This window comes from Triturus cristatus, chromosome 7 (genome assembly GCF_964204655.1).
Source record: "Triturus cristatus chromosome 7, aTriCri1.1, whole genome shotgun sequence".
In the NCBI taxonomy this organism is placed as follows: domain Eukaryota; kingdom Metazoa; phylum Chordata; class Amphibia; order Caudata; family Salamandridae; genus Triturus; species Triturus cristatus.
In genome coordinates, this window is record NC_140590.1 from 933,709,386 (window position 1) to 933,781,474 (window position 72,089).

Sequence of the window (72,089 nt, forward strand, 5' to 3'; positions counted from 1 at the left end):
GGCAGATAGCCAATTTGGTCACTCCCTTATCCAGATATGACAGAGCACAGTGGGAGGAGATGGAGAAACTCATTGAATACCTCCTAGAACAGTGGCGGATCGTGGAGGAAATAGTTTTGGAGGCCAAAATCACTTTCAGCTGCAACATCTATTGCACATTGGTTGCCATAAACACAGAGTCCAGGGTTGTCAATGCTAATGTTATTTTTAGATGCTGCGCCTGTCCGTATCTCCGGGATCAAAATAATATATACATGTGACTGATTGGGACATTGTTGTTATGAGCGTCACACTTAATATGGGTGTTGAAAACCACAAACAAGATTTAAAATGAGTCCACATATGTTATGGACCGTTTCTTCTACACCCAAGCCGTTAGGCTGTGGCGTACCTCAGGGCTCGGCGCTTAGTCCACTTCTATTTAATATCTATATGGCCCCACTCTTCACACTGATCGCTAACTGGGAGGTCAAGGCAGTATCTTATGCTGATGACACTCAGCTTGTGTATCCATACGCAGAGGGGTCAGAGGCAGCCTTGTCAAATTTTAAAGGCTGCCTCCAGGATGTGGCGCGCTGGATGAACACTAATAAATTAAAACTTAATGTGGACAAAACGGAAGTGCTCCATTTTGGCAAAGGCGCCCCGCCTCCCTCTGAGCTTTGGTGGCCGGCAGCAATGGGCTCCCCCCCCCCCCTTCTCCCAGTCCCTCGGCAAAAAATCTGGGAGTGCGATGGGACAACAATCTGTCCTTTGTTTTGCACACACAGCAGCTGATGGGCTGTTGTTTGGGTAAACTTAGGAATCTTCGCAAAATCCTGCGACTTTTGCCGACACATTGCAGGAAAACGGTAATCCATGCGACAGTCACATCTAGATTGGATTACGCGAATGGCCTGTTCCTGGGATTGCCCAAATACTTAATTCAACGTTTGCAAGTGGTCCAGAATGCGGCTGCGAGACTGTTAATGCATATTCCATTCAAGCATTCTATCTCTCCGCATCTTCGATCACTTCACTGGCTACCTGTAGCCCACAGGATTAAATTCAAGGCTCTTACGTTAGCTTTCAGATCCTTGTTTGGCTCATGTCCAACTTATCTGAGGGATCGATTGCCAAGATACACGCAGGCCCGCTCTCTTCGCTCCAACCTCCGGACCCAGCTTGCAGTCCCGCGAATAAGAAGGGCCCGGCTGGGTGGCAGAACGTTCTCGGCCAATGTAGTAAGTCTATAGAACTCACTCCCCCCTGAGCTCCAACAGGCCCCCTCTGAATCGTGTTTTAAATCAATGCTGAAAACCTGGCTCTTCACCCAACCTCGCTAATTAACTGATTTGCACTTCGGTATTTGTTTTTCTGTCTGCGTTCAGCGCCGGGACACCTCCTGGAGAGGTAACTGTTCGCGCTCTATAAAATTCTGTATTATTATTATTATTATTAATCTCACCGTTTTGACCACTTGGTACAATTACATAGGACAGGGTCATCATCAGGACAGACTAAGAACAGGAGACACCTAAAAGTAAAAGAAGCTTGTATCAATGTCTGTCATTGTGTACATCGTAGTGTCATTACAAGCATGATTTTTATGAAAAACCTAAGTTTACATATCAGAGGATTGGGGCAAATTGGTCCACAACCGTAGATGTATCAATCGTAGTTTCATGGGAAAACCCTAGTGAACTGCATTAAAGTAGCTGCAATGAAATAAACTAAGTTCAAACCAGTCTGCATCCTGAACCTAAATGTATAAAGTCATAAGACCCTAAAGGCTACCAAGGGACTGCATCGCCCTTTCTTGCAAGCATAGCTGACCCAGATTATCTACTAATGCTCATGTCTAGATTGAAGGCTATAAAATATATATATTTAGGAAAATTTACCCAAAAGGTAATTCGAATATATGTGTGGAGAGCCACATACCAAAATGAATTGTCAGTGCAATTGGTTGGCCTGAAGAGCCAGATAAAGAGCCTGGTACAACCATCGAGAAGATCTCCTAAACCAAATACGAGGGATAATACAACTGATACAATTGTTTGTGTCGCCACTTTCAGTTCACTCAGTAATGAGGTGAAAAAGATTATAAAAAGACACTGGGGGCTAGTGGAGGAACACCTCACTAGCAAGGACACACCGGTGTTCTCCAAACGGGGTAGGAAGAATCTCAAGAACACCCTAGCTAGGGCTGTGCTACCCAGACCACCCAAAACCTCTTAACGCTATGTGGGGACTCCCAGCCATAGTGGGCCACTTTAAAAGTAGGCAATGTGTGACATGTAAAACAGCCTCAGTACCAGCAATTTTACCCACCTAGATGTGGATGTTGCCCTTGCAAGTTTCAGCAACTGCAATACTCATGATGTGGTGTAGGCAATTTGGTGTCCATGCAACCTTCTTTATGTTTGACAAACAACACAAAAAGTAAAATGAAGAATTCTGCAACACAGAAGCAAAATTAGATGTGGCACTATAGGAGCACCACTTGTCAGACACTACCGGACCCAACTTCATAGCAGCAAGGACATAAAGTGGCAAGGTCACAATGGGACCCAGAGGGGACAAACCTGGTCTGTTTTCCAAATTGGACCATTTTTGGAAGGGCAAATTCAAAACGATCACCCAGGGCCTGAAAGCCCTCAATGATTGGAGGCATGCAGCCTTCACATGAACATTAGTCTAAATGGACCAAGAATAAATGTTGATGTCATTTGTAAAATACAAACATGGAATTCCATTAGTTTTGAAAAGGTGTGTCCGGGCTAGAGTTTTAGTTTCAGTTTTTGGGAATAAATTCCAATTGCGACATGCAGATCCGGGTGAGATAAGTATTTTTTATTCTTTTTTGGGTAGCTGCAAGAAAAAGGATGGCACAGCCAACACGTGTTTCGCCCCCTAATCGGCCATCAGGCCTGGGGCTTCCTCAGGGCGGGTTGTCAGGTAATTCAGTATTTAGTGACAAGGGTTTGATAACCCGAAGATTTCTTAAGTCTCGGCTAATGCCAGGTATTGCAGTTTCCAAGGTCGTGATGACTTGGAGTAGAGGGGCTTGAACCCGCCCCTCTTCTCCCCTGTTCTCCATTGGCTGGCCTCTTGAATGCTGGCCAGCCATTGGAGAAGAGGTCCGTCACTCCGAACAGGCCCCGTCCTTTTCGGATTCGGGGGCGTTTTTTTTATTGCTTTTTGGTTGCTTTTCGCTTTTTGCCAGCCCGCCCCTTACACGCCCACAAGACAGCATGTCTTCACGCTGCCTACACGCGCCAGTCGGCTCTCTGATTGGTTGACAACTACCAAATAAGCACTGTGATTGGTGGACTTTGTCAACCAACCAGAGAGCCGACTGGCGCGTAGTGTGATGTGTCTTGTTTACCCTGCAGGCGTTTGTGTCGATCTGCCGCTGCTCCTCGCAGCCCGTAAGCGCTGCTGTGTGTGTGAGACCTGGTTACATTGGAGCCATTATTGTGAGGCTCATAGTGAAAAGCACTCTGCGTGTTCCAGCAGCAGAGGAAGCACACAGACCCGATGCCCTTCACAATTAATCTAAGACACACGAACGGCCTCCAACGAGGAAGACAGAACAGAATAACGAAACCAGCCCAAGGGTCCTTTAGGACACCTGACAGTATAGGAGGAGCCGTGTCCTCTGCAGCGGCCATATTAAGGACGGTCAAAAATCGGCATTCTGTCGTCCGTGGTTGTACATTAATTAAACTGTAGATGCTTTGTTGTACAGTTGCAGCCTCACATGGCCCCACCCTAGATTCTCCCTGTGCTTGCTGGTTTTACCCGCTGGTACACGCTGTCAATTACAAATTATATGCACATACGTTGGTAGCACAACGGCAGACATGTTAAAGTCAGGCGAGACGTTGCATTAATTTCTTCTATACGCTCATAGTCAGCACCTATTGTAGTTTCCGTTCGCGACTTCTGGGCTTCAGTTTTGGGCACGCAATGTGCTTTGTTGCACGCTCCTATGAATGGCAAAAAGTAAATACGAATTATTCTGGTCCTGGTCGCCTTATCCAAGCATTTCAATTAGGGTATTTCAGTGACGCCTGAATCTGCACTATTTGCTTTATTTTTGCCCACGAGATTTGATTTGCATTACTGAATTGCCTGCATTGAAAAAAATTCCACATAGTTCGCAATGGGCGCTATTATTTCACGCAGTTCACTAGGAGCCTCGCATGAAGCCCGTCTTTTGTGTCGTTACTCTTGTCTGCGCTGGTTAACATTTTATTTGAATGTGCAGCTGCAGGCGCGCAACACCCATTGGACTCAAAGGGCTTCAGCCCCCCCCGTCGTGTGTGGCAGCCCGGGATGAGACACCTTCCTGGCCAAAAAAGCAGCCGCACCCGAGCACTTCACAGGTCTTTAAAAGACCATTTGCATGTTAATGAGGCCTCGCTGTTGTTTCACCCCTTCTAAGAGCCCCTGCAGCTCCACTCTGCCTATTGCTTAAAGTTCAGCCCCCCCCGAAATTTTTGCTCAGCCCCCCCCAATATTTGGCTCTAGTTGCGCCTCTGTGCAGCTGTGTGTTCGTTCGGGAGTTTCGCTTAGCCGGGTGCATACCTTGGTAGCTGAAGATCTTCAGTAACCTCAGTCAGAACATGTTTTTCCTTTCTTTGAAAACCGACCCCAAGGCTTAGTTGGCTCTCTGGGGTTGTGTGGTGTATAGGAAGTGGTGGATGTTGGCATAGTGTGCCAAGCACCGACATTAATGCTCGTCTTGATAGTAGACGCCTCACCCAAAGAACTATTTAACACCCATACCTGCTCCCGCCACCTAGGTAATCAACTAAACAGAATATCTCCTTTAGAAAATGTTAAGCAAATTTAGAAGCGGGTAAATCTCCTGAAAAGCACCCTAAAACCTCATTGGAACAGGCGTGATCACGCCTTCAGGGCAAATCTAGGGGGAGCGTTTTCTAGCTGGAGACAACACTGGAGGAGGTTACGCTGCCATTACCCACCTGCCATCCTGCTAACACCGACTTGGAGCAGTTCAGGAGCCCTGTTGCTGTGGTCGCCCCCGCCGCCGTGCTGCTGACATCGCGCGGCCGCGGAGTGGGGCGGACCACACTTCCCAGCCTGCCCAGCGACACCGCCCACTGCCTGGTTCCCGCGCCTGGAGGCGTTTAAAGAAAAGGCAGCCCCCTCCGCCTCGCGGACGTGCGCGGGCGGCGCCGGGCTGAGCCCGGGCAGAGGGCGGGCCGTCTGTGGCCGTCAGGGGCCAGAAGAGGCTGGGCTGGGCCTGCTCTCTGCGATCTACGTCTAGATAAGGTATTGTGCTTGGTGGTGTGTGTCAGATATTACCATGGTGAAAAAGAAGACCACTGGAGCTAAACCAAATGGGGTGGTGGGGGCTACCCTGGACTCCTTTTTAGTCAGAGCTGCTAGTGTCCTGACTGAAGAAATAGAAAGAACGGAAAGGCGCTTGTCGATGGGGGTAGGGAATAAGACAACTGCCCTCATCCACGAGCCTCTTGACACTCCATTCTTATACACACAGCAACAATCACCAGGCATTCCGAGAGATCTAATAGACCCGCTAGAACCCGTGACGTCCCCTCCAATTACTATTGAGCTCTGTGTGTCCACCCCCCCAATTCATATTCAAGAACCTCCGGTTGTAGAGGTCTCTCCCTCCCCACCGGTCTCAATCCAGACAAGACGCACAAGAGTGGGGGGCCCGTCTCCCGTTGGACGTTCTAAGAAACAGACTTCGGGACGAATTATCAAAACAGGCTTGGCCCACAGCCTCAGGCGGAGGTTTTACCTAACAAACTCTGGGCAGCAATTAAGAAAAAATTGGATGTTATACTGGCCCCCATTACTGACAGACTGATATCTATCGAAGATAGATTCTCCACACTGGAAACGAAGCTTAGTGCCATGTCAACAATTGTGCAACCTTCTACCCTGGTGTTGTCGGAAACAAGAATCCACGACCGGGAGGAGGAGCCTAGCGCACATCCAAGATGGTCGCGTGAGCACAGGGCTCCCCGGACCCTCGCTGCTCCTCGGAATTTATCCTGACTTGGTTTATGGAATCTGGAAGACGAATGCTGGCTGAACACTAAACTCCTTTCGGAAATCTAATCGGACCTGGTAATCCGGAGTTATGGTGGTTTGAACCTTTGAGGCCCAACCGATGGCTGTGCCCGATACGAGGGTGATCTGTGGAGCCGGGGCGTAGTTGAACAACAACGGCAGCGGGGCTGTGCCAGTGGCCGTCACATCACTTGCGGTTTCACTTTTGGTCTTTCAGGGGCTGGACAGTGGACTTGCTTGGTGCGACTGGGCTTTCACTTTGCCTTCGCTTGATGCCTGTGTCTTCGCCCGCTGCCAGTGTGCTCATCGACGGTGGCCCCTTCGCTCCGCCACATTGCGGCCTGTGGTGCGGACCGCGTCTGCCTGGCCTGTGCCACCTCGACGCTTCCTCGGTGGTCCTCTTCGGCGATCGAGGTTCTCATGGGAGGCAAGGGAGACCCCGAGAGGCGTAAGACCAAAACATCCCTACGTGGGGGACCGGTCCAGACGAACAACATGGACCGCTACACTCAGGGTAAAGGATCCCCTGGGACGGCCAATGTCCCCCCGGAGGACACCAGTGGTGGCCCGTCCGTTTCTCCGGATCTGTCCCTGCAGGACATCATGGGCGCCATTAAGGGCATCAGGGAGACCATCGCTACGCAGTATGAGGCCTTGGCCCGTAAAATCGACACGGTGGCCATTGATATTGCGCTAATCCGGGCGGATCTCTCTAAGACCAACGAGAGGGTTCAATCGCTGGATGTGTGGACGTCCTCCCTTGGTACGGACGTATCGGACCTGCAGGCCACTCTCGGCGATCTCAAGTCGGCCAACGATCTGATGGCCCGGCGGCTGGAGGACTTCGAGGTACGGGCCCGACGCAATAACATCCGCGTCATAGGCGTTCCGGAGACCTCCGATAACCGCCCGGTTGATCTCCTGGTCGAGGAGCTCATCCTCGAATATCTTGCTCCCGCTGGCCTGAGTAAGTTTTTCGCTGTGGAGCGGGCCCATCGAGTCCCAGGTGGCCGGCCGCGACCGGGGGCCCCACCGAGGCCTATCGTTGCGAGACTTTTCCATTACAGAGACCGAGACGCGATTCTGCAGGCCTCACGGGTCCATGGCCCGGTCCGACATGAGAACTCGTCCATTAACTTTTTCCCGGACTTCACCCAACTTGTCCAGAAACAGCGGATGGGCTTCCAGGGGGTGAAGCGGCGTCTCCGGGACCTCGGTCTCAAGTACTCTATGCTTTTTCCTGCAAGGCTCCGAGTGGAACATGAAGATCGGACTACCTTTTTTGACTCTCCTGCGACTGTGAGTGACTGGCTGGATTCGCTGCCGGACCGGGGGACCGGACTGGGCCCTCTGCCGGTACCGAGGGTGGCGGGTCTCCTTCGGAGTGACTTATGGTCCCTGACTCTGCCATGTTGTACTGTTCGGCTGGGTTCTACTTCTTTTGTGCATTTTGTTTCATTATGTTGTGTGTGGGGGGCGGGCGGGGACGGGTCCCTTTCCTCCTCCGGGGTCTTTTCGTAGAATGGGGTTTGTAGGGCGACAGGCACACTGCAAGTTGGGGTGGTTTTTTGGACCGCAGGGGTGCAGGGTGGGGGGTGTGGGAGTTGGGGGGGGGGTTGGTGGGTGGGTGGGGTTGTTTGGATTTGTGTTTTTTGTTTTCAAGGCGAAGTATTGGCTATGGTTCATCCTTGGGTGTTGCGCTCTTTGCTAGGGGGCCCTTGATCTACTGGAGGGGATGGGGGGGGGACGGGTTGAGATTGATGTCTTGGAACGTCAATGGATTGGGGGACCGTATCAAACGGGGTGTTGTGCTGCAATATCTGCGTCGTCTGACTCCTGATGTGGTGTTCTTACAGGAGACGCATCTGGTTGGCAATGTTTGTCAGGCCATGAACAGGGGGGGATATCGACTCGTGGCCCACTCTGGTTTCACCACTGGTTCGAGAGGGGTAGGCATTCTCTTGCGAGCTTCACTTCCGTTGGAGATCACCAGGGTGGCCCTAGACGATAGAGGGCGCTATGTGGCTCTGACTGGGAGGTGGGAGGGGCAGTCCCTTTCCTTGATCTCGGTCTATGTTCCCCCGGGCCTCCAGAACTCCACCTTCTCAGACTTGGGTCGTATGTTGCTTGGTCTTCCTGACAGTCTTTTGCTTATGGGTGGGGACTTTAATTCGGTTGTCTCGGGTGACCTGGATCGTCATCCGCCCAGGGCCCTCCCTCCTGCCCAGGCATGGCTTGGCGGACTCCTGGAGACCTTCGGTCTGGTGGATTGTTGGAGGTTAATGCATCCGACACAGTGTCAGTACACCTTTCACTCTGGGGCCCATGGGAGTCTCTCCAGATTGGATTATTTCCTTATGCCCGCGGCCCAGGCTACTCGGATTCGAGAGGTCAAACACCTGGCCCGGGGTATCTCTGATCACTCCCCACTGTGGTTGCTTTTTGACACTGGGTCGCGGTCCGCTGGGCGGATCGCTCCTATTAACCCTTGGTACCTGCGAGACCCCAAGATCCGTGATAGCCTGATTAAGTCGATTGATCAATATTTTCTTGAGAATGAGGGGTCGGTGTTGTCCTCGGTGTCCCTGTGGGAAGCTTTTAAAGCAGTGCTCCGCGGGCATGCCCTGTCCCAGATAGTGGAGGCTCAGAGGGTTAAGAGAGAGGCGGTGGTGACGCTGGAGACTGAAATATCGGGGCTGGAGGCAGCCTTGGAGGCGGGTGTCACCCCGGATGGGCTGCACGCCCTCAGCCTGAAGCAGTTTGAATATAAGTCTCTCGTCACTGATGCTGCCAAGACTATGTATAGGGAGCAGCAGGGTAGGTTGTATGACGCCGGAGACAAGGCGGGTAAGCTGATTGCCTGGTTGGACAAGAAGGAGAGAGTGAATCGTGTGGTCCCGGAGCTTCGGGTTTCGGATTGAGTGTGTGTGACTGAGCCTGGTGAGATTGTGGAGTGTTTTGCTGACCACCTCCGGGCAGTGTACTCCCCGGTGTCTGATAGAGATGAGGACGACTCTCTTCTTCTGCTTCGGGATATTGCCCTGCCCGGCTTATCCGTCGAAGACCGCGAGCTGATGGATGCCCCTTTGTCTGTCGAAGAGATTGCTACTGCGATTCGCTCCCTCCGCTCGGGCAAGGCTATGGGCCCCAACGGCCTGCCGATTGAACTATATAAGTTGCGCCCGGATAAAATCGCGCCTTTCCTCCGTCATATGTTTCAGGAATCGCTCGAGAGGGGTTCCCTTCCCGACGACCAGCGTCTGGCTACTATAGTGGTGATTCCCAAGGAGGGTAAGCCACGTGACCGCTGTGCCTCATATAGGCCTATTTCCCTACTAAATGCCGAACGCAAAATCCTTGCTAAGGTCCTCGCCAATCGCCTGCTGAGCGTTATATGTGACTTGATACATCCGGATCAATGCGGCTTCATCCCACATCGTAATACCGCTCTCAACTTGCGGCGTCTGCACGGCGTCCTCGCTAGGGCTGAGTACTTCGCTGAACCGGCCATATTGGTTTCCTTAGACGCCACGATGGCCTTTGATACCATTGAATGGCCATTCCTTTAGGCCGTCTTGGCGAAGTTTGGTTTTGGGGAAGGGTTCCTTAGCTGGGTGAAGCTCCTTTATGCTGGACCAATGGCTCAGGTTGTTGTTAATGGGCGGGTTTCTCGGCCTTTCGCTCTCGGGAGGGGAACTAGGCAGGGGTGCCCGTTGTCCCCGCTGCTCTTTGCTCTCGCCCTGGAACCGCTCGCTGCCTGGCTCCGTTGGGAGCCCTCGATTAGGGGGCTCCGGTGGGCCCCGGGCTTCGAGGATCGGGTCTCATTGTACGCGGATGATATTCTCTTGTATCTCACCTCACCGCGGAAGTCGCTCAATGTTCTCTTTGATGTCCTTACTTCCTTCGGGAAAAACTCGGGTCTGATAATTAATTGGTCCAAATCTTGTGTGTATCCTATCTCTGGTGGTCTTCCTCTCTTGCCGCCTCGGCTTCCGCTCCAAATATCTCAGTCCGGCTTTAAATACCTGGGGGTGTACGTTTCGTTGGATCCGGCGGTCCGCTATGAGCAGAATCTCCTGTCTCCACTCCGGCGTTTGAGGGCAGATACGGCTCGGTGGTGTAAGCTGCCCTTGTCTCCACTTGGTCGCGCGGCGCTGTTTAAAATGATGTCCCTTCCCAGATTCCTTTATGCACTCCAGAACTCCTTCGATGTCATTCCTGCGGCCTACTTTAGGGAGGTGGAGAGTTTGCAGAGGAGACTGGTTTGGGACGGGCGATCGCGTATCGCTTTGGCCAAGCTGACTCTTCCCTGGTATGACGGGGGCATCGCGCTTCCTGATATTAGACGGTACTGTTGGGCCTCCCAGCTGTCTGCCATTAATCATGCTACGTACGCTCCTGGTTTGAACCCGGCATATGAGATGGATAAATTCCTGCTTCCCGGCGGTAACTATAACAGAGCGCTTTACTCTCGATCCGCTGGTAGGACCCTTACGGGCCCTACCAGGATTGCGGTACGTGTGTGGAAGGCGGCTAACGTAGCGATGGGCTGGAGTGAGCGTTTAACGTGCGCCACTCCTTTATTCGCCTCTGACCGCTTGGGAAGCCTCTGGACAACGAAAGGCTTCGAGCGCTGGGATACGATCGGCATCAGCAGAGTGGGGGACCTGTGGGTTAAAGGTGTGGTTAAATCCTTCGCGGCGCTCCAGCGCGAGCACGAGCTTAGTGAAAGAGAGTTCTTCCGTTATGCACAGGTTCGGCACGCCCTGCTCTCGGTCTTTGGGGAGAGGACCACGGTCCCTTCTTCTTCGCCTCTCGAGGACCGCATACTCGACGGTCACGTCCCCGACAGTACTATCTCCTTGATCTACAAAAAACTGATAAACAATCGGGCTGACCTCTTGGTGCGTCTTCGGGAGGCATGGACGGGAGATGGGGTGGAACTGGACGACGAGGACTGGCAGACTGCACTGTCATCCCCTAAGGAGGTGGCCATCCCGGCCCGTCTCCGCCTGGTCCAGCTTAAGATTCTCCATCGTGTATATGTGACGGGCCCCCGCTTGGTCTCGATGGGGTTTTCTGCCGACGGACTCTGTAAGCGTGGCTGCGGGCTCAGTGCCACTTTTCTAAATATCCTATGGGAATGCCGCGAGGTGGCGGAATACTGGCGCCAGGTGCATGATATTATGAGACGAGTCACCGGGGTCGCTCTGCTGCCGGAGGTGCATCGTTGTGTGCTGAATGTATGGGAGCCCAATGACTACAATGCGGCTCAGGCTCGGTGGGCGGCCTTGGGGAACATGATTGCAAAGAGAGATATAGCGCAGCTTTGGGGTTCCCAACGGCCTCCCACCGTGTCCGTATGGAAGGAGAACATGGACTGGTGCATGTTCAGGGAGAAAACTGTGTATGTGGCTCGTGGTAAACCGGGGGCTTGGGGTAGAATTTGGGGGCAGTGGAACGTGTATCGTGGGTCTATCTGTGCTCCCCCTTTGGTGGATACGTCTGGGGTTGCCTCGTCCCCCTGATCCTTGAGGGTTCCTTGTGTATCTCGTACTTTGGAGTACAGATTTGGTTCTCCCGTGGCCCCCCCTCCCTCTCAGGCCTTCTTTTATTGACCGCCCTCGGGTGGTTGGGTGTGGGCTCCCCCGGCTGTGGTTCGCCGCCCATTTCAAGTCGTTTCGCCTTGCTTTTTGTATTTTTTATTTTTGTTGTTATTTATATTAAAAGTGTGTATTCTGATTTCCCTTATGTGCAGTCTGATCTACTGTGATATCGCGGAGCCCCTGTGGGACGGTCATTGTTTTCTGATCTGCTGGAACACTTCAACTACTAGCGGCCAGCCCTGGTGGTTGTAGGCCCGTGTTTGTAACCCTTTCTATGCACAATAAAAAAAATTAAAAAAAAAAAGAATCCACGACCAACCTCAGTGCTCTGTGCCTATGTTAATGAAGGAAGCTCCTTTGACCCTTGATCATTTGCCCCTCCCAGTGGTGGCAGGCTCTTCCACTCAGACTGTGATTTCAACATCAACCATGCCTACCCAAAATTCTCAAATTGTTAATGCTCATAATAACGATCTTCCCCATATTGAGCCTACTCCTACTACGAATGTAAAAAAAACCTACCCAGGGAAAGGGCTCCCGTTTGTCAGAGAGGCCATTCCTTTGGTTCTTGTCCTTGCCAATGTCCCCCATCTAAGTCCAGGCCAAGCAGAGACAACAACTGCACTGATGGACAAAGCATTACATTGGCTTAGTAGGAATATGAATTTTGGAGGTGTGGGGGGGCCAACAACAACTGGCAAGAGAAATTATAATGGCCAGACGTGTTCCATGGCTAGGAAACAATGAGAAAAAATTTGGGGGAGATTGTGTTGCCATTAATTTTGCCAGTATGTATGTATTACCCAATGTTCTTGCCAACCTATTGCCACCTCAGAAAAGGGATTCTGGTATAATCCCACTTACATTGGAATTTTTTTGTGTTAATCCCAAATCACTAAGACGAAATGTGATGCAAACATTATCTAATGGCCTAAATATAGTTACTGGTAGGAGTGCACTTTTAAGTTTCTCTAGTGATTTCAGGCTAGAAAATAGATTTAATGCCTTGTCCGACCTGGAGGAATGCGATTGACATAGGGGGAGTGATAACCACCTTGTTCGAACACATCGCCAAGAAAACATGCAGACTGGTGATAAAACTCTAGATGAAACAATTGCCTGTACTAGTACCCGAGTTTTTACGTTCACCTCCACGAGTAACCATCAATTAGTGGCATCTGCTTGTAATAGCCCAACTGTACAAGTGATCCCTTCTGGTAACATAACAAATAATCCTTTGGCAAGAGAAAGGCGAAGGTCCATACAAAACACTCCAAATAATGGTAGCAAAATATCCCTGATATCATGGAATATTGCAGGTATTGTTCAGAAAATGTTGTCTCCTGACTGGGGCATTTTTATCGACAAATATGATATTTGTCTATTTCAGGAGTCTTGGGCTGTTGATCCTGTTTTTAGGGCTGGATACCTTAACTTTTATATTCCTGCCAAAAAAAACCCTAAAGGGCGTCCTGTAGGTGGCCTTGTGGCCTGGGTCCGGCAAAACTTAGGCTGGTGCGTAGTATTATTAAAATCCTCTGACAAAGATATTTTAGTATTGAAATTCACCAGGGCTAATGAGAGTACCCTTGCTATTTTTAATGTGTATGCTAGGGGTCAGAGGGGAGGACAAAGCTCAGAGACTATAACATCTTTGGACTTACAACTAGAAAATCTTCCCGTTCACATTATTCCTATTGTAGCAGGGGATTTTAATACTACATTTGAACCATTGGGTAACGAGGTACAGGAGATATCAATTGATCAGGACCTTAGATGGGGAATCCCAAGGCTTGATTTACCCCCTGTTAAAAGATGGCCAAATGTTGCAATCCAACTTAAGGCGTTGTGTCTTGAAAGAGGCCTCAGGGCTGCAAATGGGCGCACCAGATCTGACTTGAAAGGAGAAATCACTTTTGATAATGGGCGCTTTACTAGCCATATCGATTATATATTGATTGATCTCAGGATATGGCATAGACTTGATGATATGAAGGTAACATGGCGGCTCGAAAGTGATCACAATCCCCTATGTATTGACCTCTGGGCCACGATCAGGGAGGGAGAGGGGACCCAAGTTGAGGGAACTGCTTCCTCGGATTTAGTGATCGCAAATGATAAACGCCATGTAAAATGGAATAAAATAGTTGAACATCCTGAAAAGCTGGAAGCCCTTAAAGCCGAAGTAGTTAAGAGCACCAACTACCTTATGTCAAGAGACACTAGTGAAGATTTCCCACGAATTGTGATTGAAGCCCATTCTAGTCTATTTGATAAATTGAAAACCTATTTTTTAAAGTATGTGAAGCCAGGGAGACAGGTTGTGAAAATTAACGAAGCCAGTTGGTTTAATACTACATGTAGAGTGGCCCGCCAGAAGCTGAGTGAAGCTCTAAGAACAAGAGACCACTCGGGGGTTAGGGGTGCAAGGGATCATTATAGGGAGGTGCAAAAAAAAGCAAAAAAAGACTGGGCTCAATCATGGTGGCAGGACCTAAGAAGTGCCTGTGCAGCAAAGGACTCGAGAATTTTTTGGAGCATTGTCAACTGGGATAGGGGTGGGCGGCCGGAGCCCCTCCAGAATAATGTTCCCCAGGCACGATGGGTTGAATTTTTTAGCCCCCAGTATGCTAGTAGAGCAACTAGTGAAGAGGTTCCACCACCACATTTTGAAAAATTTTATTCTGGCACAGTGTTTTCTAGTAAGGATGTGGAGATAGCACTTGATTGTGTAGCAAGGGGAAGAGCTCCAGGTATGGATGGAATTCCGGCCGATATATTTTTAAGTGATAAGCCTACCTGGTGTCAGTATATAGCCCTTCTTGCTAATGCAGTGGCTAATGGAGCTCCAGTCCCCCCATCTTGGAAAGGTGCTGAGATTATTCCTGTTTTTAAGAAAGGAGACAAATCCCTCCCCAGTAATTATAGGCCCATAAGCCTTATTGACTCAATACAAAAGGTTGTGGGTCGTTTAGTGCTAGGAAAAGTTCAGACCTGGGTAGAGGATGCTAACATTCTGTCCCCATTTCAAGCGGGATTTCGTTCCTGTACCAGCACCACAGATCAAATTTTTCGGTTTTTAACTATCTACTGGAGGAACGTGGTCTTGAATGAGGGATCACTCTACGCTGTTTTCGTTGATCTTAAATCAGCGTTTGATCTGGTCCCTCGGAGGAAACTATGGGGTGTGCTCGGTGACCTGGGAATGGCTCCAGAACTGATAACATTACTCGCTCGCCTACATGAGGACAATTTTGCAAAAGTTAGATGGGGGGCGCAGGGGGAGGTTACCAACTCCTTCCCTGTTGGGCGGGGTGTCCGACAGGGGTGTGTGTTGGCTCCTACCCTGTTTTCTTTGTACATCAACGGGGTAGTTGAGTACCTTTCGGCGACCCCCACCGATGCTCCCCTGCTGGCTGGCAATCATGTTCCTGTCCTCATGTTCGCGGACGATACCTTGCTCATCTCCAGGACACCAAGCGGCCTCCAGAAGGCCATTAATGCATTTGGAGAATTCTGTTCATTAAGAGGGCTAGAGGTAAACACCTCAAAAACCAAGTTTATGACTTTTAATCAGCATAAATCTTTTAGAGGCAGCATCTTACTAAATAATGTGCCCCTAGAACAGGTGAGTGCGTTTACGTACCTTGGTATTTCCCTCCAGAAAGACCTGGGTTGGAATTACCACCTGGATCTTACAGATCTAAAATTACATCAGCATATAGGGTGTTTGACCAAAAAATATAAATCCTCCCTTACAAAACCAGTCTCTCCGGCTCTAGAAATTTACAACGCTAAAGCGGTGAGCTCGGCTCTTTACGGAGCTGAGCTCTGGGGATTTAACGATATAAAACAGCTAGCAAGATTAGAAAACAAATTTTTACGTAATCTTGCTAGTGTCCCACAAAGTACTCCTACGATCCCGCTTCATCTAGATCTAGGGAGGAAAAATATAGTGGACCTAGCAAAGTTACGGCCACTCCTCTATTGGAGGCGTTTCTGGGTCACTCCGGAACTTGCGCAATATGCTCTGGGGTTTAAGGATGTGATCTTACGGGATTGCTTCCACAGAGTAGGTTGGCTAAAACAGATCAGGTCCCTACTTATTAAACTGGATCTAGAATCACTTTGGGACAATCCCGAGACGGCAGTCTTTCCATCAAAGGAGCAACTGAAACAGAAATACTGGGAAATGGTCTATGTATCTGTAGTTCATCTCAGCACTTCAACTAACCTAACAGGTCGCTTTCTGGATCTTAAATCGTGGCCAGTGTGTGAGGCCTATTGGGATTTGATCGAGAGGCCCTTCGATCGAAAACTTTATTTTCAGTTCAGGATAGGTAGTTTACCCATCAAGACCTTTACCCGTAAATGGGCTACTAGAACTGATGATAAATGCCATTACTGTATGACAATGGCTGAGACCATTCCCCACGTTTTCTTTGTTTGTCCGCTATATGCGGCCCCACGGCGGAGATGGCTGAGGCCGACCTGTAGTCTACTGGGTGTCCGGAGATGTGCTGTTGCGTTGAGAATCCTAGGGTCTGACTGTAGTCCTAGTATAGTTATAGCAGTTGCTAAATTCCTGGGCTGGTCCTGGATTATACGCACTCGCACTTTAAATAAAAACACTGCTGCAATTTTATCCTAAGACGGATTTTTTAAAATATGATCTGTTTCATCGTGCTGTCCCTTCTCTTTTAACTGTTCTTAAGGTTTTTAGATATATGACAGTATATGGAATTTAATTATTTTTTATTTAGTAATTGTAATGTATTATGTGGTATTTATTTATTAAGTTGTGTGATATGTGTTGTATTTGTGTGCTTTTATGACAAACTGTCGAAATAAAGCTTTTGAATTGAAAAAAATTGCTAGACTGGGGCAACTAGATAGTAGACGCCTCACCCAAAGAACTATTTAACACCCATACCTGCTCCCGCCACCTAGGTAATCAACTAAACAGAATATCTCCTTTAGAAAATGTTAAGCAAATTTAGAAGCGGGTAAATCTCCTGAAAAGCACCCTAAAACCTCATTGGAACAGGCGTGATCACGCCTTCAGGGCAAATCTAGGGGAACTCACCCTAAGCGACAAGTCTACATTCGATGAAGCAGTTCAAACCTTTAAAAGCGTAGGAAGTCTCATTAGAGGTGTCGCCTCTAATTTGAAAGCATTTCTCACTTTCCAGCAAATACAGAGCAACCATCTCGCTTAAGAAATGGACCCAGCGGCAGCGTCCAACTTTTTAGCAAATAGCGCCTTGAAACATCAAGTCTAGACGCGCATCCCACCCCTCGAAAGCATCACCACTCTCCAAAGAAGAACCTCGGAGCCTGGGTAATGTGCTGTCGACTCTAGTGCTGCTGACCCATGTCGCTTGAGCATTTGGTAGGACTGCAGTTGGCGATGGTCATGCTCCTCTGTTGTAAGTACCCTATTCCGCGATCGTGGTGTCCTAGGGCTTATGGAATGGTGCTTACCTTTCCCAGGCACCTGCGTTTGGAAATTATTCACTGACATGCCCCAGGTTGTGGTTTCAGAGGAGCAGATCACCTTTGCCCTGCGCCCCCAAATTGCCAAGAAGACAACACGTTTTGTACAAATCGCAAACGCTGATAACTAGAAAGAACAGTACTCGCCTCTGCTGGGACAGCCCCCACCTTGTAGCTGTAACTGTGTTTAGTCCATGGATGTCGGTGGTCTCCCAAGAGTGCAGCGTCGGGTGACCTCAGTGCGCAAAAGGAGCCTCCCACCGGGTCATAGTTACCTTACTCATGAAAGCAAGAAGAGAAGTCCGCGTGCAGAAGATGATTTCCCAGGGCAGGTAAACGGGAATGGGGATAGTGTAAAGCGGATGGAAAGAGCAGAAGAGATGGCTACATGTGCACTGCCAGAATTATGTTTGAGCTCTAACCGTATTCTGTCATTCCCTGTTCATTAACCCCATCTGACTTTGCTGCTTCGTTTGTTCCATTTTGACAACCTTCATTCATATTTCTTTTAGCTCTTCCCACTTTCGGCCTCGTTACCTACTTCGCCTCCGACTGTATTGTAATGTGTTTCGTATATCTCCGAATCACAGTTCCTGTTCTACCTTTCTAGTGCTAATTATATTGCCTCTCGCTTCTCCTTTTGTATTCCCTGGTCCCTATAATTGTACCTTCATTTAATATTTCCCTTTTGTCTTGGGACTCCTGTACTGTCACTGAAAGGGAAGGTCACAGACTGGCTGCATGATTTCTCGACTTTCAAAATGTTGTGGCGGAGTGCTTGCACACTAAATGCTGCAGGCTGAGGGAAATCGTTCCTTTCATCTCAGAAGGAAGTGACAGGGAAAAAAGGTCTTCGTTTGACAGTACTAACCTGTAGGCCTAAAAGTTCAGCCGCGAGCTTGTCTGAAGAAAAATTACCTGTGTTAAAATAGGTCTCGCATTTGAGAGTGATTAAGCTATTGACATTGTAAATAACAATGCCGTTTCTTTAAATGTTTTTAAAACAAAAACATAAACAAAAAAAATGTCATGAGCAATGCCAATAGCTCTAACTTTACCAATGCCGAGACCATTGCATTGTAAATGCTTGTTTGACTATTTTTTAGGTTTGCAAAGGACTCTGGGTAACAGAACCTTATGGGAGCCAGTCAAGTCACCGCATCCTGGATTTCCCTGGGTGTCTAGGTTACAAAAATGTATAGGTTTGCCTAGGTGCCGGCAGAGCTAGGGTTCTAAAACTACAGCTAGGCACTTTAACAAAAAAGGGTTATTTTTCACTGTGAAATTGTGTGTCCCCACGTTGCGTTTTACGCCGTTTCATGTCGCGGGCACTACGTCTGCCAACGCAAGTGAGGTACCATTTTTCTTGGAAGACTTTGGGGAACGCGGGGTGAGTGGAAATTGGTGGGTCCATGCAGATTCCAGAACTTTCCACCACAGAAATGTGAGGAAAATTTGTTTTTTACGAAATATTTTAGGTTTGCAAGGGATTCTGGGTAACAGAACCTGGTGGGAGCCAGTCAAGTCACCCCATCCTGGATTCCCCTGGGTTTCTAGTTTTCAAAAATGTATAGGTTTGCCTAAGTGTCGGCAGAGGTAGGGTTCAAAAACTACAGCTAGGCACTTTGCCAAAAAAGGCTATTTTTTCACTGTGAAATTGTGGTGTGTCCATGTTGCTTTTTGCGCCATTTCATGTCGCGGGCACTAGGCCTACCCATGCAAGTGAGGTGCCATTTTTCTCGGAAGACTTTGGGGGACGTGGAGTGGGTGGAAATTTGTGGATCCACGCAGATTCCAGAACTTTCCACGACAGAAATGTGAGGAAAATGTGTTTTGAAAAAAAAAACATTTTAGGTTTGCAAGGGATTCTGGGTAACAGAACCTGGTGAGAGCCAGTCAAGTCACCCCATCCTGGATTACCCTGGGTGACTAGTTTTTAAAAATGTATAGGTTTGCTAGGTTTCCCTAGGTGCCGTCAGAGTTAGGGTTCAAAAACTTCAGCTAGACACTTTGCTAAAAAAGGGTAATTTTTCTTTGTGAAAATGTGGTGTGTTCACGTTGCATTTTGAGCCATTTCCTGTTGTGGTCACTGTGCCTACCCACACAAGTGAGATACCATTTTTATCGGGAGACTTAGGGTAATTCCGATTTGTAAAGCAACTGTTATTACCTATTGACTTTCAATGCATTTCTACCTTCCAAATGAAAGACAAAGTGTAAAAAAGATGTCATTTTGAAAAATGACCGATAATTCTCATGCTAGTATGAGTATTCCCAATTTCGGAAATGTGGAAATATCTACTGTTTCTAAACTCTATATTTTGTTTCCATTTCAGAAATTCATAAGTGTCTTTCAAACCGATTTTTCCATGTATACATTTTCCCACAATAATTGATATATACCCGGTATATAATAAAAAACCATTGCAAATCGCTGCTCAGTTTTTGGCTCTGGGTTCGTCGGGTGCTTGGTGAACCTACAAGTCCTATATATCCCCACAACCAGTAAGGTCCCAAGGATGTAACGGTATATTGATTTCAAAGAGTTGTCATAATTGGAAGAAGTTACATGTGAAAACGTTGACACAAAAGGCTGTTTTTTTTCAACACATTTTCAATTTTTCCTATATTTAACGGTTAGTTTCTATAAAGAAACCTTGAAGGATCTACACAAATGACCCCTTGCTGAATTCAGAATTTTGTCTACTTTACTAAAATGTATAGGTTTCCAGGATGCATTATTGCTTTCATACCCATTGCTACCATTAACTGGAAGGAGGTTGAAAGCACAAAAAATAGCAAAAATAGGCTATGTCCCAGAAAAATGCCAAAACTGTGAAAAAAATGTTGGTTTTCTGACAAAAGTCTGTCATTCCCTAAAAGCTGGGAAAATTGTGATTTCAGCCCCACAGACCCTTTTTTGATACCATTTTCAGGGAAAAACCCAGACGCTTTCATTTGCAGCACTTTTTTCCCATTCCCCCCCCCCCCCCCCAAATAAATACCTTTAGAGTTCCCAGGATGTTGGGAGAAAAGGACGCAAATTTGGCGCGGATACCTTATGTGGTCAAAAAGTTACAGGGGCCTAAGCACGAACTACCCCAAATAGCCCAAAAAGGGGGGGGGGGGGGGGAGGCCTAGCAGCGAAAGGGTTAATCACTCTATTCACTCTCACTGCGCCGTAACTTTGTAGGAGTACCTTGTCTTTCACAAAATGTAAATGTCGTGCTATATTATTATGAACCGTTTTTTCATTACATGAACGGAATTGGCAAAATAAATTCACTTATCGCATGACCAGATAACTCTTAGAGGAGTTTCTTTATGACACCATTGCCGTGGAAGTCCAAGGCTACACTTCCCCCATAGAGACCACCTTTTTTTAATAATAATCACTCATACCCGAGGCAGCAGCAGGTTAACCACCACCGAGCCAGCAAGAGGTATGTATAGAAGGGGCTCTTACAGAGGCTAAAATAGGAGGAGCTACCATCAAGGGGCTTGTTCCCTCCAAGATGTGATGTGCTCTTGCAGACCCTGTCTTTGAAGGCGGCGTTCCTTGGGATATCACTTCGCTTAGGCGCATCTGCAAGCTGCTAGCACTCACTATAAGGGAACCTTTGATCCATCTTCAGGGAAAGGGTCATTCTTAAAACGTACCCTAATTTCCCCCTAACAAACCACCTCAATCAAAGTAGAGAGTTTCATTTCTTGCCATAGCCAGATTCTGTGTGGGAAAGAGCTCTGCACACAGTTCCTCACACACTACGTTGATCGGACCAAATCATTCTGCAAGTCAAACTAACTCTTTGTTTTCTTTGCTAAACCCAACTAAAGGCAGCTTCTCTCCAAGGCTGTCATAGCCTGTTGGACTGTCAAATTTATTCAAATGTGCTACCTGAAGACGAATAGAACTATGCATAACTATATTTCTCCCATCCCTTAGAGCGCCCTCTACTTAGAATAAGGGGGGTATTAGCACCTTCATAAGCAGCATCCCCTTAGCTAATATCTGTAAGGCAGCTACCCGTCCCATAGACTTTTACTAAACATTGTGCGGACAACTTGGCCTATTGGCAAGCTCTAGCTGGTGAAGCTGTCTTAAGGACAATATTGCAGACATTGCATCATCCACACACTAAAAACCGTGGATTGGAGGGTACTGCTATACAGTTAAAGCCAAGCAAGGCTATCTACATCTACATGCTAAGACCAGAAAATGCTACTAACCCTGAAAGCATCTGTTCGTTGCGTGTAGTGCTGTAGACTCGCATGCACCCGCAGTCCTCCCCGAACACATGTGCATCTTTCAGATCATCATTTTTTTAGACTTATTTTACATTATGCTGACACATCCTCTCACCCACCGTGGGAAAAGTAATCTTTCTGATGGATACTTCTAACCACAGATTCCTCCCCTTTTGAATATTCGCCAGGTTGTTAGACTGGATCCGAAAATGTTTAAGCAGTACCGATGCATGCCTGTAGGTGGCATTGTACACACAAGTGCCACCCAAGAGCACTGATGTCAGCTCCTTTCTTTCTACACCATCAGATGTAAATCCGGAGTTACTCATCCCCTTTATCATCGCAGTCATTATCAGTCAGTGCTGAAAATATTGTGAATGATCTGGGCCGTTCTTTGAGGGAAGGCCTAAGTGCCAGAGTCCAGTAGGTTGCTGAAAGGCTGTGGCCTAGTAGGTTAAGGGCACCGCCTTGATAGAAGTGGAAGCAGCGTCAGCTCAGAGTCAGAGAGCACTATGGGTGCACTTCGTTTTCCGGGGTCGATGCTTTGGGATCTGCTGTGGGTTGTGGCATCAAAAGCGATATCGAAACCGGTGGGGGCGTGAAATGGGTTCTGAGGATCTAGCAGGCTCCAATGGTGGACCTTCAGACAGAGTCCCAGTCAGAGGTCCTCGCTGTTCCTTAGGGCCCAAAGGCACCAGAGGGAGCTGGCAGAGTGGTGAAGAGATGCAGCATAGCACACACAACTGTTGGATTTGCTGTGGAATGGCCGTAGGTCCCAGAAACTCTGGTTGCCCCAGCATGAGAGTCAGAATTGATTCCGAAGGAGATTGAGTTTGAAAACAAGACCCAAAAGCACATATGCCCTTGCTCTGTCTCAGGAGTTCAAAAGTGGTGGAAAGGGGCGGAGTCCCGCTTGGACACAAAAGTTTGTGGTTTGGGGTCCTACTTGCCACTTCAAGCTAAACTATCAGAAATGTTGCTGTTTGTGTTATTCCTAGCCCAGCAAGACCTTGTTTTGGGCACTAGTAAAGGTTATTTGTTGGGGGCGTGGCCAAGCCGGCTATGCAAGCGGTCGTGCTTCGCTGAGGCTCCGCGATCGGGCCAGCAAGCTGTCCGGTTCCCAGCGCCGGTCTGGATGACAGACTCACCGGACAGGTGTCGGAGGGTGAGTGACAGCCAGTGACCCCCTCAGCAGCCGCCATCGAAGTGTCTTGAGTGTGCAGACAGCGGAAAACGGAGAGCGGGTCCAGGGCTGCCGAGCTCAAAATGGCGCCCGCCCGCAACTAGCTGCCGACGGTGCACAGTGCGGACCGCGCCGTCAATCCTCGGCAGTGACACACCCCGTTCTCGTTGCTGGTGCAGCGCGAAACTCATCGACATCTGTGCCCCAACCTGTGGCACCCGCGACCCAACGCACCAGAAAGAGCCTTGCCTCGGAGGCAAAAATGACGTCTGGGTCCCGAGATCGTCCGCAACACTGAGTCGAGGACCCGGTGATCCCCCCCCTCCCCGGAGGATCACGGGGGGTGACAACACTACTTATCACAGCGGGGTGTGGCAGTTCCGCCCCCTCTCCCCCCTCTGTGGAGTGCGGAGCTGTCTGTTCTACCCCTGACAGTGCCTGGACCTAAGATGGCCCTCGTGAATGGACTGACATAGTTGAAGCCACACGCCGGGAACCTCCGTGGGTGCTCCAGACCCGCAGTTTACAGGTGAGCTGCTGGAACCTTCAGGGGGTCCATCACAGCGGAGAGCCCCCCCCCCCCACTCATCCCTATAGTACCTCCCGGGAGCACACGGGCACTGCCTGACCCTGCCATGGAGGCACCACCTTCATAGTTGCTCCTCTTCTGCTCCACACGCTTTATTGACGGTGCAACGTGAGGGCAGATTGCCGCTTCCCTAAGAACCTCCTCAATGTCTTGGTCATCTGGACTACCATCCATGACCCCACATGACGCACGGACACATTGCCAGCGAGAACAGGGGCTCCCCCTCCCACATAGCTCAGCGGATTTGGCACCGCCCTGCCCCTGACTGGCTGGATTTGTCGGTGCTCCTGGCCCACCACTGCAACGCGTCCACGACGGATTGCCTGCCTCAAGCCGAACGCAGAACCACAGATCCTCACAGTCACCATAATGAGGAAGCCAAGGGCGTCTCAGCACACCACAGTACCTGAGACTGCCCCCGAAAATATGCCCAAAGCCAGGACCGGGACTACACTCGCTACGTCGCAGGCCGACCCCTCAATCTCCGACAAGCTGGATCAGTTCCTGTTAGCCATCAAACACTCTAGAATATCCATGGAGAAGCGCTTGGGCACCCTCACGACCGATATTAACCTCTTACCGGATGATCATCGCAAACTCGCCGACAAAGTGAAAGAGGGGGAGAGGGACTTGGCTACGTTACAACCCACTGTCAAAATGCATCGGGCGACATTGCAAGATGTCCTGGCCTGCCTATCCACCATAGAGGAACGCACAAACGATTTGGAAGGGCGCTCGCGCCGCTGCAACATTCACGTGCTGGATCTTCCGGAGGGGATCGAAGGCGTGGACCCGCTGGGATACGTGGAAACGTGGGTGAAGTCGTTCACCCCGGCAACGGACAGGACGGCTTTCTTTTCCATAGAACGGGCCCACAGAGTACCAGCTCGCAAACCGCCACCAGGAGCATCCCCCAGACCAATGCTGGCGAAATTCCTACATTTCCGTGAACGGGATGCGGTGTTGCAGGCAGCCAGACAAGCAGGCCCCGTGCACGTGGAGAATAAACTGATCATGATCTTCCCAGACTATGCGCGTGCAGTACAACAGCAAAGATCCTCATTCTTGGAAGTAAAGCGAAGGTTGCGTGCCAACAACATACAGTACTCCCTTCTGTTTCTAGCTTGCCTCAAGATACTCCATGATGGTGTGGCCACTTTCTTCACAAGCGCAAAAGAGGCGCTCGACTGGGCGGATCTGCACTGTGCGCACAAATCTAGACAGGATCCTGCACAGGACCGTACCCTCAAGGCACCTCGTACCAGAAGACGTGCCCACCAACGGCAACTGGGCGGACTAAAACTAAGGGCCCGGACCAGTACACAAGATTCCCCGGACTTAGAACAGATCATGAAAGAGAGACGGGAGGTGCTACAAGCGGTGATAGATTTACAAGTCCCCACCCAAATGGAAGACATCGACCAAGCTCCGCACCTCTTCTCTTCAGAAGGGGAAGATGACAGCGACGAAACAACTTCCGGAGTGAACTCTTTTACACCCCCCAGGGTCACCCACCAGTCAGCTGACACTGTGCTTGATGGGCAAATGACTTCCATCCCAGCTTGAACTGATTTTCTAGCCCACCAAGTGTGACCCACGTAACCTACTCATCCCTCTTGAGTACCTGAGACATGGACATACTTCACCAAGCTCCAGACGATGCTCCATGATCCTACAATGGCCCGATCGATGGGACGTCTCGCCCTGCACGCTGCTGCCACCCCCATGATTTATCGTTGCGCTCTCCAGTTCAGAGAGAGCAGGTTTGGACGTGTCGCTGGTCGCGATAGGTCCTCCGCATTAGGAACATTTCCCGGCCCCAGTTACTCCTCACAGTTTCTTACCTTCTCCTGACATCCTTCTACCCCCCATGGAAACCCCAGTAACAGGGTACTTGCAACACGTTACAACAAAATGGTCGCACACTGCTGACCTACCTGCGTGTTACCCCAAAGAACTGTGGTCCCTATAGTTAGCGTCGGCGGATACACCTATGCTTGTGTCGTGAGTGCAAGTGTGAATAGCGTTAGCCATCCCTTGACACGTGTTTCGAGGTAGTTGCCTCTCATCAGCAGGGAGTAGGAAAGAGTGTAGGGTTGCAATGTAAGCTGCTAAAATCATTATCAGGTCTAGTACCTCTCGTAGCAACGCAGGTGCGTAACCTGAGTCCGTCGACTCCCCGGCTCAGAGAGCCACTAAATAGTTACAACAAAATGGTCGCACACTGCTGACCTACCTGCGTGTTACCCCAAAGGACTGTGGTCCCTGTAGTTAGCGTCGGCGGATACACCTATGCTCGTGTCGTGAGTGCAAGTGTGAATAGCGTTAGCCATCCCTGGACACGTGTTTCGAGGTACATACAGAACCACATGGCTACACAGACACAGACCGCTGACGTCAGTCTCCTGACGCTCAACGCCCGTGGTCTTCACACGCCGCACAAGCGATACGCCATATATTCCTACACGAAGCGCCGAAATGCTCGGATCGTGTTTTTACAAGAGACTCACCTCACTCACACCGAGACCCGTAGACTACAGTCCAAATGGCGTGGCACCATATGCGCCACGTCATACTCTGAATACGCACGGAGGCATTGATCTGGGTCCGGCCAGGAACCCGTTTTCAGGAACTGAGACGGGTGGTGGATAAGGACGGTAGATATGCCCTCTTAGAGGGCCTTCTCGACGGACACTCGGTGCTATTAGGCAGTATATACGCCCCGAACACAGAACAAGACACGTTTTGGGACCGACTCACTGAGGTACTTGCCCAATTTGCCACAATACCCTGGATCTTAGGAGGTGACTACAATTGTACACTCGACATTACTCTAGACCGTACCCACCCCCTACCCATGCACTCGGTAGCTCAGAAACAGGGCCTGGGTCTCACAATGGGCACTTACTGACGTCTGGAGAATGCAGCACCCGCAGACCCGACTTTATTCGTTCCATTCAGTTCCACATAACCTCAGAGTCCGCCTGGACAGATTCCTGTGTTCAGCAGCAGTCTTACCCAAAGCACACCACTCGGATTACCTAGGCAGGATTATCTCGGACCACGATGCCCATATCCTGCATCTAAACTGGAGACCCCTCGCCCCCCAGTCCCAAAGTGGCGTCTTCCGCGGGATTGCCTAGTAGATCCCGTCTTCAAACACGACCAGGAGCAGAGCATATACGACTACTTCACACACAACACCGGGACAGCATCCTCCACACTAGTAGAATGGGACACATTTAAGGTAGTGGCCCGGGGAGAATGCATTAAGCAAATAGTGGGAGTTAAACGAACCCTAGAGCAAACACTCATCACAGCCGAAAAACACCTTGCTACCCTCACTAAACAGGAGGATCCATCGGACGAGGCAGCGACACGACTCGCTGAGGCCAGAACAGACTATAGGGCGGCTTGCGTCGACCTCCGGCGCTATAATTTCGGGATGTATGCCAACCGGATGCACAAGGAACGTGATAAAACGGGTACTTTGCTAGCCAAACAAGACAATGACACGAAACCCATTACTGAGATCATAGATCCCCACGGTACCCTAGTCCGCTCCCAAGACCAGTTTCTTACAGCATTCCATCGGCATTATGCGGCGGTCTACCGACACCCTGCCTCAGATGAGCAAGATGGTATAGATCACTTCCTCGACCCTTTAACAATCCCCGCAATTACGAACGACGATAGTACGTCTCTAGAGGCGAAGATTCAGACCACAGACATCACCTGTGCCTTATGCACCTTAGCTCGCAACAAAGCGCTGGGGCTAGACGGGTTTCCCTTAGAATACTACCGGACCTTTTCCCCCCTACTGGTCCCTCGTTTGGCGGCAATGTACACCACAGCACTTGATTTAGGGGAGCTTCCAGAGTCCCTCCGGGAGTCGGTCATCGTGACCTTCCTGAAACCTAACCGCGACCCACAATTGCTGACATCCTATCGTCCCATCACGCTCCTCTCCACTGATTGCAAGATTCTAGGTAAAATACTGGCGGACAGATACACACAAATTATTCGGCCCCTAGTACACAATGCGGGTTTGTTCCAGGCAGAACCACCTCACAGAATATCCGTCGCCTATTTCACGTCCAAGACCAAGTAGGTGACGCACATCCTTGGGCCGCCTGCCTTATACTAGACCTCGAAAAGGCCTTCGACACCCTCACATGGCAGTACCTCGTCTCGGTATTACAACAAATAGGCCTAGGCCCCACTCTCTTGGCGTACACAAAGCTCCTTTACACCAAACTCACATCACGTGTTCGTATAGGGTGATACATTTCGCCAGCATTCGCGGTACAGCGCGGCACGCGGCAGGGATGCCCACTCTCGCCCCTGCTTTTCGCCCTAGCGGTGGAACCGCTAGCAATTCAGTTGCGACAGAAGGGAGAACACTGGGGCATTCCTATACGCACTACCATGCACTGTGTCTCTATGTATGCCGACGATCTTCTCATCTACATCAGAGACATAACCACAGACTTAACGCCCATCTGGGTCACGTTGACCGAATTCGCGGAGGTCTCGGGACTAATAGTAAATTGGGAAAAATCCACGGTGTACCCGCTACATCCGAACCTTCCCCCTCGGACGATCAGGCTGGGTGATAAAAACATTGCCTGGAGTGCGGAGGCTCCCCGATACCTCGGAGTTCGTCTTTATCACACTCCGGCTGACCTTTATGACGGTAATCCCCGGAAGGCACTGACTGGCATCAGATCCTCGGTGGGATTTTGGAGACACCTTCCGCTGGCCCCGATTGGTTGGGTGGCCATCGCCAAAATGATAATCGTCCCGCGGCTACTATACTACTTCACAAACTTGCCAATAATTCCGCCCAGACCCTTCTTCCGCGGGCTAGACACACTTCTTGGTTTACTGATATGGGGCACGGGCAGGCATAGAATAGCATTGTCAAAGCTTCAGCTACCCACTTCACAAGGGGACTTAGCCGCCCCATCCTTTGAATCCTATTTCTTAGCCGCACAGCTACAGTGGCTATCCTATTGGACGGCAGGCAGACATGTCGCAGAGACGATTACTATGAATGGCCTGGTGCCCATGCCCGAGATCCGCCGACTGCTATTACCAGGCACTAAACCTAGACACACATACCCCCTACAGGTGACGGTTGCACGCCAGTGCATGCAGAGGATACACCGTATGTCGCCCACGATCCCCCCCATATTCACCCCTTCTTCCGCTGGTCGGATGGCCCCTGCGAGAACACTACTACACACCCAACATACTCCGCATCTGGACGGATTGCGGTGTTACGGAAGCTGAGGGTCTGTTCGAGGATGGCCAGCTCAAGCCATTCCAATGCCTAATAGAGGACCATGACCTTCCTGCCGGCCAATTCTTACTTCATCATCAACTCCTTGCACACTACAGACAGTACCATGACCTCTCGACAGGGGAACCGCCTACACATCCGGTCATACACACACTCTTGCACATGGGACCAGTACGCCACTTGGTCACATGGATCTATAGGGCTATCGGGGAACTCAGGCACAAACCACTAGCGACCCTACGGACCACCTGGGAAGACGAATTAGGCCGCTCACTACATGAGAAGGAATGGGAAAAAGCTCTCGAACACCCCAAGGAGGTGTCTCGAAATGCGCGCTTCAAGAATGTACAATTCTACATCCTCCATAGAGCATACTTGACGCCAGTACGCCTCCAACGCTTCTATCCTGACACACAATTCTTGTGCCCTAGATGCCGCTCACAAGCGGCAGATTTTCAGCACATGTTTTGGAGCTGCCCTACACTACACTCCTTCTGGCACCACATCCACAAGTCCCTCGGGGATCTCACTGGACTCGCGTATTTGAACACTTGGGACGTCTGTGCATTGGGTATCTACCAGAAAAAAAGCGGTACAAAGTACCCCTCAGATTTGCCTCGCTGGCCATTTTACTAGCCAAACGCAACATTGCTATGCATTGGCGGTCTCCCACAGGTCCCCCGGTTGCTGCTTGGGAGGGGGCGGTTCAAAAATGGGCATTAGCGGAAGAGGAGACGTTACGGGAAGAAGAGGTAAAGGGGAAACGCAAACACCCCATATCTCTAGATTGGGCTATCCTGCTCAACTGCTTCACACAATCACTGACCCGTACTGACCCGGAAGGCGGCCCTGACACACCGCATGACACACAACTGCAGATGCAGACGGCGATCACGGACACCAGTCCCTCTCACATAATACATACAGGCAGCCGGTAGTTTCTCAGCACTATGCTATACGTCCCACTGAAAGTTCGGACCTTGATGCCGGGCCAACCACGATCCCATCTGTCCACCTCAGCTGCCGGCCCCTAGAAGTACGTGGACCCACAGTCCGTCAGGGCATGTATTATCCCACAACCACCTACGATGCCAGTACCCCAAAAAACTCCATGGACTCCCCCCTGTCCCTCCCCAGTTCGAATCCACCCCAGTTCCGTTCAGACATTTTCCACAGGATCACGTCCACACAGGCGTGGCATTGGACTAATAACTGCATGACGATCAATGCATTTATTCTGAAGTTCAGGATTTGTTGATGGATACCCTGTCACATGTTGCAAAATCTCACAGTAAATATAAAATGTCAATAAAAACATGTTAAAAAAAAGTAAAGGTTATTTGTTGGCCCTTTCAGCTTTCTGTGGCTGCCGGACCAAACATCCTTATTTAATCACCTGTTCTGATTTCTTCTTGAAAGGACTGCAACATTTATTTCGGCCCACACACTTCTTCATGCCCCAGCGGGACCTGAATCTGATCCTCACAATCTTAATATTGACTCCCTTTGACCCACTGCACAGCTGTCCATTGTGGCGTCTCACATTAAAAGTAGTTTTCTTCATTGTCATCACATCGTCGAGGCGCATGAGTGATTTACAAGCTCTCCTTGTCAACCTGCTGTAAACTACATTCTTGATGTTGAGGACCCAAGCCTCTTTTCTACCAAAAGTGGTAACTCCTTTTCATGTCAGTCAAAACACCACCCTCCCAGCGTACTCTCCTCCACCTCACCTCTCTAAGGAGGATGAGACCTTAATTGGCTGAATCCCATAAGAGTCATCGGCTTCTACACTGATCGTGCTAGGAAATATCATGTGAATGACTAGCTCTTTGTTGGATTCGTTGGAGCAAAGAACAGCAGAACAGTGCCAAAAAGGGCCCTTTCTTATTGGGTCGCACTCTGCATCAAAATCTGCTACACAATGGCCAAGAAGCAGCCCCAAGAAGGCTTGTATGCTCATTCCACTAGAGCTAAAGCTGCTACCACCATGTTGGCATGCCAAGTGCCTGTTCTGGACATTTGTCAGGCTGCTACAGGGGTGTCACTCCACACATTAATAAAGCATTGTCTGGACAGCCAAGGCGCGAGAGGGAGACGTCGCCTCAGTCCTGCAGGACTTTTTGGATTGAGTCAGCTCACAGACCCACCATCTTGGGAGTTACTGCCTTGGTATCTATTCAAAAGGTGAGGGATCCACAGTTAGAAGTATCCATCAGAATAACAAAATAATTGCCTTTGTTAAAAAGTGGCTATTCTAACCACATATTCCTCACTGACCTTCCAGTTTTCCCTTTCTGGGAACTTGCCTCATTTCCGTCTAAAAAAAAAAAAAAAAAGTCCAGACCCTAAAGATCTGCACACTAGTCAAGCCCAATCTGCTGCTGGCCTCAGTGCTGACAACCTAGAAAGTAACTGACATCAGAGCACTTAGATGTCACTTTTCTGTGGCACAACATGTTCAGAGTGGAACAATTTCAGCACAGAGCTGCACAGCGCCATCTCCTGGCATGCAGGGCTCTAAAGTTTCCAGATCCAGTGTGACACCTGGAAAGTATTTAAAAGGGGAGGAATCGGCAGTTAGAATATCCACTAAGAAGAGCATTACAGAAGGTAAGTAACTTGTTCTTGATGGATTTTGTGCCCATGCACAATGTGTGCCAAGAGAAATCACAGCACATTCCATGACTCAAGACTTATTCAAAGAAAAACAACTTACAAATGTCCAAGCTCAACACTAGATGACAGGAGTGTGTTGAGCATGTGAATCTAAAGCACTACATGCTATGAACCAGAGCTTACACTTCAAGTTGCATTTTCCATATATATATATATATATATATATTCCGACCACAACCCGTCCATGAATCAAACAGGCTTTGACACAGCACAGGATACCAATTCCTTTCACCACTGACTTTTATTCCAAATCTTTCGTCAAAATGATGCATTTCGGCCGAGGCACCGGCCTTTTTCACATACCCTGGGCGCCTTGTTGAGCTCACTTAAATTGCATTTGCGCAGATCACATGATGCATGGACATGAAAGAACAAAAGTGCAACTGCATTTTTTCGTTAAATTGTTACGTTTAAATCAACTCATTAATGCGATCCATGCCGACCCTGCTGTAATTAAAATAGCACAGCTACTGCACAAATTAAATGCAATACTGCTGATGACTGCACGTTTCAATGTTTAAACATTGAAAACCACCGTTTAAATACCAAACGACAAGTGTCGGGTTCTTATAGTAAAACCCCAATTGATGCAAAACATCTTGCAGCACACACAAAAATAATAATGCAGAGGTCTCTGAACTCGGGTCATGGTCTGTTCACATTGTGCTAGATATTGAGTGTACAATGTGCCCAAGTCACTAATAAAACACCAAAAGAAACGAAAGTATATACAATTTAAAATGTTGTCTGTACTTATTCAACAGACGCTACACTTTGCAAATGCAAGTTAGGGAAGGATTCTTTCTCCCACCCCCGAAAAATACCAGGTGCTGCCCAAATTTAACACAAGCACAGTATATTGTTCACTATCCATGTTTTTTTTTTTTTTTTTTTATCAGTCACGGACCCTTCAGGCAGTGCATGCTGGCGCGTCTAAGAAATAACTTAATCACTCAAACTGGCAAACTGCACATATATATATATATGTATAAGTATATATTTTTTTATTTTATTTTTCACTGAAAAAAACATTGGTTTCAGGGACGTTATAGTTAGGAATTAGCATTTAAAAAACCTTGCAATTCACTGAAAAAAACATAGGTTTCAGGGACGTTATAGCTAGAAATTAGCATTTAAAAAACCTTTGAAATTCACTGGAAAAAAGTAGGTTGCAGGAACGTTATAGATAGAAGTTAGCATTTAAAAAAACCTTTATAAGTCACTGAAAAAAACACGTTTCAGGGTCGTTATAGTTGGAAATAAGCATTTAAAAAAACCTTAGAAATTCACTGAAAAAACCTCAGGTCAGGGACGTTATAGTTAGTTGGACATTTCAGTCGTACAAAACCAGAGACATTCGGCCGTTATAGTTAGTTGAGCTAACTATAACTCTCGCCCCCGCAATGCACTGCTGATGCCGTCACATATTACATCATTCATGACATGGTCAGTGACATCATTGATGACATATCAAATGACAGCATCCAGTGACTGTGTGTGTCTGTAAAGTTTAAATATGTTTTATATATATATATATAGAGATATATATACATACCAGGGAGTATTGAAGAATGAGTGAGTGTCTGAATTGATGATTTAGTAGGTGCGTGACTGACTGTATAAGTAAGTGATTAAACGTGTCTTACTGAATGCATGGGTTAGTGACTAATCTGTGTGAATGTCTGTATCAGTCTGTCAGTTGGTGTGTAAGTGGCTGCATGGGTTGGTGAGTAGCTATATGAGTGTCTATATGGGTTATTGATTGATTGGTTGTCTGAGTATCTGTATGGGTGCCTGAATGTCTGTGTGTGTGGGAGGTGTGTGACTCTGCTCAGATGTGTGAGTAGGTGATTCACTGGGTGTATGGGTTCAAGAGTGCATCTGTGAAGGCTGTGGCCTTCAGGGGTGAGTGTGTTGGTTAGTGAATGGATGTCTCAGTGGTACATGTGTGAGTTACTACATATGTAAAAGGCAGTATATGTGAGTGTTGGAGTATATAAATGACTATATGTGAGAGTGAGTGATTGTGAGAGTGGCTGTATGGATGAGTGTGTGCTTGTATCAGTGATTGTATAAGAGAGTAAGTATGTGTTAGTATCTGTATGAATAAGTGAGGTGGTGTGTGTATAACTGTATAGGTGAGTAAATGGGAGTGTGATAAATTGTTTGCATGACTGACTAGGTGTGTGAGTAACTATGGATGAGTGGCGGTGTGTAAGTGTCTGTATAGGTGTATGAGTGCATATAATAGTGCTGTATTGATGAGTGACTGCATGTATGAGTGACTGTATGAACATGAACAAGTGGATGTGTGTAGTCCTAGGAATCAGTGAGTGGGTATGTAGTAACTGGTATTGGTGTGTCTATGGTTTCAAAAATGGTAGTCTGTATTTTAGAGTGGGTGTATCAAAGGGTATATTAGGGTGTGAGGAGGTGCATCTGTTTATCACATGAATGTCATCAGTGATGTCATTTGAGATGTCATCTGTGATGTCACAGACCATGTCATGAATGATGTAATATGTGACATCATCAGCAGTGCATTGCGGGAGCGTGAATTATAGTTAGCTCAATTAATTATAACAGCCAAATTTCTCTGGTTTTGTACGAGTGGAATGTCCAACTAACTATAACGTCCTGGAAACCTGTGGTTTTTTCAGTGAATTTCAAAGGATTTTTAAATGCTAATTTCTAACTATAATGTCCCTCAAACCTGTTTTTTCAGTGAATTTCTAAGGTTTTTTAAATGCTAATTCTTAACTATAACGTCCCTGAAACCTATGGTTTTTTCAGTGAATTTCAAACGTTTTTTAAATGCTGATTTCTAACTATGCCTTCAGAGGTAGGACATGTGCAGGAAGAGGAAGAAAAGCGCAGAAAGAAGCAGGAGAAATGCAGAAAGAGGCAACAGAAGTCCAGAAAGATGAAGAAATGTACAGAAAGAAGCAAGAGATATGCAGAAAGGACCAACAAAGGTGCAGAAAGAGGCGGTGTTGGAAAGTCATCCTGTGCCCTCAACTTTTTGCTGACTGGTGGTAACTGAATCTGACTAACCAGGCCTGGAGCCAGTGCTATGCTGAAAGACACTTAGAATACAGTGAAAACACCTATATACACTAAGGTACACTATGGGTTGGGGGTACCCCTGTGATTGGCATGACCTCCCCTGTAAGGCCTTCGTACATAATAGGGCAGGAGGATTAAAACTACATCTAAGTCAGAGGTGCAGAAAGGGGCATGAAAAGTGCAGAAAGAAGCATCAGAGGTGCCAAAACAGGCAAGAGAGGTGCAGAAAGAGGCAAAAGAGGTACAGAAAGGGGCAGGAGGGGTGCAGAAAGCAGGAAGAGAAGTGCAGAAAAAACCAACAGAGGTACAGAAAGAGGCAAGATATGTACAGAAACAGGCAGGAAAGGTGCAGAAAGAGGGAACAGGGGTTCAGAAAGAGAAAAGGAGTGCAGAAAGAGGCAAGAGAGGTACAGAAAGAGGCAGGAGGGGTGCAGAAAGAAGGAAGAGAAATGCAGAGAGGCAAGAGAATTGCTGAAAGAAGCAACAGAGGTGTAGAAAGAAGCAAGAAAAGTGCAGAAAAAGGCAAGTGAGGTGGAGAAAGAAGCAAGAGCCATGCAGAAAGAACCAACAAAGGTGCAAAAATAGGCAAGAGGGTTGCAGAAAAAGGTTGGGGAGGTGCACAAAGAGGCAAAAGAGGTATAGAAAGAGGCAGGAGGGGTGCAGAAAGAAGGAAGAGAAGTGCTGAAAGAAGCAAGAGAGGTGCTGAAAGAGGCGCAAAGGGTGCAGAAAGAGCAAGAGAAGTGCAGAAAGAACCAACAGAGGTACAGAAAGAGGCAAGAGAGGAGAAGAAACACACAAGAAAGGTACAGAAAGAGAAAATAAGGGTACAGACAGAAGCAGGAGCAGTGCAGAATGAACCAACAGGTGCAAAAAGAGGCAAGAGGAGTGCAGAAATAGGTAGGGGAGGTGCACAAAGAAACAAGAGAGGTACCGAAAGAGGCAGGAGGGATCCAGAAAGAAGGAAGAGAGGTGCTGAAAGAACCAACAGAGGTGCAAAAAGAAGCAAGAGCGGTACAGAAAAAGATAGAAGAGGTGCACGAAGAGGCATGAGTTACAGAAAGAGCCAGGAGGGGTGCAGAAAGAAGGAAGAAAAGTGCAGAAAGAGGCAAAAGAATTGCTGAAAGAAGCAAAAGAGGTGCAGAAAGAAGCAATAGAAGTGCAGAAAGGCAAGTGAGGTACGGAAAGAAGCAAGAGCAGTTCAGAAAGAACCAACAGAGGTGCAAAGAGAAGCAAGAGCAGTACAGAAAAAGGTAGAAGAGGTGAACGAAGAGGCAAGAGAGGTACAGAAAGAGGCAGGAGGTGTGCAGAAAGAAGGAAGAGAAGTGCGGAATGAAGCAACAGAGGTGCTAAAAGAGGCACGAATGGTGCAGAAAGAGCAAGAGAAGTGCAGAAAGAACCAACAGAGGTACAGAAAGAGGCAAGAGGGGTGCAGAAACAGGCAGGAAAGGTACAGAAAGAGGGAACAGGGGTGCAGTAGGAGGCATGAGAGGTGCAAAACGAGATAAGAGGGGTGCAGAAGGAAGCAAGTGATGTGTAGAAAGAGGCAACAGAGGTGCATAAAGATGCAAGAGAGGTGCAGAAACAAGCAAAAGAAGTGCAGAAGTAGGCAAGAGAATTGCTGAAAGAAGCAACAGAGCTGTGGAAAGAAGCAAGAGAAGTGCAGAACGAGGCAAGTGAGGTGCAGAAAGAGGCAAGAAATGTACAGAAAATGGCAAGAGAACAGCAGAAAGAGGCAAGAGGGTTACAAAAAAGGGAAGAAGGGTGCAGAAAGAAGCAAGAGGGGTGTAGAAAGAAGCAAGAGACGTGCAGAAAGGCAAGAGGTACAGAAAGGCAGGAGAGGTACAGAAAGAGGAAAGGGAAGTGCAGAAACAGGCATGGGAAGTGCAGAAACGCGCAAAAGAAATGCACAAAGAGGCAAGAGAGGAGCAGAAAGAGGCAAGAAAGGTATAGGAAGAAGCAAGAGAAGTGCAGAAAGAGGCAAGAGGGGTGCAGAAAGAAGCATGTGAGGTACAGAAAGAGGCAACAGAGTTGTACGAAGAAGCAATAGAAGTACAGAAAGAAGCAAGTGAGGTGCAGAAAGAACCAACAGAGGTACAAAAAGAGGCAAGAGGGGTGCAGAAAGAGGTAGGAGAGGTGCACAAAGAGGCAAGAGAGGTACAGAAAGAGGCAGGATGGGTGTAGAAAGAATGAAGAGAAGTGCAGAAAGAAGCAACAGGTGGTGAAAGAGTCACAAAGGTGCAGAAAGAGCAAGAGGGGTGCAGAAAGAACCACCAGAGGTACAGAAAGAGCCAAGAGAGGTCCAGAAACAGGCAGTAAAAGTGCAGGAATAGGGAACAGGGGTGCAGAAAGAGGCATGAGAGGTGCAGAAAGAGAAAAGAAGGGTGCAGAAAGAGAAAAGAGGGGTGCATAAAGAAGCAAGTGAGGTGTCGAAAGAGGCAACAGAGGTGCTTAAAGATGCAAGAGAGGTGCAGAAACAAGCAAATGGTGTGCAAAGAAGCAACAGAAGTACAGAAAGACGCAAGTGAGGTGCAGAAAGAAGCAAGAGCAGTGTAGAAAGAACCAACCGAGGTACAAAAAGAGGCAAGAGGGGTACAGAAAAAGGTAGGAGAGGTGCACAAAGAGGAAAGAGAGGTACAGAAAGAGGCAGGAGGGGTGCAGAAAGAAGGCAGATAAGTGCCGAAAGAAGCAACAGAGGTGCTGAAAGAGGCGCAAATGTTGCAGAAAGAGCAAGAGAAGTGTAGAAAAAAGCAACAGAGGTACAGAAAGAGGCAAGAGTGGTGCAGCAATAGGCAGGAAAGATGCAGAAAGAGGGAACAGGGTGCAGAAAGGTAAGAGAGGTGCAGAAAGAGGGGAGAGAAGTGCAGAAAGAGGCAAGAGGGGTGCAGAAAGAAGCAAGTGAGGTGCTGAAAGACAGAAGAGCGGTGCAGAAACAAGCAAGAGAAGTGCAGAAAGAGGTGAGAATTGCTAGAATAAGTAACAGGTGTAGAAAGAAGTAAGAGAAGTGCAGAAAGCGGCAAGTGAGGTGCAGAAAGGAGCAAGAGCAGTGCAGAAAGAACCAACAGAGGTGTAAAAGAAAAGGTAGAAGAGGTGCACAAAGAGCCAAGAGGTTTAGAAAGAGGCAGGAGGGGTTCAGAAAGAAGAAAGCAAATTACAGAAAGAAGCAACAGGTGATGCAAGAGGCTCGAAGGGTGCAGAAAGAGAAAGAGAAGTGCAGAAAAACCCAACAGAGGTACAGAAAGACGCAACAGAGGTGCAGAAACAAGTAAGAGAAGTGCATAAAGAAGCAACAGGTGCTGAAAGAGGCGTGAAGGGTGCAGAAAGAGCAAGAGAAGTGCAGAAAGAACCAACAGGTATAGAAAGACGCAACAGAGGTGCAGAAAGATGCAAGAGAGGTGCAGAAACAAGTAAGAGCAGTGCATAAAGAAGCAACAGAGATGTAGTAAGGGGGAAGTGGGGTGGATAAGGAGGCAAGAGGGATACAGAAAGAAACAAGAGGTGCAGGAAGAGGGGTGCAGAAAGAGGGAAGAATGGTGTGAAAGATGCATGAGGGTTGCAGAAAGAAGCAACAGAAATGTAGAAAGAGAGGTGCAGGAAGAAGCAAGAGTGGTTTAAACACCAATAGTACCAATTTAATACCCACATTTAGCTATAAGTAACAGGTGACCATTCTAGGTTTGCACAGGGCCTTCCACCACGCTGTAATACTTTTTGCTGAATTTGTGGTAATGTTTGAGCTAGAAACAATGTTTTTTTTGTTCAAATCTGAAGAATATGCAGATGATGGATTATGTGGCAAATGTGGAAAATGTATAACTGTGCAAAAGTTGGTGCAGCCAAACAGTCACATAATTCCAGTGGCCCTGCTCATACCTCTGACTAGGTCCAGAAGCGCTCCTCAGTTGCTCCTTCTTTTTTTGTCTGATTGAGTTTATAGTTTAGCTCCCATGGAAACGAGGAAGACTAAACCTGAGGTTACACCTCCAAAACACAGACTATCATACCACACAATTACTCTCCATAACACATAATCCCACTCTACATATTCCTATACACTAAATACCACATACTTTCTATCCACATAATTTCACTGCACAACATACCACATAATTCCGCCACACACAACCTACATCCAATCCACTCCAAGAAACATTATTAAAGCACTTTTACATTTACAACGCCAATAGCTCTAACTCTCGCAAATGCGAAACGTATCACATTGCAAATGCCTCTTTAAATAGTAGTCACGTTTGCAGAGTGGTGGAGAAAGGGTGCTGGGCCTCCGACCAGCGCTCAGGAATTCCGCTGCGTAAGACTTACAGGAGGTTCCAGGAGGGTTTTTTAGCCCCCAAAGTCCCTCCGGAGTAAAGTGGACTTCATCCCCCATCCCGTAGTCTGCCAGGAGGCGTGTTTGCAGAGTGGTGGAGAAAGGGGGCGTGGCCTCCGAAGACATCTTAGCCATTCTACTGTGTGGGACTTACTGGAGGCAACAAGAGGGGTAGTTGGCCCCCAAGGACATCCTTGGGGGCCAAATACCCCTCCTATTACCTCCAGTAAGTACCACAGAGCAGGATTGCTAAGTTCACATAGCAGGCCACGCCCCCTTTGCCCACCACTCTGCAAACGGAGCTCCCTGGCGTGCTTTTGGATGGGGATGGAAGTCCCCTTCGCTGCTGGTGGTGGTTAGGGGCCAACTAGCCTACCTGTTACCTCCAGTAAGCCCCACATAGTGGGATTGCTGAGAGGTGGACACAGGCCACACACCCTTTGTCCATCACTCTGCAAATGCGCCTCCTGGCACGCTCTTGGTTGGGGAAGGAAGTCCCCTTACCTCCTCAGGGTCCCTGGGGCCAACTAGCCCTCCTCTTACCTCCAGTAAGCCCCACAAAGCTGGATTGATGAGAGTGGCCTGAGGCCACACCCTTTTTTTACACCACTCTGCAAATGCGCCGCGCACTGCTGCTGCTCGGGGGATGAAGTCCACTTCAGTCCTCCTGAGGTCCTCAGGACACAAGAGGACCTCATCACCCCACCAGCAGTGCGCCAAGAGGGTGCATTTGCAGAGTGGTGTAAAAAGGGGCGTGGCCTCAGACCACCTCTCAGCAATCCCACTGTGTGGGGATTACTGGAGGTACCTGGTGGTCTAGTTGGCCTCCAAGGACCCTTAGGATTGAAAGGGACTTAATCCCCCAATTCAGAACATGCCAGGAGGCACGTTTGCACAGTGGTGCAGGGAGGGTGTGGGGCCTCCTGCGAGATGCTGTCTTTTCCTTTTTTATATATTTTTAGAAGGGGGCTGTGTGGCCCCCCTTCTTTTAGTATTTTGTGGGCCATCCCTCAGGGCCTGATCATTTTGTTTTTTTTTTTTAAACGGGAAGGGGGCTGTGTGGCCCCCCTTCCCTGGGCACTTCTAGCCCCAAGGACCCCTGAGGCCTGGCCTCGTTTTTTTTCCAGGAGGGGGCCACGTGCCCCCCCCCCACCCTGGGCACTTTTAGCCCGGGGACCCAATCCCCCGGGGCCTGGCCAGTCTGTTTTTTTGCGGTAGGGGGCTGTGTGGCCTCCCCTCCTCAGGCCAATTATGGCCCGATAACTCCATCCCCCGGGGCCCGGCCTTATTTCTTTTTTTGGAATAATGAAAAAGGAGGGGGCCAGTGGCCCCCCTCCCGGGCCACTTCTAGCCCCGGGGATCCCATCCCCTGGGGCGGGCCCTCAAGTAGGGGACTGTGGTGGGGAGCCCCAAGGCCCCCACAGTTCCTGCCAGCTCCCCACCTCCTGCGGAAGCCGGCATTACTTTTGGACAAGGGGAGCTGCTGACATGCAGCTCCCCTTGCCCAAAAGCAATTGTGCTTTGCTTCTTGGAAGCGAGAGCAGGTTTCCTGGATGCAAGCATAATTGTGCATGTTGTAAATTATATGCTGCACCGTTTACAAATAACTATAGTTTAAGGTGCAAGTATTAGTCTCAGTAAAACAAGATGAAGCTCAGCTCTCCTAATGTGGGATGCAGAGTTACATTTGAAAGTAAGTTGAGGCTTAAAGCCATAGCTTATTCCAAGTGATATGTAAACAAATGATGGACGGAATGCTGAATAAATCATACATTCATCCCCAGTCAAAGGATCTGGGTTAAATCCAATGTTTTTCTGCTCAGTACGCCACCCCAGTTTGGACCCAGCTATATGCAAATCAGTCTTGACCCTGTGCCTCATGGGAACAGTCCAGCCTGAGCTGCCAAGCCAGGTCCCCCTGGACCGGAAACAAGCATCCTGGGACCGGTTTCTGGGTATTACCCTTCATCAGCCAGGCTAGCTTGAATCCAGTGGCAAAGTGAGTAAGGGACCCACGTCTGGGCATACCCATCCCACTTAGGGCAATAGTGATATGCAAACAAATAATGGACGGAATGCTGAATAAATAATACATTCATCCCCATTCAAAAGGCCTGGGTGAAATCCATTGTTTCTCTTCTCTCTATACCACCCCAGTTTGGACCCAGCTATATGCAAATCAGTCTTGACCCTGTGCCTCATGGGAACAGTCTAGCCCGAACTGCCTAGCCAGGGCCTCCCTGGACTGGAAACAAGCATCCTGGGACCGGTTTTTGGGTATTACCCTTCATCAGCCAGGCTAGCTTGAATCCAGTGGCAAAGTGAGCAAGGACCCTACATCTGGACATACCCACCCCACTTAGGGCGAAATGTGATATGCAAACAAATTGTGGACGGAATGCTGAATAAATCATACATTCATCCCCAGTCAAAAGATCTCGGTTAAAGGTAAATCCATTGTTTTTCTGCTCACTACGCCATCCCAGTTTGGACCCAGCTATATGCAAATAAGTCTTGACCCTGTGCCTCATGGGAACAGTCCAGCCCGAACTGCCAAGCCAGGTCCTCCCTGGACCGGAAACAAGCATCCTGGGAACGGTTTCTGGGTATTACCCTTCATCAGCCATGCTAGCTTGAATCCAATGGCAAAGTGAGCAAGGGACTCACCTCTGGGCATACCCATCCCACTTAGTGCAAAAAGTGATATGCAAACAAATGATGGACGGAATGCTGAATAAATCATACATTCATCCCCAGTCAAAAGATCTGGGTTAAATCCATTGTTTTTTCTGCTCCCTACGCCACCCCAGTTTGGACCCAGCTATATGCCAATCAGTCTTGACCCTGTGCCTCATGGGAACAGTCCAGCCTGAACTGCCAAGCCAGGTGCTCCCTGGACCGGAAACAAGCATCCTGGGACCGGTTTCTGGGTATTACCCTTCAACAGCCAGGCTAGCTTGAATCCAGTGGCAAAGCGAGCAAGTGACCCACGTCTGGGCATACCCATCCCACTTAGGGCGAAAAGTGATATGCAAACAAATGATGGAAGGAATGCTGAATAAATCATACATTCATCCCCATTCAAAAGATCTGGGTTAAATCCATCATTTTTCTGCTCACTAAGCCACCCCAGTTTGCCAAGCCAGGTCCTCCCTGGACCGGAAACAAGCATCCTGGGACCGGTTTCTGGGTGGCAAGTGATTTGTGATTTGTTCTGCATTCCATCCATCAATTATGTGTCTTTTGCTTTATCGCCCTAAATGCGCCAGGTATGCCCAGACATGGGGCCTGGGCTCACTGTGCCACTGGAGTCAAGCTATCCTGGCAGAAGAGGGGTGAAACCCTGAAATCAGTCCTAGGATGCTTGTTTCCAGGCCAGAGAGGACCTGGCTTGGCAGTTCAGGCTGGACTGTTCCCATGAGGCACAAGGTCAAGACTGATTTGCATATGGTCAGGTCTAAACTGGGTTGGCATGGTGAGCAAAGAATGATGGATTTAACCCAGATCTCTTTACTGGATGAATGTTTTGATTTGTTCTGCATTCCGTCCATTAATTGTGTGTCTTTTGATAGCTTATGCCAAAGTATCTACGAAAGACCAAACTGTCTGTTCACAATAGATAATCCACAATACGCAGGCACATGCCCATATTAAATAGTTTCAATGCTGTGCAATGGACAGATTCTATGCAGCGAGGACGTTTATAAAATGTGGATGTTTATTTCCAGACTTTGCTGAAGATTTTGAAGCATTGGAGATTGTTGAGAAATGTATAGTGTAGGGGTGTCCCAATTAAAAGTTCTTTATCTCTCACTGGTTTAACAATGGCTGTAAGACTGAATGCCATTGTGCCCATCCAAAGAACATGTTTAGTGTATGTTACTAATTTACAGCGTGTAGTCCATACGGCCTGGAAAAAATGACTTTATAGTGGCAAATGTATACCTGTCAACCTCTTCACTTAAAAAAGTATTTAAGTGGGTAAGCCCATTAAGGCGAATAGACAATTTTCCACCCCTGTAGTGTGTTGAATTATTTCAAAGCCAAAACCCTATTGTATGATGTCATCACTAATGTCCCGCAATGTGGATATGCATGTGTTGCAAGAGGAAGAAGACTTCCTTGTGGAGACACTCTCCAAACGAGAGAGGTCATTCAATTTCTTTCCCATGTTAAAGGGGATGTTAAAATCTGTCCCTTAAAACTTTAAAGACCCAGTTAGAGCCTGAGGCAGTTACTTGGTGGGTGGAAAATATAGTAAACACTCCCACAATCACTGCACATGTAACAGGGGCAATTTCTCTTGGCTCTGGGAGTGTAAGAGGATAAATAGTAGTGGTAGATTTTGCACTCCTATTCAAATGGATTATATTGAAAAATTATCCAATCAAACTAATCTGCGTGCTACGTTTGATCAATGCCTGCCTAGCATGTGTAACTAATGTGAAAGAGGCCAAGTTCCTAGTGAAAACTTGGACTCAAACGTGCACAGCGTGGTGAGTTATTACACCAATTGTAGTGAGTTTCCAACTCGAATTATTAAGATTTTAACGTTGTTTATTTTCATACATTTTTCTTTTATACTTTCATCAAGTGAAATATATGGAATTCAACACAAAACATGTTTCTATTCAACACAGAAACCAAAATTATACATTGTCAATGAATGAATTCCAATTATAGTATGCAATCAAAATAATAACAAAAGTGAAAATAATGCCCAATGCTTTTCGGGACTGGCTGTCCCTTCATCAGGGGAAATCCTGTAAATAAAACAAATAATACATGATGTATTTCAATGGATCAGTAATCACAACATCACAATATTACATACAGAGAAATGTGTTAGCTGGTTAACCATTGTTTTAAAGTTTGATCTATGTGTGAAAAACAAGACAACCAAATCACCAGCCTCTGTGTCTTTCCTGAACACCTAAATGTGCAAACGTCCCAGTGAAACACCTCAGCATAATCAATTTAGAAATTCACTTACACTCTATAGATAATCATCAACTATGCGTCTGCAACACACCTCCACAGCCACCAGTTCCTAAAAACAATGAGGCATTGTCAACAGTCAGCGAACGTGATGTGCCAAATTGCAGTGAGCATGAAACCCACCACAATCGCTATTAATCGTACCTGCTCAAATAGAGACCAGGTCTCCTTGCTAGAAACGACACTGTGGTTTAACCGTTTTTGGTCGCTCCGAGTAGTCTCTGTCAAGAAAGGCACTTGAGTTAATAGATGAATATAAAAGTCAGTGCCTGAAAAACAATCAGATTTGAGCCCCCTACGAGCTCAAAAAGAGTCTTGTCACAGTTCCTTCCCGAGGATCTTACCTCGATCATGACACAAAGAATCTCAGCTACAGGTGGCGGATCACGGCCATCTTTGCCGCCGTTCCGGATATCAGCTGTTTCTACGTCTCGCGAGGCTTCGGGGAGTCACGAAGCATGAGCGTCATATTAGAGTGGTGAGAAAACTACATACCAATCCCAAATTGTAGGCGATCTCCCTGCGTAACAACCCATCAAACTGAAGTTTACAAGCACCGATGGAGGAACAAGTGCTGTTCCAATATATCTAAGTCAAAATGTGACAACATGTGTGTCGCTACTTAAATGATATTCTTGAACATGAGTTCAAACCCGGTACTAGAAAGTCACTGTTCGCAATCCACACTCGTCACGAACAGAGCTGCGGGAGCTCCGAGCATCATATCGAGTCTCGCTGATAGACTGTAAAAGATTAAACAAGCTACCACCTCACATGACGGAAGTCTTCGCGACCATAACACAACATCCTCAATAGTCAAAAATAAATACAACTTCAATGTTCACTGTGCTCTACTCTGTGACGAAACAAGATCTCTCATAATACAATGATCTATGTGTTCAATGAATGGGCTTATGTTAGGTGTGATAACGGAAACATGTTGGTAACTTTGCAGAAGTCGTATTCACCATGTGTGTGTTACCTGTTTCTCTAGTTTCCACATTGAGAGTACATGATTAGTGTACATTAGCTTCGCTGTAAATAACATAACATGTATCAAAAAGGTGCATAATAATGATTTTGACACATCCCCTGATTGTACAAAACTTATGTGTGTGTAGTGTATCTTAGTGAATTCATCAATGTTTATAGAAAACATGACATTTCAAACTTGTCATTGAGACCGAATGGTATTAAGGTATTCAGTTTCTTTATCCAAAACGCTTCTCTTTGTAGAAGAATTTTAGAATCATCAACTCCTTCTCGCATAGCTACTTGTTCAATTATTTGGAATTTCAATTGTGCAATGGTGTGGCGGCTTTCCTCCCAGTGAGTTGCCAAACTGGAAATCAAATTTGTATTCTCGAATTTGCTTTTGTGTTCTGTTAAGCGTATTTTCATTTTCCTTTTAGTCTTTCCTACATAAAGTAGGCCACATGGACATTTGACTATGTACACTACATGAGTGGAGTTACAATTCAAGGCTTGAGTTAATTTAATACGTTCTCCTGTTCTGGGGTGTAGTAAAACCTCTCCCATTATAACGTAATTGCAATGTATGCATTCCAACAATCCGTAGTTCCTGCTTTCACAGTTTTAGTTTTGCTCCTCTTCTGCAACAAGATCTCCTTGATATTCCGGACTATAGTGAATGTAAATAATCGTTTCTCCTTGAACAGACCATTAAAGTCTGGCTCTTCTTCCAACAATTCCCATCGTTTGCAAATGCTTTTTTTTATTTTGGTGGAAACAGTGGAGTATTTGGATACAAACACTGTTCTGTTGGAATTCTTCTTCGGTTGTTTTTGTAAGAGTTCTTCTCTTACTGCGATCATGGCTCTTGCTTCATGTTTTTCCAGCAACTCTTTGCGGTATCCTCGTTCCATGTAATCCAACTTTTGTGTTGTCATTGTTTGAATGCAGGTATTCATCTCGGAAGAAATTCTCTGTGTTCGCAGAAACTGAGAGTATGGTAAGTTCCTGACCAGGGAAGGCGGTTGAAAACTCTGGAATTGAAGTGAGTTATTCCTGTCTGTGGCTTTTTTGTACATCCGTGTGTTGATTTTATTAGATTCCACTTCGATCCAAACATCCAAAAATGCGAGCCCGCTCTTTTTGATGGAATAGGTAAATTGAATCCTAGGGTCCTTCGTGTTGAGAATTCTGATGTTCTCAATTGACGCATCCTCTGTGTTTTTCCAGATCCAGAAAATATCGTCTATAAAACGCCGGAAGAAGATGTGCCCATCCATCCAGGCTGAGTTCTCGAGAATATGGTCATGTTCGAACTTTGCCATAAAGGTATTAGCATAGGCTGGCGCTCCTGGAAAGCCCATTGATGTTTTGTTGAGCTGTAGAAAATATTCACAGTTCCTCTCAAAGTAGCTGTGATGTAGACAAAATTCTAAGAGTTCAATCACAAAGCAAGTGTTTTCGCTTGAGTGTCTCAGTGGCGCCCATTCTACTGCTTCAATGCCCAGTGTATGTGGGATCGGTGTATAAAGTGCTACTACATCAATGGTGCAAAGATACCATTCCTCACTGACTGGCTCTGGTAGAGATTTAATTATTCGCAAGAAATCGGTGGTATACTCAATATATGTATCCCAATTATTGAAAATCGGTTGGAGTTGAGCGTCAATTTAACATCCTGGTGTTTCGAATAGCCATCCACAACCTGATACAATCGGTCTGCATGGTGGGTCTGTCATGCTTTTGTGTTTTTTCGTCAGCATGTAAAATTTGGGCCGTCTAGGGAAGCAGGTAGAGAGAAATTGTTTGGTCGTTTCGTCTATCCAATTCAAACCAACAGCTTTCATGAGGATTTTATCCAAAAGATTAGCTATTTTCATAGCTGGATCCCTCTCCAATCTTGCATAGATATTGCTGTCATTCACATGTTCATTCACTTTTTCCTCCTAGAAATTGCAATCCATCATAACAAGTCCTCCACCTTTGTCAGCTTTCTGAAAGACTATTTTATTGTTCTTGACCAGACTATGCAATGTACTAAGTTCTGCGCGGCTGAAGTTTTTATGAGTTTTCATGGCCTTTGCATAATTAAGTTTTCCCAGGTCCTTCTTGACCAGTATTTCAAAGGTGTCTAAAGTTTTGTGGGAGATAGGAGCCGTGAATGTACTTTTGGGTTTAAACTTTGTGCTTCTGGATTCCTTGGTTGAGAGCATTATATTTGTGGAAAAATTACGCAATCTTAGTATTTGCATGAATTTAAAGAATGCCACTTCGTTTTCGAGGGCAGAACTCTTATAAGTTGGGACGAAAGAAGTACCTTTGTTTAGAAGGATTTCTTCTGCCTTGGTTAGACTGACTGAGGAGATGTTTATTATGAGGCTCTGTTTTGGCTCCTGAGACCTTTTTTTCAGCTTTTCTCTTTCTTTTTCCTCTCCGAATTTTTTTAAATAAAACGTAGATAGTCAGGCCCCTAGCAAGTGAAAGAAGGAGGCAAATACAAAAATGAGTTCTTAAAGGGCCCCAAAAGTCTGCACAAGAATGGGAGTTCCAAAACCCATCTAAGTCTAAATGGAGTGGGTATCAGGGAAATAATTATTCCCCTTCAGATGCTGGGGTGTGCTATGACTGTTAGCAGCCAGGGCACAGGAGTGGAGACTCATTGATGGAGTGCAGGGGGTAAGCCAGATACTTACCCCGTGCGTAGCAGGAGATAATGTCCTCCCAATCAGAGCTCCATTGTTGTCCCCGAAACTGGAAATCCATTCGCAGCCAACATGCCAGGGGTTCTATAGATTGGGCAAATAGTAGATAGGAGAACGGGTAACACTGTTGCATTCTTCTCCCCAAAACAAATCCTCCTGACAGGTATCCATTGACCAAGCCATTGGCCTGCCATACCAAACTCCATCTTGCCCAGCACCTCCAACAGGAATCCACAATCGACTGAGTCGAGGGCTTCTTTGGCATCTAGGGCCAGCAGGACCGGAGGCTCTTCCAGAGTATGTCTTCTCAATAGGTAGCAAAATAGCCATTGCGGGTTGCGTCGAGTGGATCGTTTGGACAGGAATCCCGACTGGTCAGATCCACCTAGTTAATCAATCACCTGTAGCAGACAATTAATAAGTATTTTCAGCAAAATTTTGACTTCCGTGTTCAGTAGGATAAATTGCCTGTAGGAGGCACAGTGGTCTGGTGGGTTTCCCTCCTTGTGAATGAGGACAATAGTAGCTGTTCTTAGATCCCCAGGTAGATGTCCCCTCACCCTGGCCTCATACAGCATTTTGCGGAGCAGGTCACATTCTAATCTCCTGACACAGCAGAAACATTTGGGAGGAATGCCATTATGCTCAGGAGTTCTTTCCCTTATGGAGCTGATGTTTGGTATCCCAAATTTCTTCGGTGCTGATTTCCCTCTTAAGTGTCTTTGAGCCATCTCGGTCGAGAACAGGGATTGCAGGTCTCTCACAATTCCCTGGAGATCAACACATCCTACCCCCAACACAAGACTGTAAAGACCCACAAGATGGGGTGCAGAGGCCCCCAAAATCTCCTCTGCGGACTGCAACCCTTCTACACTGGCTGCTACCTGGTGTATCCAGTGTCTCCCGTCCTCTGTGTACACCAACAAAGGTAACGGTTTACTGGCTTTTTCTACTTCATGTAGTTTATGGTGTTTGGACCGAAAGTGAGCCTTCATCCCTTTCGTATTCTGTTAGGCTGGCTTCCAGTTCAGCTACCTCCTGTAGTTTTTCTCTCCTTTTCCCTGTTGTGTGGGATATCAGGATCCCTCTCATAACCGCCTTATAGGCTTCCCAGGTCACCATTTCCACTGTCATGGACCCCACAGTCTCCCTGAAATAGGTCTTTTGCTGGTCGTCAACAACAGTCTAGCGGTCCTGTCACCCAGCTACCATGGGTCCAACCACTATTCCGTCCGTCCCTTAGGGGACCATTGAGCCAGGTGAGTGTACATTATGGAGTGGTCAGGAGGTAAAACTACCTGCCTCCACAATGCCTGGGGTGTCTGTTGTCCTGTCATACCCAACATCAAATCTGTTTTTTAGATTATATTGTCCATTAGTCTCAGTCCCGTGTTTCATGGGGAGGGCAGGAGGGAGGGCAACTTAAAGTTCTGTGTACAATCTTAAGTCCATGGATACTTCTCACCTCTGGTCGCCACTGCATTTGTTCCTCATGTCAGTCGTCAGCTGGCTTGTCTCTCCCCAGACCCTGATGTTGCTTCCTGATGGAGCCAGACCATATGATCCTCTGTGCCGGCGGAACTCCAGGACTCCCTTGGGGCCCTATTACACATAGGACGCACTTTCCCTGTTAGTGCCACGGTGCACCTTAAAATAGGTGCACCAGGTGCACACAGGGAAATGGTGCCCTATCACATTGAATGCGCTGCCCTGACTTTAGCTGCAAAGTCATGCTGCCCTGGGGGCAGGGCATTCAGGTGAAAAAGGAGCAGCTTTGAAGCAGCCGCTCCATGTTTCACAGACCAGGTGGTAAGCCGCCTGCATTTTTAAGAGGGGACAGAGATCCCCTTGCAGGCGGTTGCAGTGAGTGATTGCACCTGCCTGCAAGGGGATGTCTGTGGAGTCCATAGGACCCTCTTTCCCCCTCCAGGGGGCTGCCATCAGGAGGCACACTGACAGTGCACCACCTTTTATGTGGCACACTGTAAGTGCGCCTCCTGACAGTTTCTTTGCCTCTGCACCCACATCTATAATAGGGCGCGGGTGCAGAGGCAAAGGGGTTCCCTCATGCGCATGGGTCCATGCCCCCATGCAAATGAGGGAACACTCTCTGGTAATAGCGCGGGCGCTATATGTGTGCCAGCACTATCTGTATTAGAGAAAGGGCTGCACAAGCGTCTTTGGCTCTTTCTGTAATACCGAAGTGGCCTGGGAGCATGCAAAGTGGACGCACATGCCCATTGCACCGCCGGGGCACTGTCCATAATACAGCCCCTGGTCATGATTTCCTTGCAAAATGCCATCCCTACAGCCGGTCCCAAGCCTCCTCTGGGGTGGAACAGAACCATGATTTCCCTTCATCCAGGATTTGCAATTTTGCTGGGAATTGCATGGTGTATTGCACGTTGCGTTTCTAGAGTTTTTGCTTGACCTTGTCGAATGATCGCCATTTAGCCTAGACTTCTTACATGAAATCTGCGAAAACCATGACTGTCTGCTTCTTGAATTGCATTGGGCCTTGTTGTCTAGCCACCCTGAGAAAATCATCACAGTCCTTGAAATGGAGGAATCAGGGTATTATTGATCTGGGTATTGCGCCCAGCCTGAGTGGTGCCCCGGGCACTCTGTTGGCTGTTTCTGTTAAGTGTGGACATAGTTCACTGGCTGGTATTCTGGTGGTCTCAATCTTCAATACATTTCTCCACATTGAAACACTGTTTTTTCGGATATACCTCCAAAACGCATGTTGATCTGCCTTCCGCGTCCTCCACAATTGTGTGTAGCAGCTGTGTAGTGTGGCAGACTTAGGCAGTTAGGGTTTTGATGCAGGCCTCATGTTCCTTCAGAGGGGCTTCAGCGGCTGTGACCCTTTCCAAATCTTAACCATCTTGTTCCTGATCAGTGTGACATACACCACCACAGTATCACTTTTCATTTCCACCGCCATTCGAGAGTCCATAATGGCCTGAGGAAATTCCTTAAGTATGGGTCCTTGGTCCTCTGTCTCTACACCCTCCCTAGTCTCCGACTGTCCCCCTCCGTTGGACTCCGCATTAGCCTTAAATGTGTATTTATTCAGGAGGTTGAAAGGGGCCACCGTATGTCTCTGGTCGTACACTGTGGCGGGAGTTCAATGGGAAACATAACCTACTCCAGGGGCCGATGCCAGAGTAGTGTGAGACAGTAAGACTATTCTGGTCAGCCACCCTACTTTCCATTGTCCACAACGGGGGTACCGGGGAGAAACACCCCAGTCCATGGGTCCCTGTCTACCCCTCCCCATCTGTCCCTGGTACCTGCTCGTGCAACACTGGCTGCAGGTTTCAGAAGAGGAAGGGGAGGAACCATGCAGGAAGTTTGCTCTGTATATACTATACCAAAGTAAGGTATAGTGTGCACACAGTACAGGGAGTCCCCAGATATATAGCAGAGACTAAATCAGGTAAGTACTAACAGCTATCTAGGTGGCAGTGTGGGCGAGCAGTTAGGCTTAACCAGAGAGTGTGTTAAGCATTTATGCACTCACTCAATCAAGACGGATGGGACACACTCAGATACAGAATCCAGACCAATTGGGTAAGTATAAAAAAGGTGTACTTATATTTTATTTCTAGAACCAAGCAGGACTTGGCACAGGTAGGTAAAATATTCTTTCAATTGTAAACCTTTACACAGGGATGCAATTGAGGTTGGATTTGCAATTGTTACAGGTTGCTATATTGTCAAAAAGCAGCTTAAATTACACAGAAATTACTTTTAGAAAACATTTTGAATACTTTGACTACTGGTGGTGGTATGCCTAGATGCCACACCGAGGAATCTCACAATACAAGGTAAGTAAGACTTTTCTTGGTTTAAGTTATACTGACATTTTTCTCCATACAAAACAACAGTTCAACACTTAGAACATTTTAGGCCAAAAAACTCATAACATGGGTTCCTATGGGAGAATGGTTATAGTTTTCACAGGTAAGTAAACGTCTCACAAGTAGGAGTTTTTGGGGTTAGGACCAAGGTTGCCCAAGGTCAAGGTAGGCAACTGAGTTGCACCACCAGCGGTAGTGAGGCGGCCGGGTGCAGAGTGCAGGGGCCCAGTGGTAGCCAATGGGCCTAATGTGACCTTCCAAGCAGGCCACTGGGGTGTGGGAGCAAAGCTCCTGGGGTTAAGGTCAGCACTGCAGGGGCCAACAATCAGTATAGGAGCTGCACCAACAGCGGCACTGGGGCATCCGGGTGCTGGGTATCAAGAAGACGTCGGGGACCCTGTGATTCTCAATGGAGACCTTCAGTTTGGCAAAGTTGCTGCCGGCTTGGGCAGGGAGACGTCCTGAAAGTGACCATCAGCTGGAGAGGTAAGTTGGGTTCCTGGGGGATGCCTGGACACCGTTGGTTGGGCCACCCAAGGTCGTGGGGCATCAGGTGCAGGGGTGTCTTTTGGCATTGTGTTTCTTTACCAGCTCCTGTTGTGGTTGGTTTTCCTGCCGATTCTCCCCCCAAAGTGGGGGCCAGATCCGGTGGGAACCAGTTGCTGGGGCAGCAAAAGGCAGGGACAGCTTTCAAAGGCAGAAGGTCTTTGAAGCTTCCCCTTCGTGGACACAGCCCATCCTTGGGTAGGAGGCATGACACCTCTACCGAGGATGTGCTTTGTTTCAGGACACAGAGAGCAGAGGCTCTCTACCCAGTGGTCCTTAAACCTGTCTGGTGGTGGCAAATGGTGGGCAGCCATTCGGAAACCACACTAGGGCTAGTGGTTTTTCAGGGGGCATCGCTAAGATGCCCTCTGAGTGCATTTTAAATCAAATCCCACAATGTGCTGAGAACTTTGCTACCAATCTTCCCAGTTGTTAGTAAAGCCATTATGGAGCTGTGGAGTTCATAATGACCAATATCTAGACCACATACTCTTTATGGCTTTACTGCACTTACAATGTCTAAAAATGGACTTAGACACTTCAGGGGTAGAGGGCTCACACCACTGTACCCTCACCTGAGGGCTAGTGCACCCTGCTAGAGGGGTTACCTGCCTAGGTCTCAGGCAGTGGGTTGTATGTTGAATATTCGCTTTTTTCTGCACCAAAACACGCAGTCTGCAATGGCAGGGTGTGGGTGTTAAGGCACAGGGCCTCTCTAAGGGTGGCACAACAGTTCCTGTATTCCTCAGAGGCCTTCCCTGGTCACAGTGCCCTTGGTACCCATGGTATCTTTTACAAAGGGCTTACGTGTGGCCAGAGATGTGTCAATTGTGGGTACAAAGGTATCGTTTTGGTGAAGAGAACCGGCCCTGTGAACCTGATTGGCAGGGACCCAGGGCACATCAATTCAGGCTGCATCAGATGTCAGGCAAAAAGTGGGGGATAACCATTCAAAAAGGGTCCGGTATTTCTCCGGAGGCCTCCGGTACTCCCCTGCTTGGCCGCAGCGAAGAAGAGCTCAGTGCTAGGACATTACAGTCCCTGTATGGCTCCCGATGGCAGCAGACGCTCTCCGCACCTGGTAGCAAACAGGTAATTTGAGTTGCACCAAGGGCCCCCATCCTCACCGATTGCTTCTCCACACCATCTGGGACTGGCAAGCTCTATCAGCAGCCCCGGGAGCTCCAGATGATTGCCAAAGAATATCTTCATCGGCTCGAGCTTACTCGCCAGGCACCATGTTTCTTCAGCATCCAGGCCACACACCCGTATCTAAGCACTTCGAATTCCCGTCACTGGCAGATAGCCTTCTTCCAGGGAGCAAAGGAGAGTTCTGATTTTTCAACCGCAGAAGACCACTTTCCATTTAAAGTGGTGCCCTTTGGTCAGAAAAATCCACCTGTCAACTTTCCAAAGGTTGGTGATCAGAATTCTGTGTGGGTTGGACATTTTCAGTCCTGCAAATCTATATGATATTGTTGTATTTAGTTCCACCTTTCAGAAGCACTTGGTCCACCTAAAGGAAGTGCTTCAGGCCCTGCAGCAGGCAGGCCTGACTATTAGGGCAAGCAAGTGCCAAATAGGGAAGGGTCTGTAGTGTATCTAGGCCACCTTGTAAGTGGAGGATACATGCAACCTCTTCAGCCCCAGATGCAGACAATTTCACTTGGGAGCCTCCCAAACCCGGGCCAGGGCCCTTTTGAGCCTGACTGGGTATTACAGGAGGTGTGTGAAAGGATATGGTAATATTCTGGCACCCCTGACAAAACTCACATCTAAGAAATAGTCAAACCAAGTCATTTGGACTGCAGAGTGTAAGAAGGACTTTTACACCCTGAAGGTGCTCAGAACTTGTCCTAAAAGCACTTGACTACAGCAGAGAGTTTATTGTTCAAACAGATACTTCATGGGATTGGGGCAGTGTTGTCCCAAGTAAATGATGAGGGTGAGGAAAAACCAGTTGTCTTTACAAGTAAGTGACTCCTCCCCAGGAAGCAGCATTGGAGTGCCATGGAGAGGGAAACCTTTGCTGTGGTTGGGTTCCTGAAGAAACGAAGATCCTACTTATTTGGGACTCACTTTAAAGGTCAAACTAACCACATATTTCTCAGACGGCTCATGCAGATAAGAGGAAAGAATCTCAAGCTGTTGAGATGGTCCATATCCCTACAGTGAATGGAAGTTGCAATGGATCATAGACCTGGAAGTGACCCTGCCAATGCAGATGGCCTTTCCAGATTCTTCCACTTCGATAATAAGTACCAGGGTATAGGTTAGTTGCTCATTACCATTTATCTGGAGGGAGCCCATGTAGGAAAGTCCCTCTTTTTGTATGATCAAGCCCCCTGATGCTGCTCGTTGTTTGACTCTGACGTGCACTGGATCCTGTTGTCCAAGCCCCAGTACATGTGCTCGCACCAGATTGGCATATTGCACTTACCTATAAGGCCTTGGTATATGGTACAAGGGATACCCAGGGCTAGAAAGTTAAATGTCACTGGTGGACTGCAACACTTAATTGTGCCGCCAATATAGTGACATGGGTGAAAAACGTGACACTAGGCCTGCCACTGCAGCCTAGTCGGGCAGCTCCCAAACTGCCAACTCGGCGTGCCAAAATAAACCCTCTTGCCAAGTCAAAACCTTTGATTTTAATATTAATAAGTCAACCCTAGGGAAGGCCTTGGTAACCTGCAAGGCAGGGTGCTAAATATTAAAGAGAAAGGAATGTTCATCTTGTATTTAGCATGCTATGACTATGAAAACTCAAAATTGCCATTTTTTCTGCAGTAAGACTGGCAGGCCCATTGGCTAACATAGAGTTACACTAGTCACCGCGCTCAGTACTAACTTTCATTTGGGATCACCAAAGATATTACTCCAGGGTATCAAATACATTGTTCCATTAAACCTGAGTCGTCATTGCAATAAGATTTAAAGTCACTTTTAATAGAAATTCACCACTTTGTTCCCCAGACTGCTGGTAGTCCTTTCTGACTATCTGCAGCAGATAACATGACAGCCTGCAACTCCACCTCCAGCAGGATGGCTACCGGGGGTGGCCACAGATTGTCCAGTTTCAAAGAGGCTATCACCTCAGTGAAGCAAATGCATGTCATACCTTGCCTTACCTGTTCCTTTGTGTAGGCAGCATCTCCTCCAGAGGCGGAAACACTGTTGTAGAACCGTTTTCCCAAGAGTAGTGGCTCCTTGTGCTGAGTATACCTTAGGGATGTGCCGAGAGCTCTACATGGGGGAAAAAGACTTGAGCCATCTTGGAGTCAGGCAGGGAGGCGTACTCTGGGATTGTTTCTGGCAAATCTTTAAGAAGTGATGCAAAGTGGGAATGATTGCTCTGTCTGAATTGCTGCACTATTGGCTAGTGAGTCCTTCATTTTATTTTATTGTATTTATTTATTTATTTGAAAGGTTTTATATAGCGCTGGCTGGACCCATGGGTATCAGAGCGCTTTACATGAGAATTGTTTGTTACAGTAAAAACAGTTGTTCAATTGGAGAAAAACATAGACGTCAGGATAAAAACATAATTAAATTGACAAATAGGCAAAAATCTATTTACATGAGGAGGGGTTATCAAGAGGACTATTTTACATAAAAACAATAATAAACTAGCAAAAAAGCAATTTACATGAGTAGATGCTATCAAGAGAAGCTGTTTTAGTAGGATGACAAAAACACAGTATACAGCTCATAGTTGAGTGCAGGGGGAACCAACGTTCGAGGCTGGTTGGCGGGAAGAGAAAAAAACTTGATAAATATAGATGGGAAGAACAGTTTGGGGAGAAAGGAAGTAATGTCAGAGGGAGATTCAAGGTGGGGCTGGGGGTAGTGGTCATAGAAGGGGAGGAAATTAGAGGGTGCATATTCGAAGGAAAGTAGGGGGGAGAGAGTCAGGAGGACGGAGGAGTGGAACTGGAATTGGTGGAGGCTTGAGTGAGGGGTCAAAGGCGAGGTTAAGGACTCCAATATTTATTGAGAAGGTGAGGTAGGAGGGGATTCAGCGCAAGTCCCTAGGGAGAGCATTCCAGATAATCTGAGCATTCCCGGAGAAGGAACGAGATTGTGTGGTTTTCTTTTTTAACGGGGGGGGACAATGAGTAGAGCATTAAAGCTTCTCATCGGTCGGGAGCAGCCTGCTTTTTTGAGTTTGTGCGTAAGGTATAACGGGGTTTGTTTGTAAAGGGCTTTGTGTGTTATGCATGCAGTCTTATAGGAGGATCTTCCTTCAACGGGTAGCCAATTGAGGGCTTTGAGGTCTGGGGAGATGTGGTCAAAACGTTTACAGTCATTAATTAGCCTGGCAGCTAGGTTGAGCACAGATCTCACGGGGGCAAGGTGCACTTTGAGGGTTCCTTAGAGGATAGCGTTACCGTAGTCAATTTTGGAGAGAACTAGTGATTGGACAACCCATTTAAAGTTATCAGTTGGAATGAAGGGTCTGATTTTTTTAAGATGTTGGAGAGTGAAGAGAGCTCCTTTAGCCGAGTTTTTTATGTGGTCGTTAAGAGTAAGTTTGTTGTCAATAGTGAAACCAAGTGATTTCACTGAGTTTGATAAGGAGAGCGAGCAGTTAAGAGCATTAAGGTCAGAGAGCCAGCTTTGGATGGGGAGCTGGTTGTTGTTAGGAGAGAAGAGAATGATTTTTTAGGGTTAAGTTTGAGGTGGTTGGAGAAGAACCAGGATTGGATCTTATTCAAGGAATTGTTAAGATGGAGAACATCCGAGTGGGATCTAATCTTGTAGTAAAGTTGGGTGTCATCAGCATAGAGGTGGTAGTTGATTCCTGCTTGTTTCAGAATAAGGGTAAGCGGTTCAATTAAGAGGTTAAAGAGAGAGGGGGAGAGAATAGAGCCCTGAGGGGTTTAGGGTTATCATTGATAGGATTACAAGGGTGAATGGTGGTACGTTGAGCTGGGGGTCTAGGGGAGATGGGTGCGGAAGGGATTCTGTTAGTTCCTACAATCACTGGGATATTGGCATGTGAGAGGGAAAGATCTGAACTCAATGCTGCCTCTCTGGACCAAGATCATAAACAGCTCACTTCAACAAGGCTGCATCCCAGACACCGTCAAAGTTGGCCAGGTATCGCCCATTCTAAAGAAGCCCACGGCCGACCCTACGGACTTAAACAACTATCGCCCTATTTCCAACATTCCTACCGTGGCCAAATTATTGGGAAAATGTGTTCACCTCCTATTGACGAGGCATATTGATCACTTTGACCTCCTTAACAAACACCAATCAGGCTTCCGAGCAGGTCATAGCACTGAATCGGCCATGACACACATAATTGACAATGCGTTACAAATCCTTGGTCAAAATGGATCCTGCTTACTCATCCTACTAGACCTCTCCTCAGCCTTTGATACGGTCAAACACAAGAACCTGTTAGACCTCCTGGAACATAGAATGGGATTGTCAGGAGCAGTGCTAAACTGGTTTACCTAATTTCTCCATAATCGGACACAACAATTCAAGGTCAATAACTCCTTGTTCAAACCCGTCCCAGTAACTCTAGGAGTCCCACAAGGGTCTTCACTTTCCCCGACATTGTTTAATCTCTTCATGGAACCACTCACCAAAATTCTACACGCATCTAACGTACAATATCACATGTACACCGATGACACACAACTATACCTTAAGATCTACACCTTAGAAGACATCAAATTGCTTAATATAACGCTTAGGAACACACAAACTTGGCTAGCAGAAAACCATCTCAAATTGAATGCCGCTGCATGTTGACCCTTTTTTAACTCATTAACTATCTTGCATGCACATTCCCTTTTTTACCCTCATTGAACCCACTCCCCACACACCCTCATGCACCATCCGGCAGTCCTATAGAAGATCTCTGATAAAGTGACCCTTCGGGGGGGCCCTAGGGAATTGCAGCGCCGGCCCTACGAGGAGCAACTGCCCGATGATGAAGCATGACACCCCTTGGGGTGTGTGAGGGCATCAAAGGACGAAAAGTTTTTTTTCCCCTCACTGGTGGGTACCCCTTACCTAAGGTTTCTCTTTCTTTGTTCACATTTCTTTTTCTTGTTAAATGCACAGGTAACTTTTTGCACCCTTAAATATGGGTGACTTTTTGCACCCTGCTTTAGGAACAGTGTCCTTTTGTTGGTTTAAAATGTATGCATTAGGAGCATGGACACTGGACCTTTAATAGCTCCTAGGTCCCCCCCTCTTTTTGTTTAATAAAAATAGGCCTTTCACATATCCAAACCCACAGATGACCATCACCATGGATGCCTCTCTCACGGGATGGTGTGCGCATCTCAACCACTATTCAGTCCATGGATAGCAGCTCCATCAGCACCAGGGTTGCCAGATCAATTACTTGCAACTGCTTGGCGTTTATTTAGCCCTCAAAGCCTTCATGTTGCTCATTTGGGGGCAAGAACAGACCATATGACATTTTTGTATTACATCCAAAAGCAGGGCACACACTCTGCCCTCAACCTTTGGACGTAATGCAAAGAATCTGGCAATGGGCACTCTGCCACAATAGTCACCTCATGGCAGACTATCTCCTGTGGGTGGGCAGAAACTTTGTGGACCTGCTCAGGACTCGCCAACAAGTCCACGAGTAGGAACTCCACCCCCAGGTCCTTTGAACATTCTTCCAACAATGGGACACACTTCAGATAGACTTGTTTGGTGCCCTAGAAAACACAAAATGACCAATCTTCGCTTCCAGATACCCGCATCCACAGTCCATGGACAATACACTATAGATTAACTGGTCACGGATATTTGCCTTCACTTTTCTGCCACTCCCACTGCTTCCTTTGATGGTAGCTAAATCTAATGTCACTCTCTCTCTCATCCAAGTAGCTCCAACCTGAGCCAGACAGCCTAAGAGTATTTGTCCACTCTGAAGGAGGCCCGATGGCCTACAATACAGGCTTGTCATGCAGCAAAATGTAGGAGGTTTTTGCAGATTTGCAATTACAACAAATTTGATTCATGCCTTAAAAATCCATGGAGTAGGATACAGTTACATATGTTTTACACTTTCACACACCTACATTCCCCTACATGCAGAACAGGCCACACTTGTATCTGTTCAGGATACCAGCGGTCAAGGCCTTTATGAAGAAACTCCCCACTCTTGTGTGGATCATCAAAATATTCCTCACCATACTCATGGTCCACCCTTAAAGCCTATGCATTCATGCCCTCTGCAATTCCTCTCCTGAAAAGTAGCTTACTTAATCTCCTTCCCACAACTAGATTCCATTGTGGAGAGAGCACTGCACACATTCGATGTTAAGAGAGCCCTCATGTTCTACATCGACAGGACCAAGTCATTTTGACCAGCTATTTGTCTACTTTGCGAAAGTCCACAAAGGTCAGCGTATTTACAAGGATGGCATAGCCAAGACGATTGTCAAATACATTCAGACTTGTTACCATAAACTAAAGAAGGTTCTGTACGCCTTTTCTTGGGCGCACTCCACTCAGAAAAATGGGCTACTATCACCTTAGGGACCCTCCCATTAACCAATATCTGTAAAGCAGCCACCTGGTCAACTCCACACACTTTACCAAACTTTATTGTGTGGACATCTTAGATAGGCAAAGGCTCTAGTAGGGCCAACCTGTGTTAAAAACATTATTCCAGACATAACCTCAATTACCTGGAGTGTATTGCTAAACAGTCTATGTGAAACATGTGTATTTACAGCCACATGTGCTACAAAAGGAAAATATTACCCTGTAAGCATCTGTTCATAGCATGTAGTGTGGTAGATTCACATGCGCCCATCCTCCTCCCCAGGAGCCTGTGTCCTTTTCAAATCTCTTGATTTCTTCTTTTCTCTACACATTGTGCTTCGTGTACCTTGCTTACATTTACACTCTATTTATACTGTCACCAGCTGTGTGAAAAAGCAATCTAGCATGGAGTTGGTGCCTAGGCGCAGCATACACTAAGAGGAGTCACACCAAATCTTTTAACTCCAAAGACTTTAAACAAAAACTTGCAAACATCCGAGTCCAACACTAGATGGCAGGCGTGTGCTAAACATGTGAATCAACAGCACTACATTCTACGAACAGATGCGGTAAGTAGCATTTTCCACACACGACCACTCACATATACAGGTATTTATTTATTTATTTGAAAAGTTTTATATATATTTATTTTTTTACAATTTTTTAAAGATGTTTATTGAAATCAATAATACCCAGATTTATCTGCATCACAAAACAAACTTTCATATTATTTTCCTAAGTGATATAACATAAAAAGAGAAAGGAAAAGAAAAGCAGAGACATAGAAGGAAATATAACTAGATGAAAAGCAGTGCCTATTATTACGATGAATCCCCTTTCAGTCCTTGTAACAAGTGCTGGTGCAAGGCATTGGATTTATATTGATTAAACTACAACTGGTACAATTAAGTGCCAGTCCTATAAGGAACAAATAATACATCCGTTTAAGGGTTTTTTTTATATTTCCAGGTATAAATCTAGTGTAGCGTAATCTGGCACGATGCATATTGTTAAAATGAAAATGCCCTTTCAATAAAGTATCTTATTTTTACCATAATTTATGCAGGGACCACTAAGATAGATAAGAAATTGCCTACTTTTTTGAATTGTAAAGAATTTAGTTATGTGCTAGAGTACACAAAAAAGCCAAGAAAAGCTTGTTAAATAAGGAATGAAGGAGACCATGCTGGTTGAAGTACAATAGTTTGTTTAAAAAATCTTGGTTAATTCCAATCTAACCTGTCCCCAGAAAAGAGGCACTCATCACACACCCACGTGCATCGTATTTAACAGGGTTCCAGGTAGCTAATTACAATCCCTGCCTTTGTCTGAATCTAAGTTTATTTGTGGAGCTTGTTCCAATCAGATCCATGTGTTGAACATGAATATTGATGGATAATTGCATTTAAAAAAACACTGATTTTGATGGCCTAAAATGGCTTTATTTAGCCAGTTTATGTTTTTATTGTTTATATTAACCGTTTCAGCCAGTTTACATTATAGTAGCTTTTCGGATACATATGTCGCAGCTTCTTGTTAGCATAACATTCAATTTTGGAGGTAATGGTTGTTACATTACACGTGTCAAAAATAGGGCAGCAACTCCACTCAGCCTTTCAGTTCTCAAGTCTTTTTCAGTAATTTCCCTTCATTTCCTTTAATCGTAGATTATATCACCATACATTTATTTCTAGTTTATCCTGTTATCTTTGTGTACATCTTTCAAGATAATATTAATTCTTCTGAGTTACAGCAGTGGATAGTCTTTTGAAAACTCCTAACATTAATTCTTCCCATGCCTGTGCTTTTTGTGGTCCCCAGATTCCTGTTTAGGATTATAATTGAATGTATTTCTACCTCAACCCATTTTACTGTTTGCATCTTATAGCCTAAATATTGTGGAGGTGTAAGGAAATGCCTCTTTTTGTATGGTCACTCACAAGTTTTTCGACTGATGCAGCTGTTTTTTTTAATCTGAGACTGCACTGAGGCCTGGTAAGCAGACCTCAGTGCCCTGACCCTAAAGTATTCTTGAATTGGCCATACCCAATTGGAAATGCATAACTTACCTGTAACTCACTAGTATATGGTACCCTGGTATTCAGGGCATGCACGTTAGAGGGGTACCCCAGGGCTTGCAGCACTGATGGTGCCACACTGGAGGTCGCACCAAGTAAAACAAGTCCACTAGTCCGCCACTGCAGATTGGTAGAACAGTCATGAAACCACTTCCCCAGGACATGTGGGTAAGTCACCCCTCTGGCAGGCCTACCAAGCCCTAAAGGTAGGGTGCAACATATGAGACAGGCAGGACATGTACTTTATATGTCCTGACAGTAGAAAACACAAAACAACCAGTTTTAATGTGGAAAGAAATTTTCACCCAATTGGCAAATACAGGGTTACACGCTGACCCTTCAGCTGTGCTAACTCCTGAACGGTGTGGCCAAAGAAGGTACTCCAAGGCAGAGGCGCAACTAGAGCCAAATTTCGGGGGGGTAAGAAAACATTTCGGGGGGATGCTGAATCTTTAAGCAATAGGCAGAGTGGAGCTGCAGGGGCCCTTAGAAGGGGTGAAACAACAGCGAGGCCTCATTAACATGCAAATGGTCTTTTAAAGACCTGTGAAGTGCTCTGGAAGCTGCCTGATCCCGGGCGTCACACACGACAGGGGGGGGGGGGGCTGATGCCCTTTGAGTCCAATGGGTGTTGCGCGCCTGCTCCAAGGTATCAAACAACTCGTTAAATTTAGGCCGACTTCTAACTCAAGTCGAAATTAATGTTACTTGTTGCAGTGTGCAGCTTTAGCAATAGCTGCCACTTTGTTGCCTTTGAAACTCCTGTGCCTCCCCAGGCACACATGGAGACTGCTCCATGAGACGGTCTTCTGCCTTCCTGGAGACACATGCCAACGACTCTCATGAAGGGGAACATTGAGGGATTGCAGGCCAGGGAGGTGTCACCTGTTGAATTATTTAGATTTCTTCTGCCTATTGACTCAGTTAATGTAGATGTAATCTTTGCTTAGAAATCAGACAGGTTATCACATAGCCATACCATACGAAAAAATGGGGCATCTTCCTTACCGCATCCATGATAAAAGCATCGTACTTCAAGATGTATGTGGTGTGATCGTTTGGGAATCAAGGTTGTTTGTTGCAATTAAATAAAGTGGATATACTAACATGGGAAGTCTTTTGTGTCCTCCCCCTCCCATTCTTCATCTGTGAATATTTGATTTTTTTTAAACCATAAAACACACAAGCAGTGCATGGTTCCACTTTATAGAAGAGCAAACATTTTAGTAAGAAGTCAGGACTGTACATTTGCAAAAATGACAGTATACATGGCTGAGCTTAAACACCGATGCATAAAACAGCTAGGGGACAAGAGTACAATCGAAGCCAAGTCATCACTCTAATTATACAGTAAAAATTACAGTTATACAAGCTTAGCTGCCATAATCACATTACCTCAGTGCAAAAGGCATACCCATCACCCCTCCACATCTGAGCCCTCCTCCGAGTCAGAGACCTCCTCAACTGCAAATTTATTAAGAAGATAACCGCACAACATGATCGCATCTGATGCACCCTCATCGGTACGGGCAATACGCATATGCATTTCCTCAGCCTCCCCCAATTCAAGGAGATCCCCCTGCCATGAAGACACCAACGAGACCCGTGTGCCCATCCATCCAATGGCCACTCACCTTTTGGTCAAAAACAGAACAAGTTGGGCCAGCTTATAGGGAATCTTGCTCCCCTTGGTCTTCACTACCTCCTCCAAGAGGTAGGCCAATTGAGTCAGAGGAATCTCAATAGCCGTCGCTGCCACTATTGTAGGCCCTACCGCCCTTCATAAGCCCTAAAACACAGCACATGCCCAGGCCAGATGTAAAAAGGTGACCCCCAGCTCCCTGCATCGTGTGCATCGCACCTTCCTTGAATATTTGATTTAAGTGTGCTTCTTATCTGAGCCTGATCCGGGTTTCTCTGCAATGAGATGGTATTTCTAATTGTTCTTTACAGATGTTGCCACTTTCTTACCTATTTCCAATGTGAGGACTGTTTGTGGGGTTCTGTCAAATGGTGGCTCTTACACCTTAATATTTCAGCTCTATCGCATCGTGTGTCAGACTGTTGTAGATTCTATTCTATTCTATGAGTCTTGTACAATGCATAGCTACCCAAAGGCCTCCCAGTGCTAGCAAGAAGATCAGAAAATGCCCTGCCAGGAAACTAAATTCTGCCTCAAGGTTCTCAAATGGCCATAGTTTACCGGCCTCAAAGGTCTCCTAGTCTAATATGAGTCTCCAACCAGATTTGATTTCTGACCACACGCCCATCTTCATGCATTTTCCCTACATTCGACAATGACAGTTCATGTGCATATGCAAGGTCAGTTTTTAGTTTTTCACGTAGTGTTTGTAGAATGTGTTGCTGTAGATATACATAGTTTCTGATAGACTTCTAAACTTTTGAATATTCCCTAGGTGTCAGACTGCATCCATAAACCTTTCAACAGTACCTCTGCTTGTAAGTAGGTTGCCTTATCCAGCTCTGTACTGACGCTGTTCTGCTCCGGAAATGACATGCAGAGCCTCTATAAGCCCTACTCCCATATGCTAACGTCAGTTGCTTTCCTTCCGTGCCACCAGGTTTGCATCCAGTGCTACCTCTCATTTCTTTGAGACCCTTACCTCAACCAAACTTCACTTTACTTTTTCAGTGTGCAAGGGGCATGTCACCTCACAAACCAACAGGTTTTAAGCCCTGAAATGCCTGGACCAAACAAATGTCTGTGACAGAGCTTCACCATTTTTAGGTCTCGCCTATGCAGCGCGCATGCGCTGCTTGGGAGGGGACCTCTTGCAATCGATCAGCTTATTTGCCCAAAAACGTGCACGCTTTGCATTGCTTTCAATTGCAAAGCGTGCACGTTTGGCGTTTCCCTTGCGGGAGCGAGCTTTGGCAACATGTGTTTGTAATTATCTTACAAACAGCTGCTCTCTCCCGCAAGGTAAACAGGCGCAGGCGCCATATGTTTTTTTTAATTAGCGTGACCTTTCACTTTCACGGCCACGCTTGTTTAAGCGTGTTAGTGAAAACGTGCCCATCAGCCATTCGAATGATGGAAGATGCAGCACAAATAGAACTAGAGCAGCTGGCCCACAAACGAAAATATATTTTGCTCAGTTCCCACTTTCCCGAAACATTTCTGCCGTTAGTAAAGGGCTGATCATTGAGTAGTGTTATGAGGAGGCTTTCGGTAGGGGGCGCAAATCGGCGTTCCTTGCAAGTGTGAGGTTAAAGGAGGCACAACGGACTGCCAGTGACAGGGCTAAAGATTGCCTTAGACTCGCCATGTCCGTCTTGCTGCAAAGCCCGGCCGGGTGGCAATTTGACCATCTGCGTTTTGTGAACAACCAGTATAATCATGAGCCGCGCCTGTGCTTTCAAGACAAATACTTTCAACTTCTGCATCCTCACATCCCCGTACCAATTTCCGCTGAGGCCACAGTGCCTGCGCTGGTAACCGCGAACTGCAAGGAGTTGCCTCATAGCCGCAAAAGTGTAAGTGATCTTTGGAAACAAAAAATCACGTTCTGCTTTCGTTCGTGCACCCCTCTCCTCCGAGGGTGGGCTCATTCGCTGTGTTCAGCGAAACCAGCCTCAGGGGATTGGCAAACGTAGTCGCCATATTTGAATGGTAGCTCCGTGTATAGGTTAAGCAATAGTACCTACCGGGAAACCCAATCTTACCTCCTCAAACCATTATCAAACAGTATCACTCTTAATGACTCTTCCAGATGCTACATTTTGTAAACATAGACGTGTCTGTTCCGGTTAATTTTGTGAATTCTTGACAAATTGAAGTTTTAAACATATAACTAGTTACAACTTTGCATGCAAATCATGTAAGTCGGTGATGACTGACAGCGGGCTTCCTCAAATGTTCATGCGTTTTCGACCGCTCCTTGTATGGGTTAGCTTTTTGTAGGCGATTGAGGAGAGCGACTGCCAATTTCGAACGGAGGCGTTTCCCTATGGGCACTGGGCAAAAGAGTACAGCTGTCAGCTGCTAACCCTGCTGTAAATGTCCGTAGTCGAGCACATGTAATATAGTGATACATTGTATGATAGATATTAATGTTGTTGAGTCTGCGCTGACGGTGCTGTTGTTGGTTTCTACACAGGTTTTCTCATTGTTGATTGGACGGGGGTTAGTTTGTTTTCACTATATTGTTTCTAAGGAATGTCGACCTAGACTTGCTGATTACTAGGTAAATGCTGCCTGGAGAATGTGTCACTATGCGTCCGACAAATTGGTCCTAATGTACACTCCGCTAACCCCCAGTGTACAAGGTTACCATACCAGCTTCTTATATATATGTTGGATCACCTGTCGAATATCAAGAAGTTTTTTTTTTTTTTAAACGCTCTACTTATTTAGGTTAAAGCGTGTGTCAGGACCATCTGTTACAGGCGAGGCGCGAAGGACTCTACAATTTTCTTATTTAAAGGAAATAAACAGTATTTTGTATAGATAAAAGGTTCGGTGGGAGACAGTTAAAAAGAATGCTTCTGGATCCAATTGGCACTGGATCCCTGTCATCCAGTAAGATCACTTGACGCTGGAGTTACTGCACTGTCAGGATTACATCAGCGAGGACATTATAGAGGAGTACTCACCCTCTCCGCTCGCCGCAGGACACTCTGGAAACCACCTCCAGGTACATCGCTGATATTAAAGGGATGAAGGCAGTGGAATGGTTTCCCAAACTGTCGCACCTGACAGAGATTTCCTGGATTACCAGCCATGATTCAGCGGCCCATTACCAGTTCTCGTGTTTCTGCTTGTCTTATCAGATATTGGGGTTCAAAGTGAATTTGGAGTCATCACACAATTAGACAATTAGTCTTGGTAAGGATACTTTACTTGTGCTTCAGAAAGAGTCTGCACCAAATGTGAATAAAGTAGCATTAAATATCTGCGATTACGTAATTCGGACACATTTGCTTTTATACACAGTTAACTGTTTCTGGCAGACATTAAAAACCCTGAAAGTGAATTTGGAGAGATCACATGACTAGTCAATTACTTTACACGAGCTGCAGAAAACAGTATTGAGGCAATCGTAGGGGGAGAAATTAGGCCTCCTATGCACAAATTCTAAAGTGAATGAAAGGTAATGGGGTATTCCAAGATTTACAAAAGTGTGCCACGCTTTCTGAACACTCACGTCAGATGTAGGGTTATTTCCTATCCACATCCAGCGAGTCTTGGGTGAAAGCAGATTTTTTGTTTTTGTTTGTTTTAACATGGAAAAAGCACGATTAGGCCAGTCAGCGTACTAAAAGCAAAAAGCTGAGGCAAAACTATATCTCAAATAAATATGACACATTAAATGAAACACAGGTAAGAGGAGCTCAGATAAATGAGATCTGGGGGCAATCAGACAAGTACTCGATAGGTCCCCTTAAGGAACGGGTTTAGACCTCGTATTTGTCCCTCCAAGAACAATAGGTAAAAGGGGAAGGTTAGCAGGCGTTGTGATACGTTGTGGGACTTTGGACTTTGCATTTTAGTTGTTCTTAAACCTTGGAGGAGTTGCTGGGATACTTTATTTAGTGCTACCTACCCCTGAAGGCTGCCATCGACGCCGGGACTGCGAGGCCCAGGGTGCCCTGCTACGCACTTGCACATCGCACCTGGTGCCTCTTCCCGGCCCCTCCTCACATTAACTTTCCCTTCATAACGCCTCGCGGGCGCCGCTCGCAGGTGGGGACTTTGGACTTTGCATTTTAGTTGTTCTTAAACCTTGGAGGAGTTGCTGGGATACTTTATTTAGCGCTACCTACCCCTGAAGGCTGCCATCGACGCCGGGACTGCGAGGCCCAGGGTGCCCTGCTACGCTCTTGCACATCGCACCTGGTGCCTCTTCCCGGCCCCTCCTCTCATTAACTTTCCCTTCATAACGCCTCGCGGCCCCCGCTTCACGGGCGCCGCTCGCAGGCGGGGACTTTGGACTTTGCATTTTAGTTGTTCTTAAACCTTGGAGGAGTTGCTGGGATACTTTATTTAGCGCTACCTACCCCTGAAGGCTGCCATCGACGCCGGGACTGCGAGGCCCAGGGTGCCCTGCTACGCTCTTGCACATCGCACCTGGTGCCTCTTCCCGGCCCCTCCTCCTCCCGTTATTTAGCTCACGACTCCTATCGCGTGAGCAGGACACGAGCGGGGCGCAGATCGGGGAGAAGACCGGGCAAAGAGCGGGCCGTTTGAGGCCGTTCGAGCAAGGGCGAGCTAGGGCCAGGGCCCCCATCACTTGCCTGAAGTCCTTACCTTATCTGGTGCCGTGTGTGTGACCATGACAACTAGAGAAACGAGGAGCAAGAGCGCTTTGGCGACCGGGAGGACAACAGGTACTTTGGATACGTACTTTGCCAAAGCTGGGTCCCTTCTTATTGATGAGATCTCTATCCTTGAAAGGCGCATCTCGCAAGAAATTGACTGGGTTAGGAGATCTTCCCTGGGACCCCTTGCTCATGCCATTACTCCCGTAAAGTCGCCTAATTGTACATCAGTAGGCGCAGGGGGGGTAAATGGCATGTCTGTTCTATCAGCCTCACCTGACCCTAACTGCTCTGTTACTCCCTCTACTGATTGTGATAACTCTGGCAATGTAGAGCTTAGCATATTACCCCTTCCATCATGTAAGGTTTCCTTACCTCAGACTAATGCCGAAGGAGGTGTCTCTAACATGAATATAAGTATTAATAGGGAGCCCATGCAGCTACTACAGGGAGAGAAGGAGGGAGCTACTTTGAAAAGGCAAAAAAGGGCCTATACGATAGGGGGTAGAAAACCTAAGGCTTCCAAACCCAATTCTAGGGGTGAGGGAAACCAATCGGATCCAGTTAGTAAAGGGCTAAATTTGTCTCGTAAAACAAGAGCCTTGTCCCACCAGACTTCGGCAAAAATTCTTCCTAGCCAACATATCCCTGCAGGGGTGGAGGATCCCACTTTCCCAGGCCTTCGCACCCTATTGAGGGAAATGCTTACTCCCCTGGAAGATCGTCTGGCTAACATGGAAATATGTTTATTGGATTTGCGAAAGGGACTTTTAGATTTAGTAGCAGGCCAAAGAGCAAGTACGCACGGAGCTCATGGGACTACTGCTGGGACCTCCCACACACTTACTAATCCTGTTACTCTGTCCCCTGCACTCCGAACAGCTATTCCCTTAGAAAACACTATTCCAGTCCCCTTGTCAAAACCTGCCCCTGTAATACCTTGTAGGCAACAACCCCCAATAGTAACCGCTAGTAGGTCGAATTCAGTTGCCCTGGCCTCTACATCCGGCCAGGAGAAACCAGTAAATGATGTAATAAATTGCCCAACCAGGCAAGCTAGCCCCCACAACTGGCGAAAAGTAGTAAATTTGCCCCCGGAGGCAGCAGTTTATACTGTGGTCTTGAAGGGGGTACCTGTGCTTCGCGGTAACGTGGTGGAACCCCATGACTCTCTACATAATAAGGTTATTAGTTGGCTAAACATTCACAGGCCCTTACCACCTAATCCTAAAGGAGAAATCCTTATGGTCAGAAGGGTTCCATGGGTTGGATACACCGACAAGAAAAGCGTGGGGGACTGCATAATTGTAAGTTTTGAGAACCCGAATGTTGTGTCTTACATCTGCAACTGGTCCGGGAATACAGGAGTTACATCTATTGAAGTGGTCCATCTGTCACATTTCTACCCCAACACATGTAATTCAATTATGAATAGGGATCATGGTTGGACCCGGGTGGGATTTGTTGACGATGGGTCTAGATGTAGGCCCACTCGCAATGTTTTTACCAACTATGGCAACTATACACACCCTAATAGATATCGTTGTCTTGACCAGGTAGATTGACTTTATAAGGGACAGGGGTTCGTGAGAGGTGAGACAGATATCACCATCCGAGAATTTGGTGCCCTCCAACGGGAGAATTTAACATCTATTAGCTCCCATGGTCAAGTAACTAATTCACCTCAGAGTTTACTGGGTTATAATAATAACAATTTAACATTGATAGTCCCGCTTGTTTCCAAAGTTGCCCCTATTGTCCCACCTATTTTGGAAATACCATTGCATGTGCCCATGGCTCTAACATTGGACACTGCGCCGGAGAAAACTGGGGGATTAGGATTAGAATCGCCAGTTGAAATCCTAAAGGTTCTTTCCTGGAACGTGGCAGGCATTGCTAATAAATTAGACACGAGTGATTGGGACTCCCTAATAGGCAATAGTGATATCTGCCTTTTTCAAGAGACCTGGGCGAGGGAACCGCTGTGCAGAGTAGGATACGCAGTGTTTGAAATTAATGCAATTTGGACTGGCAGAGGGAGGCCATCTGGTGGTTTGGCGATTTGGGTAGCCAGTCACATTGGGTGTAACGCGGAGAGTGTACCAACGCTCTCGCAGGACATACAGTGTGTCCTACTCAAGTGGCCTAATGTTTTAAATTTAGCAATTATTAATGTGTATTCCCGCCCAGTTAGTGTGGCTATGGAATCCCCCACACTAGACGATCTTTCGTGTTTTTTGGGTCATCTCCCTAATGACTACAAGATAGTGCTGGGTGGTGATTTTAATTGCCACTTTGAACCCTTGGGAGGTCTAAAGGAAGGTGCCCTTACGGCTGAAGATGACTTCTGGGGTGTCCCGCCATGTCAATCTCCCCATGTTAAATCTTGGTCCCCTCTAGCTGTACAAATCATGTCCCTAACATTAAACTTTTCTTTAAGGGCCTGTAACGGCCGTACCACCTCTGATATCCCTTCATCTTGCACCTTTAATAGGAAGAATCATGAATCTAGGTTGGATTATATCTTTGTAGATACAGGCCTTTGGTCTAAGATCCTGGACTTAAGAGTAATAGCAAGAACGGACAGTGACCACAATGCACTTCTATTGGATATGGTGCATCCCATATGTGCTGTTGGATCACTATCCGCTGAGTCTAGTGATGATCTTGGGAACTTGGTTCTCAGCTCTAATAGACGTAGGGTCAAATGGGGGAAATTGGCAAGCTCAGAAGAGACTATAAGTAAAATTTATCAGCTAGCACTCCCCAAGCTAAAAGAACTGGACATATTAATTACTCAGCCAAGACACTTGGAATTCAATGAGAAGTTAGCCTCAATTCATGAAGACCTAGTGGGAGCTTTAGGTGAAGTTTTCTACCCAGTGGTACCTCTGCGGAAAAAAAAGACTCGAACCCCAACCTGGTACAATTCATCTTGTAAAAAGATCAAGTCAGAACTAATAAATACAATAAAAACAGGTTCTGATAAGGATAAGGTTACTGAGCTCAGGCGGAACTATAGGAAAGCTATGGCACTAGCGCGAGCGGAATGGGACTGGAATAGATGGCAGGACCTCACATTAGCACTTGAAGCGAAGGACCCGAGAAAATTCTGGTCCTTGTTAAATACCGGTGCAGGAGAACCAAAAGCTGCGGTGGAGCCAAACATTGCAGCATCTGTTTGGGAGGCCCACTTTGGCCAACTGTATCAAGAACCATTTGGATATGCCAATGTTGTAGCCTCCACTGTTTTATCTATCCCTGTAGCTGGACTGGAATTTACCCTTGGTGAGGTGGTCAGTGCAATAGAGGGTCTGGCGAGGGGGAAGGCCCCAGGTCTCGATAGGTTGCCTGGTGATCTTTTTCGCCTCCATCCAGAGATATGGGGCCCTTATTTCCTCATCCTCTTTAATTCTATTGCGGGAGGAATGGAGATTCCCTGTACTTGGCTGGGGGCGGAGATAGTGCCTATTTTTAAAAAGGGCTCTCCTCTTCTCCCGGCCAACTACAGGCCGATTAGTCTCATAGATGTTCCCCAAAAAATCTATTCTCGCCTCCTCCTGAACCACCTTTCAGAGTGGATGGAGGAAAATAAAATCCTTAGCCCCCTTCAGGCTGGCTTCAGGAAAAACACGTCCACCATGGATCAGATCTTCCGTCTCGTTCTCCTTTACTGGAAAACCGTGAGTATCGAGAGGGGGAGGCTGTACATGGTGTTCGTGGACCTGAGGTCAGCCTTCGACCTGGTTCCCCGGAAGAAACTATGGGAGGTTCTAAAGGAGCTGGGCGTTCCGATCCATCTACTAAATGCCATAACCAGGCTCCACGAGAACAACTTTGCACAGGTCAGGTGTGGGAGGGTGGGAGCATTGTCATCAAAATTCCCAGTCCTCAGAGGGGTAAGACAGGGCTGCGTCTTGGCGCCAACCCTGTTTTGCCTCTATGTCAATAATGTCATATCACATCTTGACACTATTGGGGACAACGATGCTCCATCCTTGGCAGGCAGGAGGGTACCAGCCATTATGTTTGCGGACGATACCCTCCTGCTTTCAAAATCCCCGATGGGGATCCAACGGATCTTAGATGGATTTGGTCTTTTCTGTAGTCAATATGGTCTAGAGATCAACACAGAGAAGACCAAGTTCATGATATTCAATCCATCATTCAAAACTAGACCTAATCCATCTTTGAGTTTAGTAAGATTGGAGAGGGTAAAAACCTTCCAGTACTTGGGGGTAACCCTCCACGAGAATCTATCATGGGAACCCCAAATTGCAAGAAGTCGGTTAAAGCTGTCCCAATTGTCTGGGGGAATTCTGAAGGTGGTAAACTCCTCCACTTACAAACCCATTAGTCCGGTAGTGGAGATGTATAAAACCCAAGCTAAAGCGGCCGCATCTTATGGTGGAGAACTATGGGGGTATAAAGCGGGGGTAGGAATTGTTAATGTAGAAAATAATTTTCTCAGGCGTCTTCTTGCCCTTCCTCGTGGTACACCCCTTTTCCCCCTAAGATTAGATATGGGTTTACCCTCCATAAGAGATGATTTGGAATTAATG